This window comes from Medicago sativa, chromosome 2 (assembly GCF_051527215.1).
Source record: "Medicago sativa cultivar Bolivia chromosome 2, Bolivia_mono, whole genome shotgun sequence".
In the NCBI taxonomy this organism is placed as follows: Eukaryota; Viridiplantae; Streptophyta; class Magnoliopsida; order Fabales; family Fabaceae; genus Medicago; species Medicago sativa.
Window position 1 is genome coordinate 26810883 of NC_140750.1, and position 72089 is coordinate 26882971.

At 35.5% G+C, this 72089-nt stretch overlaps 3 protein-coding genes and 2 pseudogenes across 6 annotated transcripts; all 5 read right to left on the reverse strand.

The window, feature by feature from the left end:
• Positions 1–2172: 2172 nt before the first annotated feature.
• LOC146945884 (uncharacterized) lies at positions 2173–2779 on the reverse strand. The gene has a single exon (XM_085748861.1). It carries the CDS (start codon positions 2777–2779, stop codon positions 2228–2230), a length of 552 nt encoding a protein of 183 aa, XP_085604987.1. The 3' UTR covers positions 2173–2227.
• Positions 2780–4666: 1887 nt separating this feature from the next.
• LOC146945885 (nucleosome assembly protein 1;2-like) lies at positions 4667–8817 on the reverse strand. The gene is made up of 11 exons (XM_085744170.1): positions 8727–8817; positions 8567–8598; positions 7276–7377; positions 6724–6816; positions 6527–6599; positions 6383–6444; positions 6086–6270; positions 5678–5855; positions 5550–5593; positions 5336–5471; positions 4667–4973 (listed from the first exon to the last, which is right to left on the reverse strand). Exons 1-11 carry the CDS (start codon positions 8773–8775, stop codon positions 4881–4883), a joined length of 1047 nt encoding a protein of 348 aa, XP_085600296.1. The 5' UTR covers positions 8776–8817; the 3' UTR covers positions 4667–4880.
• A 16815-nt stretch (positions 8818–25632) lies between these two features.
• On the reverse strand, positions 25633–29033 carry LOC146945886 (1,4-dihydroxy-2-naphthoyl-CoA synthase, peroxisomal-like; annotated as a pseudogene). Its single transcript, XR_015028050.1, has 5 exons — positions 28980–29033; positions 28595–28873; positions 27942–28063; positions 26688–27349; positions 25633–26604 (listed from the first exon to the last, which is right to left on the reverse strand). The product of XR_015028050.1 is annotated as a 1,4-dihydroxy-2-naphthoyl-CoA synthase, peroxisomal-like (transcript).
• A 24699-nt stretch (positions 29034–53732) lies between these two features.
• On the reverse strand, positions 53733–56883 carry LOC146945887 (uncharacterized). 3 transcript variants are annotated; one of them, XM_085744171.1, is made up of 8 exons: positions 55779–56883; positions 55574–55652; positions 55212–55498; positions 54959–55115; positions 54830–54873; positions 54490–54721; positions 54336–54363; positions 53733–54049 (listed from the first exon to the last, which is right to left on the reverse strand). In XM_085744171.1, exons 4-7 carry the CDS (start codon positions 54977–54979, stop codon positions 54337–54339), a joined length of 324 nt encoding a protein of 107 aa, XP_085600297.1. In that variant the 5' UTR covers positions 54980–55115; positions 55212–55498; positions 55574–55652; positions 55779–56883; the 3' UTR covers positions 53733–54049; position 54336. The 3 variants fall into 3 exon arrangements, with proteins under 3 accessions (XP_085600297.1, XP_085600298.1, XP_085600299.1); XM_085744172.1 differs by having other exon boundaries at positions 54959–55498; XM_085744173.1 differs by lacking the exons at positions 55574–55652; positions 55779–56883 and having other exon boundaries at positions 55212–55540.
• Positions 56884–64137: 7254 nt separating this feature from the next.
• LOC146945888 (uncharacterized) lies at positions 64138–69092 on the reverse strand (annotated as a pseudogene).
• Positions 69093–72089: the final 2997 nt, after the last annotated feature.

The window sequence follows — 72089 nt, forward strand, 5'->3', positions numbered from 1 at the left end:
ATACAAATCTGCAAAAGTCAATTTCGCCTGGCAGAATATTGCTCGCCATGGCGAGCTCAGTTTTCTTCACCAATGGGATTCTGCCACGTCACCAAAAATCAGATCAAACCGCCTTTCTTCGCCTTTGCCTCGCCAGAACTTCGCCTGGCGAAATTTCTCGCCATGGCCATCTCAGTGGCGAAGTTGCCTGGTGCTCTCTGGAAGTCCTCGCCATTTAGCTCGCCTTTGGCTCGCCATGGCGAGCTGGCCTTTGCCCAAATTTGTTGTTTTTGCACTTGCTTGATGTTTGGACACTCAATTCCTGCACAAATGGGTAGAGTAAGATGACTAAAGCGTAAAAGGTCAAAATTTCACTTTTCTCTCGGCTTTTCCCTGGATAACTTGTGAAACAAGTAACAAACGTGCCATAAATAAACATTAAAAGTACTACTTCCTGGCACTTATCAAACTCTCCCCAACTTAACTCTTTGTTTGTCCTCAAACAAAATAACAAAAACATAACAAGCTACGCCAAGACACAAGTAAGAAAGACTTTGAAAGCTTTTACAGATGAATGATTTGACAAAAATGCGCGGGCAAGTCTGAAGCTTCCGACTTATCTGGCAATCCACTGCAAATGTGAAATGAGTTCTAAACACAAAGTACATGTCAAATAGTTCAAAACAATAATATATTTATTTACGAACCACACCTAACACACTTCTATGAAAGTAGATAAACAATTGAAATCAAATGAATGAGGATTATGAACACACATCCGGCAATCAAGTTAACATTCCAATCAAGTTATGTGTCCATCCAAAAATCGTTTCAAAAGGCATAAAAACATGGATCAAAAGGGTCTTTGAGGGTTATAACTTGGCTTGGCTACAAAAGAAATGTCATATGTGGGGCAATTGAAATCAAAAAGCCTATCAAAGAGGAACATTCCTTGTATCAACCATAAAAATTCACAATCTTTCCTACCAATCATTACAACCCTTGGTGCTTAAACATGAAGCACTTTGATCTTGACAACTTATTTTCTTTTTGGATTTTTCTTTCTTTTTTTTTTTCATGTACACATTGTTTTTCTTTTCTTTTGTATTTACAACAACATGTTGTCTTGATCAAAGATAAATTTACACCAAAGTACTTGACATAAGATTTACATCTACCTTCTCTCCCCAACTTGAATCAACAAATACCCTATTTGAATGTTCCTCTACTCTAAGGCAAAAGGGAAAAATAACATTGAGATTTTAGGGTTCAACAATTAAAAACATATCAGAGTCCTAAAGTGCGTCAAGAATGAACTGGATATTGAAAAATTTAAAGGCAACTTCATCAAGCATTGTGCTTATGAATTGACAGTTCATAATTGATGACTCCGATTCATTTGGCTCAAGTGGGTTAGCAAATACTCGCTCTTCTCACAAGGTAGGCTATTTGTGGTCAAGTAAGTTTCACTCAATAACAAAAAATGTGCCTTGATCACTTCCATGCCTTCACACAATTCAAAACAATTATTGGATTTAACATAAAACAACCGAGTTAATCAATGAAAGCCGGTCTCCTTGCATATGTACAAATATTTGAGGTTTCCTCACTTTAGGCTAGTACTACGTGGTTCACAAACAAATAAATTATTGTAAAGAACTAAATGAAATGAAATTTACGCAAAGTACTCGTTCCATATTCGAGTAAAAACCTAGAAAAACTGGAAACTTGTACCTTGGCTTTGCGCTTTAATCACAACTATGAATTGTTATCAATCATCTGAGATTTGAAAATGAAGCAAGAGTGATACAAATGAAACTTCCATGATTTTCAAAACAAAATGAAATACTTAATCAACAAAAAGCGCTAACACATTATTCAACATAAAACAAAGTACTAATAAAACAAAATTTAAGTCAATGTGCTAAAATGAGCAAACAGCAGAAGCAAACAGTCAGAACTGCACTAACTCGCAGTTGCGAGCAGATTTACTCGCAGTTGCGAGTGAATTGGTAGTCAACATGGTCAATGACCAGTTTACTCGCAGTTGCGAGCTGTTTTACTCGCAGTTGCGAGTTAGGACAGTTCAGAATTCTGCTCTCTGTTAAACTTCTGTTTTTGAATGTTTTGGCTTATGCACATGACTCCTAAACTATATTATGCATTTAAAACAGTAAAATAAACTTAAAAAGTTGGGTTGCCTCCCAACAAGCGCTTGTTTAACGTCGTTAGCTCGACGCCTTTTTCGTTAGGGTGGCCAAAATGAGACGGACAACACATCATCCTTTGTGTTCCTTTGCTTTGGGAGGAATTCCATGAACTTTAAGTACAGATGATGTGGAGTCCATAACCTCCCTATCTTGGTTTTGAACAAGGCACAAATTTTATCAATGACCCGGTCAATTTCAGCCTTGCTCACTTTCTTCCCCTTTTGTTCACATGTTTCTTCCTTGCTAAGTAACCGTTCCTGTTTCTCTGCCATCTTCACTTCTTCTCCATTATCAACAGCTTTGGCCTCTACAACATATGACTTTTCTTGAGGAAGTTTTGGTTCATGTGGTGGCTCTATTTCTATTGCATTCTCTAGTACACCACATTCTTCTAATGTTGTGTCTTCCTCAGTTTGAACAACACCTTCTTCAACAATCTCTCCGACTCTCTCTAACATGTTTGGATTATTTTCTTGTTCTCTAAGAGTGGATTGATTGTTGGCTTGATTATCCATGATTTGTGCTTGAATCAACCCAATTTGAAGTGATAAAGTCTTCAATCTTTGGTTGGTATCTTGCATGTTTATCATGGATTGTTGCATGAAGACATTCAAAGTATTTTCAATCACCTTGTATCTCTCATCTTCATAAGAATAGTTTAGAATTGATTGTGGAGTATAGAAGTTGAAGTAACCATGATCAGCCATGATTTTGGCTAGGTGGTGATCCTAAAACGGAAACAACTACAAGAACTTTTCTTTGTTTATCAACAAGGGGTTAGTACAAAAAACTATCAAATAAAGAAAAAATATTTACGGATTATATACAAATGCTTAAAACGATAAATCAATCGTTCTATCTATGATAACTAAACACCATTCCCCGGCAACGGCGCCATTTTGATGAAAGTATTTTTCGCATCAAACGAGGTAAGTATTTGTGTATCGTCTCCACAGGGAATAGTGCGTTATCAATGACAGTTTAACATCGATTATCATTCAAAGTATTAAGAGTACTTGTTTGTTTGAATTGAAATGTATCTAGCTAAACTAATTGCAAAAAGTAAAAGTTGAGATAAATAAGGATTGAAACTTGTTAGGAGTAGCGTTCCTTAACCAAGCGTCACACGTAACCTAATTGATCCATATGAATTCTAGCTTCATAAGCAACATTATCACAATCAATTCTAAACTATCCTTCGTGTCCAAAGTGATATAATTATTTCTAAGTTATCGTTTAAACATTCGTGTCCAAATTCCTTAAACGATAACAAAGTCGATCGGATAACCTAATCGACCGTGTCCAGCCTGGTTAAGTTATACGAAAGCATTTAGCTCTTGAGTATGGTGATTATCACAAGATTAACAAAAATGTCAAGTAAGTTAACCTAAGATATATTGCTACTCTAGCTCAAGATTCAAGAGTTTGTGTCCAAATCATCTTGAATCTTATTGAAAGCATTAACACAAGAATAACAACAATATTGAATATAAATTGCTAAAATCATATATTGCAAGATCAAAAGAGTTACATGTTTGCAAGATCAAGTACCTCACATCCCAACAAAGGGTATTTAGCTACACATCATCATGGAAGCCTTGCAAGGATGGATTGAAAAGGAAGGATTCATTACACTTGTGATGTCTCAACAAAGAAATAAAGATCCAACTTCCAAAATCACTCTCACTCTATATGATCTACCTTATTTCTCCCTAAGAAATATCTACCTATGTGAAAACTATGAGAAAAGCTAAGATAAGAACAAACTTAATATCTAGAAAAGAGAGAAAATGAGCTTTTATACAAATCTGCAAAAGTCAATTTCGCCTGGCAGAATATTGCTCGCCATGGCGAGCTCAGTTTTCTTCACCAATGGGATTCTGCCACGTCACCAAAAATCAGATCAAACCGCCTTTCTTCGCCTTTGCCTCGCCAGAACTTCGCCTGGCGAAATTTCTCGCCATGGCCATCTCAGTGGCGAAGTTGCCTGGTGCTCTCTGGAAGTCCTCGCCATTTAGCTCGCCTTTGGCTCGCCATGGCGAGCTGGCCTTTGCCCAAATTTGTTGTTTTTGCACTTGCTTGATGTTTGGACACTCAATTCCTGCACAAATGGGTAGAGTAAGATGACTAAAGCGTAAAAGGTCAAAATTTCACTTTTCTCTCGGCTTTTCCCTGGATAACTTGTGAAACAAGTAACAAACGTGCCATAAATAAACATTAAAAGTACTACTTCCTGGCACTTATCAAGGATTATCACATTGGACTTTGAACATCCACACAAGTGAAATTGGACACCACTTTTAACTCAAAACCTTAAACCAGTAGGTATATGAGTTCCAATACTTATATGTTTCTCAACGCCTACTTTTCATTCCAAAACCCACAATTGATATACCGACCATTTTTGCAAAGAAAATTGAATCCAAAAAATTAAAACGCACAATCAAAACATGTATCAGTAACTAAAAAGAAAAAACTTGTTGAAACGAATACCACAAAATTGATAACAACAGGGATGAAATATTGTCAAGAAACTATAGTATCAAGGACAAAGCTATGAATTAAAGTAGCAATAAATCAATACAACCCCAATTATAAAAACCATGTTCCTCCAAAATACTGATCAAAATAGGAGAACGGGCTCTAAATATAATTCAAACTATAAGATATATAGGAGAAAATTAAATCCAACTATTCTTCATCACGGGACTTATGTTCCCAAAGCTTCCATCTTTTACTGTTGCTTGCATCTGTTGGTCTTTCACCCTGTGGACCATCTTCAAGCTAAAAACATATAAGCATGAAATTAAAATCAGAAATGTAATGCCGAGTGACATGAACAATAATTTAAGACAGGAACTATGTGACTAATAAGTTGCTTCTAACACAAACTCTTCTATCGTTGAAATTCATAGAGATCTTGCAAAATTTATGTGGAAATGGAACCCATGTGATTTTGTGGGTGCAATAATTTCAACCAACAAAAGAGTTTGTGAGAAAGTGTTGCTATTACTCTTTGTAAAGACAAAGTTGACTAATGAGCGCCAAGCAAACAAATACGTAAAAGTTCGAGTTCAAACTTCAAATTTAAAACAAGCAAAAAAATTAAAAATATATTTAAGCAATTCAAATCGCCAATATTATACCTTGCCATAATCCAAGCCTTCGCACATATCATCATCATCCTCATCTCCATCAACAGCCTCATCGCCCTCTCCATCAACAGCCTCCCCAGTAAACCATGAAACAGCATGGGGGATGATCTTGTCCCTTATGGTTGACCTAATCAAAATTACAAATAGCAAAAGAGCATCATGAGTCAACAATTATTATGTTAAAACAACGTATTATTTAGCTTACCCAATGTCATAGTCCCGTTCCATAACATCTTGAAGTTCATAACACTGTATAAAAAATAAAAATAAAAATTGTATAAAAATAAACATGATTTCATATCTATATTTAAAAATGAGTTTTTATTATCATACATCATCTTCGCCAATATCCACGTCATTTTCCGGTATCTCTGGTGGATCGAAAAAGTTAAAGAAACTATCACACGAATGAGTTTCGATAACTGGTTTCACATTCTTCAAATCCTTGTTTTGGTTTTCATTTGCAATCTTCTCGGTCAAAGACTTTTCAGGCAGCCAATTAATTACCGTCCTGGTAAAAAATACAGCAAGCAAACCTTATTCGCAATCATTAACTATTGAAAATGGATTGCATAATAGTATAGTGAATAAACCATAGTTAGTTGATATGTAAACTATGATTAGTGAAAAAACCATAGTTAATAAACCATAGTTAGTTGATATGTAAACTATGGTTAGTGAATCAACTAACTATATGGTTTATTCACTATACTAAGTATCAGATTAAAAAGACCGACTTACCCAAAAGCCCTCTTCAATAAAGGCTCGTCCTCATCAAGCATGTGATAAGTTTTGGTCAGTACCGTGTTTGAAAAATACGGATTGGGATCAAAAAAGAACTCAAGTTTGAACCCTAGCGGTTCTGCCATCTTGGTATATTTGATATCTTTGAGGAACTTCAGAGCGTCCTCATCGCGGTAAGTAATCTGATTCATCAGGTAGTGAAAAGATCATTACAAAAAAGTTGTTTCATGGCTATAAAAACTCAAGCATTTAAGAGTAAAAAAAGTTAACATTTGAACACTTTTTTCAATTTACCTCATCAGCTACCACTTCATTGTTTTTCAGTGCAACTAGCCAGAAACAAGGAATTCCCTTCTCTACATAATTCACAAGAAAAAACTATTAAAGTGGAGAATCAAAGCAATAAAAGTACAAAATGTCGATTTTTAGTTATTATACCTTGAGCTGTATCAGCTGCAGTTTCCATTGCTGCCCCTTCCACTTCAGCAAGGCCATTCACAATTTCATAACGCTGCATTCATTTATAAATAGGTTTAGTGATAAATATATTACATTTGAATGTTCCCATACGAATCAGATTCGATAATTTTAAACGTGAATAATTGCGCAATCATTGAAAAGAATCCTCAGGATACCTTAGCGTACAATGGTTGATACAATAATTGGTATTTGGCTTCAAGAGCTGCTCTCTCCTCCAAAAACTTTTCCTTCAATTCATCATGTTCTCTCTGTACAGTCATAGAACAATTTACAGATTCATTATTTAACACAAAAGTAGCTAATTATAAAGGCATAAATAAATAAATTAATAACCGGAGATTAGGTAAAAATGTTAAGAGCAATTGACAAATCCATTATTACAAGTGTTAAAAAATATTTTACGTTAGGTTAAAATAAATGTATTAATAAAATGAAATAATGGAATATCTTTCCTCAGGCCAGCATAGATTTTCAAATGCATATATTAAAGTTCATATCTACATAGTCATAATTAAGGTGATATAATTATATTCAGATAATGATTTTTACCTAGGGAATAATTCTTAATTAAAATAAATCATATGATAAATGGTACACATCAAGCATAACCCTAGTAATCTACCCAGTTGGTAAGGACAATGCATAATATATGCAAGATTTGGGGTTTGAACACCAGACACCACAAAAAAAAAACTTAGGGAATGTACCTGAATCACTTTGAGAACATCAACACGCTTCTTGGCATTGGGGGACAGAGATAGATACCCCATAACCCTAGTGAGCTGTCCCGCCAAGTCGCGAATCCTGTTCTGCACTCAAATTCAACCAGGAAAAAATTTAACTGATACTGATAAATAATATCTCAAACCAACCTTTAAGACGAAAACCCTAAAATAAAAGTTGACAATCAATATCAAGGATCATTTAAAATATATAAGATAACAATTAAGCATGAAATTAACAAAAAATAATGGTAAAAACGTAAGGATCTACTACAATTGAAGCAAAAAGAGAAAATTAAATTGAGTAATTGAGCAACTAATTAATTGAACTAGAAAATAAAAACACTTGATAAATGATAAATCAAACCAATCTCAAAGTAAAAACCCTAAATATACATATTGACATTCAAAATCAAGGTTCATTGAAACTATAAATTAAAAGATAACAAACAAACAAACAAAAAGGGCAAAAGCGCAAGGATCTATAATTGAAGCAAAAAGAGAAAATCAAGTTGAGTAATAGAGCAACTAATTTCAACTAGGAAAAAAGATATAATAATAAATCAAACCAATCATCAAAACAAAAGGGTTTATAGTTGAATCAAAAAGCGCAAATCTAATTGAGTAAAATCATCAACAAAGAAAAAAATCGAGGATTTGGATCTCATGTGTAAAAAATAACATGAGTGAGTTATGTTAATGATCTCATTATTCAAAATATATCGGATCTCACTTATAATTTTATAAGTTTATTGATCATTAACATAACTCTGTCATCCCTTGAAAAAAAATAAAAAATAACTCTCATGTTTTTTCACTCATGAGAGGATCCAAATCGGAAAAAATGAGGCAACCAATATTCAACTGTAGAAAAAAAAAACTACTTAATAAATAATAACTCAAATCAGTCATAAAAAAATAAAAAATGATAATCAAATTAAGGGTTTGAACTTTAAATAAAACGAATAAGATTAAAACAAAGCATGAAATTTTACAAGATATTGAGAGAAAAAAAACAAATTGAGTAATTGAGCAACTAAAACCAATCAGCAAAATAAAAAACTCAATAAATAAAAATCGATAATCAAATAAAGGGTTTGCTCAAAACATTATAGATAACAATAAATCATAACGTTACAAAAAAAATTGAAAGAGAAAAAAAAGGTCTATAAATGAAGCAAAAATGAAAGAAAAAATAAACAAACTATGGCACTAAATATAAAGAAGAGACATTATTATTCAAAAAAAAAAAACAGAAGAGACATTATATTCAAACCTTGATAAATTCACGAGCACCAGCATCTTGAACTGGTAAGAAAAACAAAAAAAAATCAAAATTCAATCAAGAAAAACATTGTATAATAAAAAAAACATGAAAAATAAGAGGTTAGGGAAACATAGAGAAATTGTTTAAAGAGAGGGAAGAACATTCGAACCTGAGAGATTTTGCAATGAGGGCATTTGGTTATTGTTGTTGTTGGCCATTGTTGTGGGAAAGGGAACAAGAGAACAAAGGAACACAAGAATTAAACACATAAAAGGGTGGTTTTCTCCCACCTTTTCCTTTTAATTTAATTTAATTTAATGAATTAGTATATTATATTAGTTTAGTTTGACTCAGTTAATATTATATTATTATTGTAACAAAAAGTATAAAAAATTATTTTATACTTTCAGTCAAAATATATTTTTTAATAAAGTCAGTAAACGCTAATAATAATAATAATAATAATAATAATAATAATAATAATAATAAAATACTTTTAAATTGTTTAATAAAAATCAGTAAACGCTAATAATGATAATAAAATACTTTTTATATTTTTTAATAAAAAATTAGTAACTTTATTAAAAAATATATTTCAGTCAAAAAAGATATAATGTTTCCTATGGAGTTAGTTTTTTTTTTTTTGACAGAATTTTTTGTTTACTGATTAATTTTTTATTAGCAAAAATATATTTCAGACAAAAATATCTTTTTTTACTTCCCATATTCAATATTTTTTTTTTAAGAAGTGTAACTAGAAGAGAATCGAATTGAGATCTTAAAATGAGCACACTTCAAATCTCAAGGCAACACCATTGGACAAACCCAAGTGTGTTCATATTAAAATTTTACTTATATTTTGACATATTGTTTCTTGGAATGTCTTTCTTTCAATGTCTCATATTCCATTATTCCCAAAATTGATTTCGGTGGATTAGTTTAACTTTTTTCAAAAATTTTTATTTTTTTTAAATAAAATTCAAGTTTTAGTTTGTAAGTACAAATGTCGCTATTTCTAAATTGAACATCTTGAATCTTGATACAACTCTGTTAAACGTTAGAATAATCATTGACTTCCCTTTCGGTACACGCAACGGATTTCTAACACTAATATGTGAATGCTAATTACCTAGCTAATTACATTCTTATCCTTCATTCAAAAGAGTCAAATCAATTTTCTAGGATAAATTAGTCATTTTAATATTTTACCTTGTCTCAATAAAAAAACAAATTTACCTTGTCATTGTTTATTATTTTACTCTTTGCATTTCTTACTTTTACTTTTTCAATTTCTTTATTATTTTTCATTAAGTGGGTACATTGATCAAATTACACCATAATGTTTTATCCAAAACCATATTTGGCTTCAAATCATTCATTTTAAATCTTTCATAATAGTTTCTCTTATAGTTTTCTAGGTCTTCTTCTACCTCTTCTAGATCCGGCTCTCCCCCATTTTAACTACTCTTCGTACTACAACATCTATCGGTCTTCTCTCTACATTCTCAAACCACCTAAGCCTATTTTCTACCATCTTTTCTACTATAGGTGTTACCCCAACTCGCTTTAATGGTGTCATTCAAAATTCTATCTTGTGTTCTCTAACCACTCATCCAACTCAACATTCTCATCTCCGCTACATTTACTTGATTTTCGTGTTGGTTCTTAACCGTCCAACACTTCATACCATAAAACATTGTTGGTCTGATTGTTGTCTGATAGAAGTTTCTTTTCAATTTAGCGGTACTTTCTTATCGAATAAAACACATGATGTACCACCCTTGAACCCCACATACAATATTAAATCATAAATGCAACAATTAATCATAATTTCATAAAACATCAAAGTGTTACTTCTTCATTAATCCAAAACATGCATAATCCATCATGTACATAAACAGTCGTAGCGGAAATAAAGATCTCAACGACATAAATATATCAGATCTCAGATACATCATCAATGTGAACTTAATGGTTTCTCAAACATAAGTCCGAAACATAAATAAAATCCCCAACATCCACATCATAGCACCATTAGACACGACTCTGAAAATCAAAAACATAAAAAGGCGAGTATGCGCTAAGCCGTCCTCGGGAACTCGTGTCAACAAAGTGTCTTCAACCTGCACATCTACACCACAAGGATGTAGGCGACCAAACAACCACTAGTGGGTAAGATATATGTTCAACATAACGAAGATACAAACACATGCATACTATTAGGATCACAACATCATATAAGCACATATTCATCTTAAGTAATATCATATTCACACGTATTATCATTTAATTAATTGAATAGATAAAACAAGCACTCAAATCATCATCACTAGGATATGACAAGTATTCACATCATCAATCTATCGCCAAGTCGAATACATAGCATTAAAATTCCATCACCATCGTCAAATCACACATTTTCCACATAGGTACACATAGTTGTTATACCCTAATTTTGGACCTAAAAATACTTGCTCAAAAATGTTTTTCCTCTGATATGTGTCAATTATTATTGAGAGATTGTCAATTTGCTAATGTTTTACACTGATATTTCACTCTACTTTATCTGCATATTTCTACTGTCTATGTTCAAAACATTTTCAATTGTAGCTTTGTCTATGATTTCTTGCATTTAGAGCCATCCAAAATGGTTTTCTTGCATATCAAGTCATTTGAATTTGTCTCTGATCAATTGCACGTTTCTCTGCATTTTATGTCAAGGTTATTTGCAAAAATTCATGAAAAAGGGTATTTTAGTCATTTCCCCCATTCAAACTCATTTTAGTCCTTGAGAATGGTCTCAGAGTCTTTTCAATTTGCTTGTATAAACTCTTGTTTTAATCCATGTCAAAATCCATTCCAAAAATTGCATTTGAGTCATTTTGAGTCAGTTTAGCCCCTAGGGGCATTTTAGTCATTTCTTGTATTAAATTCATTTTTAGTCTCTGAAAATTGTCTCTGAGTCTTTTCAATTTGTTGTAAGGGTTCTTGTCTCAATTTCATGTCAAAATCCATTTCAAAAATTGCATCTGAGACATTTTGAGTCAGTTTAGTCCCTAGGGGCATTTTGGTCATTTCACCTGAAATTTTGACGGAGAGAGGTTACTTTGAAGTACCTCATTTATGTAGTTGGTTCATTTTAGTCCATTTTGTGTTTTTTTATTGGTTTCACTTTACGTTGTTTCCAATTTACATTTTTTACCCAATTTTATTTTTAATTGCATCTTAGCCCTTAAAGTCTTTAAAATTTGCATTCTAGTCCCTTTTTCATTTCAATCCTCTGAGCCTTTAAAATTTGCATTTCAGTCCTTTAACAGTTTTACATTTTAGCCCTCAAATAATGTTTGTAATTTCGTTTTTAAGTCCTTTTTTATTATTATTGCATTTTGGTCCTTGTTTTTAATTAATTACAGAACAGTCCCTCAATTTCCAGAAATTGCAAAAAAGTCCTCAAGTCTAAGAACTCAGCAAGGCCGAATTCCTCAAAGTCCAAGTCCACATTGTTGAAGCAAAAATCTTTTTGATGAATGTTTTAATGATAACAAACCTCGTGGAATAAATAATAAGTTTTATGAATGGTGATCTACTGATGGTTGCACTTGAGTTTTTGTTAAAAGAACAGGAATCACATAAGTGGATAAGCTAGAAGCCACCCACATTGATAAGTGCATCATATCTACTCAACAATGAAAGAATGAGTATACCATCAGTTGAAACAACACGATCATATCTCCATGAAGATTCATAACTCAAGAATCATGATGGAAGAACTTGAATCATGCTGGAAGAACTTACATCACAAGCTGCACAAGAATGTGCTTGAAGTTATGTGACAAAACTCACATTGAGTTTTATCTTATATGATTTGAAGATCCACCATGGGTAAAGAAGATAAAAGGAAATATGCATACAAGTTAGGAAGATTCTCAGAACCTCCTCAAAGTATCACACTTCCAAAGCTTCTGAAGATATGAAGTTCAGAGTTCAGAATGTTCATATGAACAGAGATCAGAATGTTCATGTGAATGGAGTTCATAACAATCATGAACATTAACCCTGAATATATCCAGAAATAATAAAGGATTATTTCATGGATAAACAAGAATATTTAAAGTCATCAGTTACATGCAATAATGAACTAGATGCAAAGAAATATTCTTTTGGACTTCAAAGAAAGAATCATCTTGTTTGTCAAAACAAATGATCACCCATTTATATGATTAAAGTAGTTTTTGAAGGAAATAAATAAACAACCTTCATAAGGTTCAAAGTGTTGAAGGACATCAGAATGTTCAACACAAAGTACAACAGCCAAAAAGGAAGGAACCCAGAAGAAACATTCTGAAGTTCATATGTTTGAACCCAGAAGGAGTTCAGAAGGTTGCTCAGAAGGTTCATTAGAGAAAAACCATAAATCAATGTCCACACCAAAAACATGCAAGAACAGATGTGACATTAACATATCTTATGCATACAATGATTTTGACTTTGGATCAAGAAATCATTAAAGGCATCTATGATGATTAAAGGATTAATGGACTTTGATAGTTCTTGGTATTTGTGTGTTCTTGAGTGATTAACCAAGACACAAACAAAGTTAAAACATACCAAGATACAAGAAATCAAAGAACATTTGCATTCATGAACTAACTCTGAGTTCAGAAAGTTAGTTCAGAATGTTGTTCAGAATGTTGATCAGTGAGTTGATCAGAACGTTTTGATGATAGTTCAGAAGGTTGTTCATAAGAAAACCCAGAATCATCAAGAACATGAAGAACATGCAAACTACAACGTGACATAAATATATGTCCAGGAAAGTACAATTGCATGGATGCTTCAGAAATAAAAGCTTGAGCAAGCAAAAGTGTCAAAAAGGTCTTCAAGGTTCATTCAAGACTATGAACACTTAAAGTACTAGGATTATTCCAATGAGAATATTATCCTAGATGTTGCATTCACTGCACTTCAGTCGTGTCTCTACTATTAGGATTGATTACATCAAAAGTAGTCTTACAAATCATCCTAAAGTAAGCACAAATGAAACATTCTGATGATCAGAATGTTCACTTCTGCACATGCTTCCAGCTATGAACAGTGTAGTTGGTAGAAAGAAGAAAAAGGTAGCAAAAGGAGATCTTGCATCAGAGATAACTTGTACTCTGAACAAAATCAAGCAAATCTCCTAGAAGCATGGGCCTGAAGCTGCAGACCACTATCCTCTCTTTCCTGCACAAAGTCCAAGACAGATTTGGTTCACTTTATCCTACTTTTCCAGCAACTTTTGAAGCATATGGAGAAGCTACTTTTTGGAGGATAAAACTCAAACAAATCTCACATCACGTGCTGGGCAAGCCCAGAAATTCATCCAACATTCATCCATGATGAACCCAGATGAAGAACATCATGAATTTCCAACATTCTGATGAAGAACACAGCAACATTCTGATGTTCATCCTGGGAACGCAACAACATTCTGATGGTCAGAATGTTCACCCAGATTTTCAAGTAAAAGCTTGTGGGGCCCAGGACACGTGGCATAACACCATTGGACACCCTACAACGGCTATTTGAGCCCAAAGACTCTATAAATACAGATCTAAGGCTCAGCAAAACTTGCACCATTGCAAAGCATACAAGAAAACAACTTGATTTTGTTTGAAGCTCTTGCAATCTGAAATTGATCAATCTCTAAGGCTTTTGCTTCCTTAGTGCACATCAATACTCTCTGTTATCTCGTGCAAAGATAACTTTCTCTTCCCCCTCCTCTGTTTGATTCTCAAACATTCAAACTCCACACAAATTGCAAAGCATACAAGAAAACAACAAAGTTTGTTTGAAGTTTTTGCAAACTGAAATTGATCAATCTCTAAGGCTTTCATTACTTAGTGCACATCAATACTCTTTGTTATCTCTAAGATAACTTCTCTTTCTTTCTTCTTGTCTGTTTGATTCACAAACATTTAAACCTTCATACAAATTGTAACAAAGTCTCATCTAGCTTTAGGGGTACTAAAGTGTTAGTTTGAGCAAAGGTTGTAAAAGTCTAAGTGGTTAACTTAGCAACAAGGTGCAAGCCTGCTGAGGCTTAGAGAATACAGGATTGTAAGTGTTCAGGTGAACACAGATTGTAAGGTGCAGGATTTGAGAGGTTATCTCAAGCATCATAGTGGAAACTCTCACAAGATTGTGAGGAGTGGACTAACCCACATTGGGGGAACCACTATAAACTTCTGTGTGTTCTTTCTCTTCCCTTTAATCTTTTAATTTCAGTATACACTAAACACACACAACACAGTTACTTGATTAAATCAGTTTCTGCATAATCTGCACAAGAACGTCAGAACGTTCTGAAGTCAGAAAGTTAACTTAACTATTCCAAGTTTACACTTGAGAATCATTTTAAAAGTTGCAGGATAATTTTTAAAGGGTCACAATTCAAACCCCCCCTTTCTTGTGACTATTTTATCCACTTCACACATGTCACAAGCTCATTGGTCCAGTGGTACACATGTCAGCTATATAAAGGATCCAATCATCACAGTGCCACAGAGAATTGAACAACTCAGCAAAAATCACAGAAACAGAATCACACATTCTCTCTCCTAACAGTTACGATCAAAAATACAACAATTTTCCAGAAAGTTCATCCCCAATCTCAAACCCTAAAATTCCAGAACCAAAATTCAACACAATTGCTACGAGTTTGTGAGAGTTCTCAGAGATTCACCACTGAATCATCATCATCGAACCTTAGCAACTGCAATTCAAGCACAAGTTCAATGAATTTGTACGATCACAGTCAGAGAGAGTGAGAAGAAGAAGAATCAAAGCCAGTTTCGAACCAGTGAAGAAAAAGAAGAGAAGAACACCGATTTATTTTCGGTTCCAACTTATCAGAAGGCTTTCTTGAGGATCTTTGTTCGAATCTCCATTTCAATTTAGGTAACCACAAGAAACTCTTTCGTTTTTAATCGCAAAAGCTCAACGAAAGTTCGTAAGCACAAATAAACGGTGGATTGAAGTAGGTTAACAAGTTTTTGGACTTGTTCTCTCATAAAACTTCATAAAGATTGAAAAAACGTTGAAACCGAAACTTCAAAAATGTAGATCTACAACATTTCACCGTTATTTTGCAAATCAGAGTCCATATTCGTAATCAGTGTAGAAAATAAGTTAGATTAGGGTTTCGTTCCAAGAAACTTTGAAAAGATTTGAAAAAAGTTGAACTCGTAACTTCAAGTGTAGATCTGCACTAATCTAGTAAGGTTTAGGAAAAACGAGTTAGGTTTTCAAACTCAGGAAGAAAAGACGAACACACCAGTACAAAAAGCTTTCAAAAACAGTTAAGATTGGGATTCCGACGCGGTGGTTCCGTCACCGGAAGCCTAACCGTCACCGGAATCTTCATCAGTGTTCTTCGTTTTTTCCAGAAAACACAAGGAGGAAGATGAAGTTCTAAGAGAGAAGTGAGAGCTTCTCTCACTAGAGCGAGAGAAGAGAGAGAAGTGAAAGTATGAAATGGTTTGAACCAGTCCCCTTAAGCTTTTATAGACCACTAAACCGGACCGGTCTAACACCGGTCCATTCCTGAGCATTCCCCATCGTTGGATCTAGGTTTGATCCATTTGAATCAATCCAACGGTCCCTGAAGCTTCCTGGTTGGATCCTGGATCTCCTGGTTTGGGCTTGGGCCTGTGTTTGCTTTGGATCTCGTTTTTGCCTATATTCTTGCTATTTCAACACTGCTTCTTAATGTTTGAACCTCTGTTTTACCAAAAACCTTTTTAAAAATTCCTAAAAAAATTTGTTCAATATTTCCTTATTATTTTCAATGAATTTTGATGTGTTTTACATAATAATCTTGAGGGAAATATATGAGGGAATGATTTGTTCTTTTTAGTTCATTCTTTTTTTATTTCTTGTTAAAATCTTGTTAAACATCTCTAAGAATCTTGTGAACTTCCTTGCCATTATGTTTGATGTTCAATACTTGTCTTTTATGATATTTTGACATGTGATAAAATGGATAAAAACATAGGTGAATTTGTTTGTGACTTTTGGTGCCTTTTGTCAATATTTGTGAAGTTTTTTTTTGTATAATTTGATTCCAATATTTGATCTCATGATGATTGATACTTGATGAATCAATTTTGTGATGTGTTTGTCTTTAGTTTAGTGTGCTTGGTACTGTTTATGATGTATGGTGTTAGTCTCTTGTTCTATAAGTCCTATAAATAATTGTTTGTGAAAGAAAAGTGCCAAATATGTCTAAAAATATATCATAATTCTTGGCTTGAATGTGTTCTTATAATTCTCATATTATTGGTGGTAATGAGACCTTTGGAAAATTGTCATGATATGAGAGTTATAGGTTATATACTTGTCTAAAAGTTATGATAAATTTTAGGTCTATTTTGCCACTTTTATGTTAAGAATTTTGGTACTTTTTGTCAAGTTTTTTTAGTATTTCTTTTGGTTACAATTTCCACTTTATTATACCTTATGATACTAACCCTCTATTTCATATTCCATACATCTCATAAGCATCCCATCTCCATTTCACTTCTTGCCATTTAAATTCATGCAAAATTTAGAATGTAAAACCTAGGGTGGTGTATTTTACTTCATGCAATTTTAATTTCTTACAAGACCATAGAATGTAAACTAGGGCATATGTAAAGGACAATGGACTCTACTGATGTACACCGACACAAGCACCGACACATGCACACACATCACATGGATACTTTGGATGTATGCTTAGGGAATGTATGCTTTAGATGTATGCTTAGGAATCACGATACTTAGAAAAATTCTCTTTTCCAAAAAATATGAACGACTTCACTCAAATAATTTTCCAAAGAAACCTTGGGATCAAAATCCCATTGAATTTTCCCTTTATTTTCTTAAATAAAAACCTTAATGAACTTTAATCATACTTAGACTTTTTTGCAAAATAACTAATTCCACTTCACATTTTCCAAATCTTATGCTCTTGAGGCCTCTCTCTCTTGTTCTTCAAAATTCCATTTTTCAAAATTAAAATCAACCAACAAAAACAAAAAAACATCTTTTGGAAGAGAACTACATGGAGTTTGATCCCTTAAAAGGGTATGTAGGCAAGAAGTCAAAACTTCTCCAAGTCCAATAAAACAAAAATTCAAACACATTCTTCTCCCTCCAATTCTTCACTTAGTAAACCCTTAGGTGTAAATAACACTTTCAAATAGCATTTAAAAATAAAGCGCGCACGTAGAAAGTAAAGACGGTTCCTATAGGATACTATAGTCGTTATGGGTGCCTAACACCTTCCCGTAGCGAAAACAACTCCCGGACCTCGATTCTCAAGGGTTTTTCTTATTTTTCCCTTCCCAAGAAAAAATGAGATATCAAAGGTTAAAAAGGTTCAAACTTAATCAATGTTTGACACCCGAAAAACCAAGATAAAACAATAGTCATATACACATCTTTCACATAGATTCACATAGTCAAGTTCACATCTTCCACATAGACTCATATGCATGCAGTGCTCTACTTGACTATATATGCATGTGGTACTATTTTGGATATCGGAGTTATGTTACCGAATGATCCCACCGTCACTCATCATCGTCACTTGGACTAACCATGCATGCATGAACATCTCATATGATTCGACTATGCATAAATTCACATGACTTGACAACTAACTTCAACATCGTCGTCATTTATTCACCTTCACTATTTCACCGTCATCATTTTCAACGTCATTCAACGTCATTACATCATCATCATCATTTTCATCATCATTACATCATCATCGTCATTTTTATCATCATTCACATCACATGAACATCGTCATATATTCATCAAATCATCATTTATTCACATCAATAAGTCAACATCATCACTATATTATTATCATCATTCAATTCACAATTTACAACTAGTTAGACAATGTTTCAATCACATATCATTATTCATCACATTCTCATCATTAATTACTCATGGATACTCATTATTCATAACTCACATTCACTTCATTAAACAACCTCATTTTACTTCTCATAAAGCATTTCATCCTCTCAATCATCATCCAACACATATTACCATTAAACATGTCACACTACTTTGTTTTTATCATGAAAAACCTCTTTTGATTGATAGAAACAAGTCCATAATCATCCTATCAAGGGTGTAATCGATTACGCCAGAGGCATAATCAATTACGCTGTTCAAAAATTAGTTTCTAAAAATCAGGGGCAATGTGTAATCGATTACATTCTTGGTGTAATAGATTACATCATAACATATTTTCAAAAAATCAGTTTTTCAGCTTATTCAAACGCGGTTTTCACCAAATAATCACTTTTAAATCCCTTAAATCAACCCCAACACATTCCAATCTTTCAAAAACTTTACCATAGGTTACCCACTACATTATAAACACTCAACACACACTAAAACATCATTTACACATCCAAATTCATGACTTTCCACACACTTTTCCAAAAACTCAAGAACACCACATAATTATTTAAAATTCATGGGAACAGAAAATTCACATACCCAATGTCATAACAAGAAGATAGACTTCGAATTTAACATCATTCATCATCAACTTCATGAATTTCATTCAATTAAACTTAAAACTCAAAAACACTAACTTATCATAATCAAACATAGATTCTCATACAACAATAACATGGTTTCACAACTTTCACATACTCAAAATGACCACAATAATTAGAGCACGAAATTGACATTTATTCATCACAATAATTCATAAAGATGGAAGAAAACACACAACCCCAACTACTCAATTGCTCATAAATCCTAAATGGTGAAAATAATATTCCCTCTTAACTCTTAATCCAATAAGGTAGCCTCCTACAAACTTTAATCTCCCTCTTTCCTTTGGTTCTTCAAGCTTTTTTCCTCTTTCTCCCTTTAGATCCCCTTTTGCTTCTCTATTGCCTCTATTATCTCTTTTGAAGACTACCACTCTTTTATATTCTCATGGATTAGGTTTGGTTTACATAACTCTTACTGGGCTTAGTCACTATTCTTCCTCGTAAAAATAACACTACGCATTTACTTCACTTATTACTTGTTAGCCAAAAAAAGAGTTGTATAAAACTTTGAAAAAAATAAGTTTTTATATTGGTTCATAATATGATCAGTAATATCTTGAGGTTCAATGAGCATATTGTCTCCATTTTTAATGAAGTTAATCGTTTTGTTTGTATTTCTTATCTTGGCCACTCTATGACAATGTCTTATGTTTCTATCACCTTTCAAATGCCAATTGAATTTCGATTTTTCCAGCCAAAAAATCTCTTTCGTATTAAGAGTAGTGTCAAAATCAATCCAAGCTTGCTTTTCAAGGTTCATCAAGATGTCTATGTGACAAGAACTGTCAATACGGTTTTGGATGACTTGCAACTTAACTTCAGTTTGTCTAACTTTAATATAGACATTGTCTAAGATGTTTATGTTCCAAAACTCGAGGTTATTCTTCAAAATCTTTAGATTTTTTTTACCTAAAATGTACACATGACACCAATAACCTCAATATTACAACAATTAATGATAACCTCTTTACAATATTATGAACTTAAATTGTGATGCCAAAGCCAAACTTGCATCATTATGAACAAAATCTAAAAGCAGTGGAAAATGATTCGAACTATTCTTGATGAGATAACTACAAGAGATAAAATTAAACATATCTAACCATAGGTGGTTGGTAATATCTCTATCAATATTGTCTTGAGTGTTGTATAATAATGACATAGAATCATCTCAAGTAATAATAACAAACAATTACAACTAAAATTAAATTAGAGAACAAGAGAAACTTATCTGTCTTGAAATTGTTGTAGAATTGACCACCGACATGGCTCAATCAACCCACCGACATGGCTCAATCAACATCTCTAAACATCAAATCAATAAGAGAACTACTAAATGAACAAACGGTGAAAATAGTATGAAACGTGTTGATCGCACTGCCCTTAAGAATTTTCTGCGTAATTATACGCTAATCCCAGGATTTAACAGACCCTTCCCGATGAGAACCGAGGATACAGAACTGACAAGAAGAATATTTGTTCAGGAAGATGAAACTCCAGAGTTGTATTTAGACTCATTGAAAAATCAATTAATATGTAACTTGAAGCATAGAAGAGGGGATTTCGTTTTTTATGTGCTACTGCTCACTAACAAAAATAAGGAGAGTTTTCTATATTAGGTTTGTAAAACTTCTACTATACTTATGTCCAGTAAAAAACGTGTATTAATAGACACACATATGTTATAGGTTGAGAGAATTAAGGTTTGACTAAACATTGTTATTTCCACGTTCATGAGATATCAAAGCAAAAACGGTTACAAAACTTTGGAATTAAAAACATGTCTTAAAACCAAGTCAAACCTTATAATTAATTATAATATGATAATAGTTTTCTATTAAAATATTTTTCTATATTTCTCAATTAAAAATATGGGACACAAAATATTTGAAACTTTTGAAATATACTCAAAATTAACAACATTGAGTGTGCAAATCCCTTTCTTCAATCATACCAAGTAAAGCATGCTCCCCTTGTTGGAAAGACGACAAGGTTATTTGCATATGAGCATATGTGAAAATCCTCCATAGAAAACCTAACAGGAACATGTGTTATTCTTTACTCATGAGCCTCAATGATAATGTCAAAGACACCAAAAATGAACCAAGGCACTTGATGTTGAATTCAAAGATCCTGTACATCCACATATTTCTTTTTCTAAGGTCGAAAATGAAAGCATAGATAGCAATATTACCATAATAAAAGGAATTTTCCATTATTTTTGAAGAAACACATTGATCATCAAAATATAAAATTGTAGAGTTCAAATGCATTGAATAGTAACATAAAATGTTATGTATCAAACTATCTTTATTGTTCACATCTAAAAGTTTTACGCCTAACCCATTAAGCCATCTTGTAGGAAATGAATTGAAATTCACCCATGGTTCATTAATTAGAATTAAATAGGACTTGTTTTGTATTTGTATTAAAAGCCTCTTAAGTGCCAATCTAGAAATGGGGTGGTTAAACCTTGTTAACCCTCTTGATTCAACAATTGATTACATTTATTCGTTTACTTTGAATTGGATTCCTCAAGCTCTCCACCATTTGTAACTTTCTCTTTATCTTTCCTTTAATCATTGTTCTGTAGAAATACTCATTGGTCCACACAATGTCCTATGGATCTAAGACTTCTAACATCCTCAAAGTGCCTTTAACTTGTCACGCAAGGCAACCATAGTTAGAGGGGTTGCACCTTTGGGATTGGGACAGATGATCCCCCATGGAGGTTGTGCTTGCATGTCTCTACACCAGTCAATTACTCATCCTCATGGATGTGTATGTCGCAATTTCTTTTTGTAAAATTAAACTCTTTTGAGGATTTAATCACAGTTTGAATCTTTATTCTAAACCACTTATAATCCAAAATTTATTCTAAACCACCTATAATCCAAAATTAAGATGACATAAAATGGGATCCATGTAGAGGCTATCGTAATGCAACCCACCCATTCCAAAGCTTGTTGTGATTTGTATAAAATTGTTAGAAAAGAGAACCACCGCCACTCAAAAATCACACCGATCGCTGACAAAATTTAACATGGTCACAACACAAATAACAACATACTTATCTTCCCATACTACTTTGGTCTCATGCTCTATATATGTAATGTTACTATTTTAGATTTCCCAGAATCCTTTATTAACTTAAAATACAACTTGTTGGTATTTTTTGTATTTTTCCTCTTGATTTCGAGACTGAAGTGCGGGCGACGTCACCAGATTTGATGGCAACATTGTACTCAAACACCAAACTCGATTTCGTCCTTAACAAAATTAAAATCTAACCAACTAACTAACTCTAAAATAAATAACTGTTAGTGATTAATTGACATGTGGTGAAATTGGAAACATTATTTGCAGTAGTTCAGTTCTTGGTTACCCTAAATTGAAGTAGTCAAAATTATTTTTTGTTAAAATCTGAAATTGATTGATTGATATAGTTTTCTGTTTTAATGACCCAAATTGATATATCCAGTGAAATGGTTAGACTCACACATCTTAGTGAGTAATTGGTTTCATTTATGGATGCTTTAGAAGTGTTTTTAAAGTGTCAAAAGCAATTCTAAATTATAAGAAATCAATTTTGGGGACTATATAGCATCTTCAGAATCATAGTAGCGAGGTGAGACAAGATCATGTCTTACAGGTTGAACGGTGCTGTTCTCCGAAGTAAGGCTCTTTCTAGCAGCAACAAAACTCATCTGCATTGACAAATTCAAAGTTAAGCCCATTTGAATATCAAACTAGCCTGTGATAACAATTCTAACTTATTTAAGAAAATTGCACGCTGTCAAAGTTAAATTTGGTTGTCGTAGGTTTTAAATTGAGACTAACTCATCCTTACAAAACCGACTTGCAAGGTTGGGATGTCTTTAAACTATTTTCAAACCTTATGTTTTTTCAATGGTTGATTGGAGCCAAGATAGCAGGATTTGGTCTTGTTGCTCACAACCAAGACAGGCACTGCTGACTACAAGTGCTGCAATCTTGCATTGTAAGAAACCGCAGTGGAACGCTAGGGCACACAAATGGTTCAGTGGTTCAGTGGTTCTACTTGCTACTGCTAGCACTAGAGCAAGAAATTCTCTCATCAAGGTTGTCTGAAATCAAATGCAAGAACGGATTCTAAGTAAGAAAGGCAGTCCTAGGCCGAATCAGATACACAAGTCGCCAAAGTAAATGAGTTTCACAGCGTAATATGTAGAGACGGAGCTTGTGTCTCCGTGGGTGATGACGGTGGACGAGGAAGAGATGCTTGATATGCGGAAGCCATGTGTAAGGACTAGAGGGCTCTTGATTCAATTCTAGAGTTGTAAGGAACCAATAGAAAGAGAAAATTGAGAAATGCGATTTCTGTATTTTGATTTTTGAGCATTACAATATAAAGCTTAAGCTTATATAGAGATTGTAACCATCTCTATGTCTGTCCTAGCTGACTAACATTACTTAAGGACAAGACTGAAGTACAGTGCATTAGGCCCTGTTATTACTGTTCGTCAATCAACTAATGACACGCGTAATGTGATTTCTCTCTCTCTCTCTCTCAAAGAAAACAGTCTCCTGCCAGAATCGAAAAACCGAGCGATTCTATTTTTTAATGAGCCCTAAATTACCACCACCCCCTTTATTTTCCCAGACTTCCACCAAGGTCGAAGTCTTCACTTCTGCAAATCATCTTCAACCGTACGCTTGGTGGTTTAATAGTTTCATTCACTTCCTGGTTCTGCTTCATCATGTTCACTTCTTTTTTTTTTCCTATCAAGGGCTGGTGTTCGTAGCAAGTTAGCCATCTAAATTAATGTTTCATTCGATGTTGGAAGGAAACGTAACAATGATGATTCTGAAAACATAATTCTTGGCTTTTTTCCTTTCAAAGAAAACAAAATTGCTGTTTTTTCTTTTCTTCAAAAACACTAGTTTTTTTTAAGGAAAAATACGTGGCACATGTCATTAGTTTATTGGAACTGTACTTGTTTTGTCGATTACTTAATGTAGACTAAAGGTAAATAAACTAATTAAAAGTTTGGTTTGATTTCAACTCCATCCATTTCAGTAACATTCATGAGTAAGCCAAAAAATGAAATTACAAATGAAACCGTATTCTAGGACTTCTGTACGTCGGTTTACAACTTAAGTGTTTCATTCTTATCCTTAATTTCTTACTACTCTCTTACTGTAAACAATTCAACCACTCATTATTCTAAATAGTATACGATATTTATTCGCTTGTTACTTGCTAATTAATCTTTGTGGATGCGATTATTTTTTATATTACTTATGCGATAAAGGGAACTTGATCTAAGTGAGTATTTAGCACAACAATAGACATTTGTCTGATAAATAGTAATGAATGGTTTTTATTTGGAACTGTAATTAGTCACAAGTTTTAGTCAGAAAAACGAATAGGAAAACTGAATTTTAGTGTATTTACAACTAAAAAATAACCAAGTAGATGGAAATAACTTTGAGTTATCTAAAATAAATGACAGATATAAAAAGACTAGATTCAAATGTAGAGTAAAATACCTTAACTTCTGGCATCTTAACACAAGATATTCCCTCAATTCTTTGATGTAACTAGAATCTCTGAACTATCCACACACGGATCACTGCATAAAAAGGAAACACACAATGACCAAATCAGATTCAATACATATTTGGAAGGTAAGCATGGCAGAAAACAGAATCATGCTAACCAGATTGAAGTAATATGATTGCATGAATCTCCTCAATTTTTTAGAATAAATTGTTATGGAAAATTTCATCAAAACACCACGTTTCCTTCGTGTAATTTCTTCACAAATAACTGCAATGTGACAAACAATAGCAATTAGAAATCTAGAAATAAACTAGAACCAAGGTTATGAACAACCAACTGTGACAAGAATTTAATGATTTTAGCCTACAACTTAGGTATATAATTTTCGTAATGAATGAGTGCCAATAAGATCCTAAAAGTAAGAAACCATTTAGATTTGTTACATCAGTATTTTTTTTTATATGTAATGTTTCGGATAGAGTTCATTGTCCATCATCATGTCCTAATCTTCTGTGAAAAGCAAAAACAATAATTTCTTTCCAAATTCAAATTAAGCTAAAGCAGCGTACGAAATGCTAAAAGATTACCTGAACTTTGTCCCAACGCCTCTCTTCTGTGAGTATAGTGCACCAATGGAAAGTGGAATTTCCATGTTCCTCAGATTTGTTAAACACTTTGGAGAACAACTTCAGCAATAGTATGTGCCAGGCAATAAGCTGCTACTCATTACCCCCATGATAATCTATATATGAATGTCGGCAAAATGATGGGCACTACTACAAGTATATCATTGCAGGGCTGATCTTTAAATATTTCTCATAACTCTAACCAAATTCCAACATACGTTTTCCCTCGGTCTCACTACCTTATGCTTATATTCTGCATGCATGATTTCATCCCATACAGCCGACAAGGTTACAGAATTGGTTGTAAATTAAATTAATATACCGAATGAACATCTTTTGTTACAGTACAAGGAAATCAGTTACAACAAAACACTTTAACACATTGAGTTTAGGAATTACAGAGAACGATGAAGAGAATAAGAGTGCACTCGGAATTCGAGAGTCTAGTCTCACCTAATCTACCAATTCCCCGGCTAACTGAATGCACCCCTTTTCCCTCCCAACTGTATTATCAATTACTAATTCGAAGCTGTAATACTTCCAGGACAATCTGCTCTCCATCCAGAAAGGGAGCGATACAGAAGAAATTGTGCAGCATGATCAACAGGAATAAGCCGACCTTGTTGATTATGACCAACTGTGATGAAAGAAGGAATCAGCTCGACATTCCGTCGGTCTTCAGGCGGCATTGCCAAAAGATGTCTCCCAGATGACGATTCTCCGTAATTTTGCACCCAAAGATCCTAACCTAGTTACGGCATCAGCTAGTGCATGCTCACTTAATTCACACTCTATGATTTCAAGTTTCTGAAGCATTGGACAACCATTGGAGAATTCCAAGAGCCCTTCATCGGTTACACTGACATTTTCAAGAAGTATCCATCTCACATTTGGACTGTGTTGTCCAATGTAAAGAAGGCCTGCATCGGTTAATCCTCCTGGTATCTGGTATAGTGCAAATTGTTCTTGGCATAGCATGGTGAGGCGAAAGTCGCACAGGTTTTTCAAGTGAGCACCGATATTTCGTAGCGCTTCATTTGTGATGTCGTATACATGAACGTACATGTATTCGAGCTTTGGACAACCCTGTGATATGTCAATAAGTCCTGTTTGGGTAACAATGCCTCCTCCATCTTCCCTTTCAACATAATCAGCAGCCACTTTGATTCTTAGCCTTCTCATCTGCTTACAGCAGCAAGCAAGTACTGCTATTGTAACATGTTTCCGTGTTTGCGAATCGATATTCTTCCAATCCATAGATGTCTGTTAATTAGATGCCATTGTCAGTTAGTTATTTACAACAATGAGTTAGTTACAATTACAAATTATGATAATCAAATAGTTACCTGAGAAATTAGGTCTCTGAGTTCAAAGTCGTCAATGTTCTCCAACAAGATTTTGTCACAATGACCCTGCCACCAGCTCCAAGGAAATCATGCCCTACTCCAATCAAATTTTCTAGCAGTTCTGAAGTATGAACGTCATCTAGTACAATGAAAGCTTTCATGCGTTTGAGTCTTTTCATAACCATAGATGATATTACTTTGGGAGTGTCAATACCAAGATCTTCCCCTAGTAACTTAGAAAGAAGTCTGTTGTATGTGTAACTTAGCCCATGTCTCTTTTATTCTTCTGTGACATTTTCTAGGAAGCAACTACCTTCATATATGGAAGATACCTTCTGAAATACGGCAGCAGCAAGGGTTGTCTTTCCTATGCCTCCCATGCCCCAAATTCCAATAGTTCTAACTTCTCTTGAATCAACTTTTGATAATGATTCAATGCTTGAATAGTTTTCATCCGGTATGAACAAACATCTACGAAACACCAGATGAAAACTATTCGTAGATGTTTCGTTCACTTTTATTCACACAAATAGAAAAATCTGGAATAAATTGATATATATCTGCAAGTCTAACACATTAAGGCGACCAACATTTTCATAATCAGAATAACCATCTGCAGTCCTCAAGGTTTGGTCAGCACCACTACAAAATGCATCTGTTCCCTACATCATCAATATGTCATTAAAATCATTCAGTTCTGCATTAAGGATCAGTTGTGTCTATAGCGACAAACTACATGGTCAAATCATAAATATATGTTAACTGCAGTGTATAAAAATTAAAACGAATTCTGAAATGACGAGACCTGTGAGTCAAGTCAACCGATTTGAATTGCTTGAACTTGGACAAAACTGAGATCAAACCGTAGTATAGTCCGATTCAAGGTTCAACCGGTTGAACCGTATGATTTGGTTTTGAAATCACTCGTTTATAACCATACTGAAAGCTTCATATGATTATTTAATAAACAATAATTGTTTCCATCAAGTTGATCATTTCATGACAAGTGACAACATGGTAAGCTTATATCTGAAGCAATTGGTGATAAAATAAAACCAATGGAAAATCCAAAATCACTTGAACAAGACAATGTAATAATCATTTAAAGGAATGCTCAAGTCACATAACAAGTGACTGGTGAACAAGCTGTATGATAATGATTTGATTAACAAGGTGCAATTAATCCATTTCTTGCTTCAACATGCCCAAGTTTACAAAACAGTAAAACAAATGGCAGTAGCAAAAAAGGTACACCTTTCCGGTGAGAATGATGACACCAATAGAGGGATCATCTCTAGCATCATTGAAGCACGAATAAGCTCCTTAACCGTGTGAGGTCGAAAAGCATTTCTTCTCTCTGGCCTATTAATACTAATCTGCAAAATTCCCAACATTTAAACAATTGAACAAAACTAGAAAAGAAAGAAGGGAAAACCATATACTACATCAATATTTCTTAAACTTAGTCCCTAATTTATATGAATATTTATCCCACAAATCTCAGCAGTTAAGTTTCTAAGGACTAACGGGGTGAATATATTCCATAGTTTATCTACATTTCAACTTAATTATTTTTTGGCTCTAAATATTTCTTCCATTAGCACCTAAATTATACAAAAAAATATGTCATATCAAAATCCTAGTAGTTAAAATACTAAGGACTAGAGGGACTAAATGTTTGAATAATAACAACTGTATTAAGCGCTTATAGCATAAACGCATATCATAAAAGGGCTTATAGCATCAATAATTTTCATATAAGGGCTTATGTATAAACTATTTCTATAACAAAAGATAAAATTAGTCAAACAGTTTCTATAATAATCAAGAGTAACAAAAATATTTACTATAACGTAAGGAACAAAAAGGGTGAAGCAAAAAGAAAATGAGAAAGGTGGAAGGACAACCTTGGCAATTCCTTCACCAGCTGCTTTCTCGTAGACAATGTCAGTGAAAATCTTTCTGTCATCATCATTATCAGAAGCAAAAACCTTCCGAACAACGTTATGAGAAGGAACATCACCATGAACACATTGGTAACTGCCATTAGTATTTCTGGAACTTGAAGTGTGACACAAGGAAATAAGTTGAGGTGGTGGTGATGTTGGAGAGGAAACAAGGTGGTTGGTTACAGAGGTTACTCTTCTGATCACGGTTCTTCTGAATGAAAGTGATTCCAGATTTTTCTACGAATAGTTTTCATCTGGTGTTTCGTAGATGTTTGTTCATACCAGATGAAAACTATTCAAGCATTGAATCAGTATCAAAAGTTGATTCAAGAGAAGTTAGAACTATTGGAATTTGGGGCATGGGAGGCATAGGAAAGACAACTCTTGTTGCTGCCATATTTCAGAAGGTATCTTCCATATATGAAGGTCGTTGCTTCCTAGAAAATGTCACAGAAGAATAAAAGACATGGGCTAAGTTACACATACGACAGACTTCTTTCTAAGTTATTAGGGGAAGATCTTGGTATTGACACTCCCAAAGTAATATCATCTATGGTTATGAAAAGACTCGAACGCATGGAAGCTTTCATTGTACTAGATGACGTTCATACTTTAGAACTTCTAGAAAATTTGATTGGAGTAGGGCATGATTTCCTTGGAGCTGGTGGCAGAGTCATTGTGACAAAATCTTGTTGGAGAACATTGACGACTTCGAACTCAGAGACCTAATTTCTTAGGTAACTATTTGATTATCATAATTTGTAATTGTAACTAACTCATTGTTGTAAATAACTAACTGACAATGGCATCTAATTAACAGACATCTATGGATTGGAAGAATATCGATTCACAAACACGGAAACACGTTACAATAGCACTACTTGCTCGCTGCTGTAAGCAGATGAGAAGGCTAAGAATCGAAGTGGCTGCTGATTATATATGTTGAAAGGGAAGATGGAGAAGGCATTGTTACCCAAACAGGACTAATTGCCATATCACAGGGTTGTCCAAAGCTCGAATATGCATACGACATCACAAACACAGCGCTACGAAAGATCGGTGCTCACTTGAAAAACTTGTGCGACTTTCGCCTCACCTTTGCTATGCCAAGAACGATTTGCACTATACCAAATACCAGGAGGATTAACCGATACAGGCCTTCGTTACATTGGACAACACCGTCCAAATGTGAGATGGATACTTCTTGGAAATGTCGGTGTAACCGATGAAGGGCTCTTGGAATTCTCCAATGGTTGTCCAATACTTCAGAAACTTGAAATCAGAGAGTGTGAACTAAGTGAGCGTGCACTAGCTGATTCTGTAACTAGATTAGGATCTTTGGATGCAAAATTACGGAGAATCGTCATCTGGGAGACATCTTTTGGCAATGCCGCCCAAAGACCGTTGGAATGTCGAGCTGATTCCTTCTTTCATCACAGTTGGTCATAAATAATCAACAAGGTCAGCTTATTCCTGTTGATCATGCATCACAATTTCTTCTGCATCGCTCCCTTGCTGGAAGTATTACACACTGAAATGAAAGCTTTGTTTGTGTGATGTGAAGGTGATGATGGAAGAAGGGGTCTTTATAACAACTGAAAGTATGGAATCAAAGGTAACTTGATTATTATTGCTTTGCTTTGCTTTGCTTCTATGGTAGGTTTGGTATTGTTCTTGGAATAAGAGAAAGAAAGAAATAAAGAAGAGAAATTATGTCTCTCACTGTGAGTGTGACATGAAGAAGAGAAAGGAATAAAGTATCATATGTAGCACGATCGCCTTTTAGATTTTTCTCAACTTTAAAAGTTCGGTTCCTAACAAAATAACTTAATTTTTTTTTGAATAAAAAAAATCGTTTAACTTTATTTAACCCTTCAATAAAAAAACAGCACTGCTATACAGCCCGACAAAATTTTTCTTGAGCACTGCTATACAGCCCGACAAAATTTTTCTTGAAATTTCAAGAATGCATATGTGTTTAATTTGTATTGGTGTACAGTCCTTAATTGGTAGAATACAGGAGGTAGTGGTGATATTTTATTTTTTTGTTACAACAGCAATTCCATCGTGAAGTTGTCGGTGCATTTTTTCGGGAACTTTAGCATTATTCATAAAAAAAATCTGTTGATATTTTTTTCAGTATGATTAAAATCGTTTTAAGTTCTTTTTTAAGTTGTTTACATTTTATTTGACAAAATTACACTCGTCGTTCTTTAATATAATTTTAAGTGATGATTTTGTTACTTTTTTTTCACATCAATTTTTTATACAAGTTCTTAGTATCACTTATATGGTCTTTCACTTATATTTTCATATAAATTTGATGCTTTAAATTCATATTTAAATAGATCAAAAGGACAAAAATGACTTGAAAATAAAATAAAAGAAAAAATTGTTATTTAAAATTAAGTAAAAGAACGACAAGTGTAATTTTATCTTTTATTTTTGTTTCTTAAATAATAAACATTATACACTTTTATTCATTAAAATTATTTTTGTTCATTTAGATCCTATAAACAACAAATTCTTGTAACCTAAGAGATCAAAATTGGACAAATTTTTTTTACGAGGCTAAAATATCTAATGTTTATATAAATTAAGAACTCAAATGGACGAAAAATAACTCAAGGTACTAAAATAAAATCTAAAAAATAATGTAAATAATCACAAGAGTACGAAATATAAAAGAAAAAAATAACAATATTGAGTTTAGCACAATGAAATAGACTTCTACAACAAAGAAACCATATTCCTTTAAAAAAAAAAAACAAAGAAACCATATTAAAATTTGAATTCCTGCGATTAGTCATATTTAATACCTAACACATTTTTAAAATAAAAATTCTCAACTAAAAGAACCTATAAAAAACAGAGAGAAAACTTCTGACAATTGCAGGTTGGCAAATGGCAGTGCATCAGTTCGTGCGGGTATGACGAAAACAAGTGTTGTGCATTTTAGCATTTTTCGAGTTTTATGTCAATGTCATTTAAATGATTAACGCATCATCAAAAATTAAGGCTTTGTTTGGAAGAGAAGAGAAAGTTTAAGGAAAGAAAGTAAGAGGAAAGAATGTTGAATGAATGAAAGTGAATAGAAAGTGAGTGGAAAGTGAGATGATTGTTTAGTTGTTTGATAGGAGTGAAAGTGAAGAGGAAAGAAAGAGATATAAATTGTAAATGACAAAAATACCCTAATATAAAAGTGATTTATATGTGTGTGTCCTAAATGTTATATTTATCGAGGGACCAAATGTTTGAAATTTTAAAAATAGAGGACACGGTTGTTGTATTTAAATATTTATTTTCTAACAACATAATGTGACATATTTAAGTCATTTAATCATTTTAGTTGCTGGTTCGATCATTAGCTAATGTGTTTTAAAAAAAGCATATGTCGCAAGAAGACAACCTCTTAAATAAATCGAGGTAAGTCATGTGTATTCTTATTTAATTAATCAACTATTTAAGTCATGTGTATTTTGATACAAAAAGTTGTTGAACAAGACTCTTATACCATTCCTAAGTATTGAGAGGGTCACTGATAAATGCTCAAAAGTAATATATTTCATGTGTTAATTTAGGCATTTTAGTGATTTGTTCTACAAGTTGTTTTATCTTGGTTTTCGGGTGTCAAACATTGATTACGTTTGAACCTTTTTAACCGGTGATATCTTATTTTTTCTTGGGAAGGGAAAAAGTAAGCAAAACCCTTGAGAATCGAGGTCCGGGAGTTGTTTTCGCTACGGGAAGGTGTTAGGCACCCATAACGACTATAGTATCCTATAGGAACCGTCTTTAATTTCTACGCGCGCGCTTTATTTTTAAATGCTATTTTGAAAATGATATTTACACCTAAGGTTTACTAAATGAAGAATTGGAGGGAGAAGAATGTGTTTGAATTTTTATTTTAGTTGAATTGAAGGAATTTTGTTCCTTGCCTACGTACCCGTTTAAGGGATCAAATCCACCGTAGTTCTCTTCCAAAAATGTTTTTGTTTTTGTTGGTTGATTTTAAGTTTGAAAATTGGGATTTGAAGAATAGAAAGAGGCCTCGAGGGCATGAGATTGGGAAATTGTGAGGTTGAATTAGTCATTTGCAAAATGTGGTCCAAGTTTGATTATTTTCATTGAAATTTGATTAAGAAAATGAAAAAGAAAATACAATGGGATTTTGGATCCCAAAGTTTATTTGGAAAATGGTTTGAGTGAAGTTTGTTCATATTTTTTTGGAAAATTTATTTTTTTCTAAGTATAAAGCCTAAACATTCATCTAAACATACAATCCTAAACATACATCTAAACATGCATATTCTAGCTATATCTAAAGTGATGTGTGTGCATGTGTCGGTGCTTGTGTCGGTGTACATCATTAGAGTCCATTGTCCTTTACATCATGCCCTAGATACATTCTATGGCCTCTTTGCCAAGAAATTAAAATGACATGAAAGTAAAATATTACAAGAACTCCTAATTATTACATTCTAATTTTGCATGAAATTGAAACTTAAAGTGCAAGAAATTAAAGTGAAGAAAGGGATGAGATATGGAATGCAATGGGAATGCTTATGGAGAATATGAGACATGAAAGGAAATGGTTAGTAACACATGACAATATCAAAGGAAATGAAGCAAGAGAAATATTAGAATATAAAGGATAGAAAATAAACCAAAATAAAGGCAAAAAGAGTGCAAACATGACTAAAATTTGTTCATAGAATGCAAGAACCACATGACCTATAATTCTCATATTTCAAAGTGATGTTTTAAGATTTAGAATGCAATTTTAATACAAGAATTAAGGCAACATGATGATCTAAACATTTATGGAGCAAACCTAGACATTTTTTGCATTTATTCATTCATAAAGGCAACTTGTGAAACAAGTAATCAATTAAAAAATCACACACATGCAGCAAAACAGTAGCAAAGTATCCACACAATCAATTGACACACACCATCAACATATCAAGAATTTGGAATAGAATTTAAACCATTTTCCATGAGAATTTTCACATAAAAACAAGAATTAAAGCAAGAAAGTACAATAATATTTTTTATCAACATTTTCAGTAAACAAAATGCTCACAAACATCACAAGAATTATCAAGAATATACACAAAAAATTGTAAAAAGTTTCAAGTGATTTTGAGCATATACAGAGGTGTAGAAAGTAAAAAAAATGTAGGAAATAGCAAAGAGGAAAGAAAAATGAAGCCTGCAAGGATGCCAAGCCCAATCCCAAACCCATGGATGTATCTGGATCATCCAAGAGCCTTAGAGGCGTTGGATTGATCCAGGTTTTCCAAGACCTAGATCTAACGGCTGGAACGAAAGGGAACCGAACCAGAAACAAATCGGACCGGTTCAACACCTTTATATAAGGTATGAGACCGGTCCAGTCTCATTTTCAACACACCTTTCTCTCTCTTCTATCGTTCTCTCCTCTCTCTAGTCTCACCGGTTGTCTTCTCCGGCGGACTTGACCACCGCCGGCGAGGGAAACCTAATCTCTTCAGACCTACATGAATCTAAACCCTAAACTATACTATCTCTTGCGCTGGTTATGGATTTGAACTCAGTTTTGCAAAATGAACGGTGAAACCTTGTAGATCTAGGTTTAAAACTACGGTATCAACATTTTTGGAACATCTGGAAACGAAACCCTAATTTACACTTATTTTTTCATGCTGATTTCGAATTTATGCTTGGATTTGCAAAATAAACGGTGGATCTTTGTGGATTCATGCTTTAGGGTTTCGGTTTCAGTTTCTTTTTGAATCTTTTCCAATCTTTTCGAACGAACAAGTCTCAGGACTTGTTGATCTACTTGATTCACCGTTTATTTTGTTCGTAAGCCTTCGATGAAGAAAAGAAAGAAGAAACGAGGAGGTTTACGAGTTTACCTGTTTGAAATTGGAGATTCGAACCGAAGAAAAAGATGTGAGAAAGATGTTTTAGCTTCTTCTTTGTCTCTGATGCGTTCTTGAATCAACTTCGAAAATAAATCGAAGTTTTGCGTCTTCTCACCCTTCGTCTTTTTGAATTTTTCTGGTATTTGATTCTCTCGTTTCTGCTTTGATCCTCTTCTTCTTCTCCTCCACGAAACCCTTCGTGATCGCAAAGAATTCGTCTCCGATGAGTTCTTGCTTGAATTGCGAAGGTGTGAATTCAGTGATGAAGATTCTTGATGAATCTCTGAGAATTCATGTTAATTCGAATTGTCACTGATGAGTTTTGCTGTGTAATTGTTGAATTTGAGCTTCGTGTGGTGAAATTGATAGGAATTGGTGATGAATCAGTGTGAATTTGTGTTTGTTACGGTGGTTTCAATGACGGAAAAAGTTTGTTAGGGTTTTGGTATGGTGGCGCGTGGGCGCGTGGAAAGGGAGGATTGGGACTGTGTTTGTTGATGAGTTGGCCGAAAGTGAATGGTTTCTCTCTGTAATTGTGTTGCTGACGCAGCCTTATATAGGCTGACATGTGTAATGACTGGACCAATGCAAAAACACCACCTGGACTTGGACCATTGGGAACTCGACACCTGTGCTTGGACTTAAAGCTTCGGCTTTGCTGGATTTGAGACTTAAGGCCCTTTTTGCAATTTTGGAAAACCTGAAGGACTATTCTGCAAACTAAGAAAACTAAAGGGACAAAACTGAGAAAGTGGAAAAGAGGACTTAATTGCAAATAAAAAAGACTTAAAAAGAAAATTGAAATAAGAAGGACTATTATGCAAAAAATGCGAAATTAAAGGCCTAAAAAGAAAATTAAAAGGGACTTGAATGAAATTTTGGACACTTGGGACTAAAAATAAAATTGGAATAAAAAATGGTAACTTGACTAAACGTAAAGTGAAACGAATAAAATTGACAAAACGGACTAAAACGAACCAATGGCCTAAATGAGGTACTTTAAAGTAACCTCTCTCTGCCGAAATTTCGTGTGAAATGACCAAAATGCCCCTGGGGCTAAAACGACCGATAATGACTCAGATGCAAACTTTAAAATGGATTTTTTTTACAAGAAATTGAAGCAAAGACTCATACAAGCAAAATTAAAAGACTCAGAGACAATTTTTTTAAGATTTGAACAGAGCTTTGACACTTGAAATGACTAAAATGCCCCTAGGGGCAAAACTGACTCAAAATGACTTCAAAGGCAATTTTTAAAATGGGTTTTGACATAGAATGAAATGGAGACTTATTCAAACTACTTGACAGGACTCAAACAACACTTTAAAAGACTGGAAGAAATTTTGACATGGGAAATGACTAAAATACCCTTGCATGTAAATTTTGCAAATAACTTTGAAATAGAATGCAGAGGAAGATGCAATTGATCAGAGACAGTTCAAATGGCTTAAAATGCAAGAAAGGAAAGATTGATTAGTATTTTTAGGTCCAAAATTAGGGTATAACAGCTGCCCCTATTTAAGTTTCTTTGTCCGGAGAGTCAAGAGACGAAGTCTTAGAGTTGACGGTACGAAGATACTTAAATATTAACATTTGCCCTGTTTTTGGACGTAAAAATACGCTTTCAGATTTTCAAAGTTATGAATGCCATGCAATATTTGATTATGAATGCAAGACAAACAAACTGGAGTCTATGGAGCCTGTCATGTCACTGGGGATTTAGGTGGACATTAACAGGGTAGACGAACCAGGGAGTAGAAAATAAGGTACAAGCTGTTCTTTGGGTCGAACTAGCCACTTGACCAAGGAATACAAAACAAAAGATAGGTGCAAGCTGTTCTTGGGATTGAACTTGGCACTTGACCGGAAACATAGACACATAGGCAGATATGAGCTGTTCTTTGGATCGAACTTGACACTTAGCTGATGATACAAACAGATAGGCAGACACAAACTGTTCTTTGGATTGAACTGGCCGTTTGGCTGGAGACATAGACAAAAGGGTTGATACAAGCTGTTTCTTTGGATCGAACTTGCTTGTTAGATTATCACCACGTCATGTGGGAAGGTGCAGACTGTTCTCTTAGATCGAACTTGTCGTTTGACCGATAACAAAACATAAACTGGGTACAAACCGTTCTTCAGATTGAACTTGCCGTCTGACTGATAACAAAGCATGAGCTGGGTACAAACTGTTCTTTTTAGATCGAACTTGTCGTTTGTCCGGAAGCATAGGTATATAAGCAGGTACAAGTGGTTCTTTTTGGATCGAACCTGGCACTTGACCAGTAACGGAATACAAATTGAAAGTCTGGTTTAGCAAGATACCAATTGAGGGTAAATTGTCATTGACTTGATTTGAAAATAGACATGACCATTTTTGTTGGCCCAAAAGCAGATTGAGATAGAATTGACATTGATTTGAATTGAAAGTTGACATTGAAAGAGAGATTGAAAATTGAGATTGAGCAGAGACATAGACATAGACATTGGATTGGAGAGTTGCAATTGACATTGAGATTGGAGAGTTGTAATTGACATTTGAAATTGGATTGAAATTGGATTGAAAATTGACATTGACATTGATATTGACATTGGACATTGACATTGACATTGACATTGGTATTGACATTGGATATTGACATTGGTATTGACATTGGATATTGACATTGGATATTGACATTGACATTGGCATTGACATTGGATATTGACATTGGATATTGACATTGAAATTGGAATTGAAATTGGAGATTGGAAATTGCTTCGAATTTGACAGTTGACATGATTGGAAATTGAAAGTTGGGATTGCATCGAATTTGACAGTTGGAATTGAAATTGAAAATTGGAATTGAAATTGAGTTTGACAGTTACAAATTGGATTGGATTTGACAGTTGAGGGTTGGATATGCAACATGTATGTATGATATAGCAAGATCATTGGATGTATGAGCACAGAAGATGCATGATTATGCATGTATGAATGCTTGAAATGCATGATTGATTGGCAGTTTGACAAGGAAGTTTCACAGAGATAGACAAAACATTGGAAGATTGGGCACGTAGTGGCTCGTGCTGAAACATATTCATAGGGGGAAAACCTCTTTGGAGAGACCGTCGTTGAGAGACGTATCGAATCCATGGCTGAGGGCAATAAAACTTGTAAAGGAGGACCCTTGGAAGGTTCTTGGATACAGGTCGCCGTTGCTAGGCGTGTCAGTGCTGGGTAAACATTGGATGTTCGCATCTGTGGTCAATGCTTTTATATTCTTTCCATTTTTCATTTTCAAACCCCACTTTTGCCTGAATCGCCCTTTCGGGTTTTCGATTCACCGGGGAATAAGATTCTTTTCATTGCCCCATTTTTGCCTGAATTGCCTTCATAGGTTGTCAATCAGCGGGGTGCTCATTTTTGCCTAAGCCGCCCTTTCGGGTTTTCAACTTAGCGAGCTTTTCATTTTCATTTTTTTCAATTTTTCATTTTCATTCTGTTTTTTCATTCTTGCCATTGACCACAGATCATCCCGGGGAGTAACCTGCTTGTAACATGTATTGAAAAAGACATTGACATTCATTCATTCATGCATGTTTCATTGGAATGTACCTTGTTGCTCAGGTTTGCTTTTCAAAATAGACAGAAAAAGATTTTCCAATTTCAAAAATGTTTGTTTCGGACAGTGTCATTATCAAATGGAAAGAAAATGTTTTGTATATAGCATTGAAAGTAGAAAGAAAAATAGAGTTTCAAACAAAAACACAGGCTCAAATTGATGTAGAAGAGTGAAAATTAGCCAAAGGCATAACTCCACGGATTTACAAAGCTTGGAAAATGGTAATTTTATTGGTTGGTGATACATTGAACACGATGACCGCTACATTTCATAGAAATTTTGAATTCACAAGTACAGAAGCCTCTGATGAAGACGATCATTGACAGTTGCAGATGCCCCAAGGGGTGATGGTGATTTGCCAGATATAGTTACTTGTCTTTTATTGTCAACCTCATTTTTGCATGAACCGCCCTTTCGGGTTTTCGGCTCATCGAGGCGCTCATTCTTGCCTGAGTTGCGTACAATCTCAGCGAGCTCTTTCATATTCATTTTTTTTTGTCCCTAACTTTTGCCTGGATCGCCCTTTCGGGTTTTCGATCCACCGGGAAGCGCATTTTTGCCTAGGCCGCCCTTTCGGGTTTTCGACCTACCACGCTGTTCTTTTCTTTTTAGACAAAGTATTTCTTGACTATATCGGCATTGACAGGATTTGGGAGTTCAACACCATCCATGTGTGTAAGAATCAAGGCACCGCCAGAGAAAGCCTTCTTGACAACATAAGGACCTTCATAGTTAGGTGTCCACTTGCCCCTTGGGTCGGGTTGCTGGCTTATCCTTCTTTTCAATACAAGTTCGCCTTCCTTGAATTCTCGAGGTCGGACTTTCTTGTCAAAAGCATTCTTCATTCGCACTTGATACAACTGTCCATGAGCCATGGCATCCATACGTTTCTCTTCAATTAGATTCAATTGATCATACCGACTTTGACACCATTCAGCCTCAGTTAACTTTGCTTCCATGATCACTCGGAGAGATGGAATCTCCACTTCCAGAGGGAGAACTGCTTCCATACCATACACAAGAGAGAAAGGAGTTGCCCCGGTTGAACTGCGCACTGTAGTACGGTAACCATGCAAGGCAAACGGTAGCATTTCATGCCAGTCTTTGTAAGTAGTGACCATCTTCTGATCAATCTTCTTGATGTTCTTGTTAGCGGCCTCAACTGCACCATTCATCTGAGGTCTATAGGGAGAAGAGTTGTGATGTTCAATTTTGAATTCTTCACATAAAGCTTGCATCATGCTATTGTTCAGATTGGAACCGTTGTCAGGGATGATCTTGTTGGGAACACTATATCGACAGATGATGTTATTCTTGATAAACTTGACAACCATTTGCTTGGTCACGTTTGCATAGGAAGCAGCTTCAACCCACTTGGTGAAATAGTCAATGGCCACTAAAATGAAACGATGTCCATTGGAAGCTTTTGGTTCAATTCTTCCGATCATGTCAATGCCCCACATAGAGAAAGGCCACGGGGAAGATATAACATTGAGGGCATGTGGAGGCACATGAATCTTGTCAGCATAAAATTGACACTTGTGGCATCTCTTAGCATGTCTGTGGCAGTCACGCTCCATAGTTATCCAGTAATAGCCGGCTCTTAACAGTTTTCTTGACATGGTGTGGCCCGAAGCATGGGTCCCAAAAGTACCATCATGTACATCATGCATCAATTTCTCAGCTTCTTGTTTATCAACACATCCAAACAAGACCATGTCATAGTTCCTATTGTATAGGATTTCTCCGTTCAGAAGGAATTTGCTAGCCCATCTTCTCAATGTTTTTTTATCCCTGTTGGAAGCACCAGGTGGATATTCATGATTCTTCAAGAACTGTTTGATATTATAATACCAAGGTTTTCTATCATTCACACTTTCATCAGCTTGATCTGGCATATTTTCAATAGTAAACACATGAGCGGGTCTATCAAGACGCTGCACTTTGATCACGGGCACGTCATTCCAATGGTTCACACGAAACATGGAAGACAAAGTAGCAAGAGCATCAGCCATCTGATTTTCATCCCGAGGGATATGGTGCAACTCAACCTTGGTAAAGTATGTCAACAGACATCTGGCATAGTCACGGTAAGGGATCAGCTTCTCATGATGAGTCTCCCATTCACCCTTTATCTGGTTAATAACAAGTGCAGAATCTCCATAGATGTCCAGGTGTTTGATTCTCAGGTCAAGAGCCTCTTCAATGCCCAAGATGCATGCTTCATATTCAGCTATATTGTTCGTGCATTCGAAAGTTATTCGAGCGGTGAAAGGAATGTGGTGCCCCTGCGGAGTTACAATGATGGCCCCAATTCCTTTACCATAAGCATTAACAGCACCATCAAACACCAATCCCCACTTGCTATTGGGATCCGGTCCTTCATTGATCAGTGGTTCTTCACAGTCTTTTGCTTTCAGATACATAATCTCTTCATCAGGGAAATCAAATTTAATCGGCTGGTAATCATCAAGAGGCTGACAAGCAAGATGCTCAGCAAGGACACTTCCTTTGATTGCTTTCTGAGCTTTGTACACAATATCATATTCAGACAACAACATTTGCCAACGTGCGATCTTTCCAGTAACAGCAGGCTTTTCAAAGATGTACTTGATTGGATCCATTCGGGATATCAACCAAGTTGTATGATTCACCATATAATGACGCAGGCGTTTGGCAGCCCAAGCTAAAGCACAACAAGTCTTTTCAAGCATCGTATACCGAGTCTCACAGTCGGTGAATTTCTTGCTCAGATAGTAAATAGCGTGCTCTTTCTTACCAGTCTCATCTTGTTGACCGAGAACACAACCCACTGAATCATCTAACACTGACAAATACATAATCAAAGGCCTTCCTTCCACTGGTGGGACAAGGATAGGTGGCTCTAACAGGTATTCTTTAATGCTATCAAAAGCTTTCTGGCATTCGTCATTCCATACAACAGGCTGATTCTTTCTGAGCAATTTGAAAATTGGACCACAAGTAGTAGTCATGTGAGATATGAATCTTGAAATATAATTCAGACGTCCGAGGAAACCTCTGACTTGCTTTTCAGTTTGAGGGGCCGGCATCTCTCTGATGGCTCGGACTTTGTCAGGATCAACTTCAATGCCTCTCTGGCTGACAATGAAGCCTAGCAACTTTCCGGATCTTACACCAAATGTGCACTTGTTAGGATTCAGCCGCAGCTTGTACTTTCTCAATCTTTCAAACATCTTTTTCAAATACACAACATGCTGTTCTTCATCACTTGACTTCACAATCATATCATCGACATATACCTCAATCTCTTTGTGAATCATATCGTGAAACAGAGTGGTCATACCCCTTTGATAGGTAGCACCCGCATTTATCAAGCCAAACGGCATCACTTTATAACAGAACGTTCCCCATGGAGTGATGAAGGACGTCTTTTCTCTGTCTTCAGGAGACATTCGTATCTGATTATAACCAGAGAAGCCATCCATGAAAGAGAACACTTTGGATTGAGCAGTACTATCAACGAGCACATCGATATGAGGCAATGGGAAGTTGTCTTTTGGACTGGCTTTATTCAAATCTCTGTAATCAACGCACATTCGAACTTTCCCATCTTTCTTTGGTACTGGCACGATGTTGGCAATCCACTCAGGATATTCAGCTGTCATGAGGAAACCCGCATCAATTTGCTTTTCTACCTCAGCCTTGATCTTAAGAGCCATGTCTCGGCGAGACCTTCTCAATTTCTGCTTGACAGGAGGACATTCAGGTCTTGTCGGTATCCGATGTTCCACAATCTTGGGATCTAGACCCGGCATATCTTCATAGGACCATGCAAAGACATCTGGATAATCATGGAGGAGCTGAATAACCTTCCTTTTCACTTCTGGCTCTAGTGCAGCACCGATCTTAATCTCTCGCTTGTTCTCTTCAGTACCCAGGTTGATAAACTCAATTTCTTCCTGGTGAGGCTGAATGGCTCTTCTTTCTTGCTCAAGCAGTCGAGTGATCTCATACGGTATCTCTTCATCATCATCCTCATCTTCAGCTTCATATACAGGGAATTCAAAATTTGGAGGAACCATAGGGTCACTGTGTTCAACGGGTTTATTATGGTTCAATCTGCATAATATGATTGGGATGATTTTAGAAAAAGTTTTCCATGCGGATTTTTGAAATTAATAAGAAAAATACAGATGTTTTGGTTTTTTCTGGCATTACCATTATTTCCAAGAAAAAGGCACTAAAAAGTAAAAAACAAAGAGTCGTGAGAAAGACGACAATTTTTATTGATAACGGCAATGCCGAAACAAACAGCCCTTACAATGATATCACTTTCGCCTTGGGCAGAGCGAAAGGATTGTTATTTTGAAAACAAGAAAACATGAGCAACAAGACACATTACATGGAAGCATGCATGACTAAGGGAACATCAATGGCCTCCCAATTTCTCACAGTGCCTCCTGGTACAACAAATGTAGGCACATGACCTCTTTCAGCAGCATCTTCAGCAATAGCATTGATGAACCCAGCACTGTAGAAGGTTCCCTTTGAAACACCAGAAGTTGGAGAGAATCCAAGGCCCTCTTTACGCTTGTTTTCCAAGATCTGAATCACTTTGCCCCAGCCAGCAGCTTGCCCTGCTTGAACAGCCTTCTGGGCGTCTTTCAGCGAAGCCATACTAGTACTAGCCCTTCGGGGTTCTGCATCCTCAACGGTCAAACCTTGAAACGACGTCCCTTCAGCGGACCCTGCTTCAACACAAGAGAAAGATGATACTTGGCTAACCAGAAATGCTTCTTCACCATGTACGGTGACGATCTTACCGTTCCTCATGAACTTGAGCTTCTGATGCAAAGTAGAAGTGACTGCTCCAGCGTCATGAATCCACGGTCTTTCGAGGAGACAGCTGTAAGAAGCGTTGATGTCCATGACTTGGAATGTGATTTGAAATGTCTCAGGACCAATGGTGATTGGCAAGTCTACCTCCCCGAGAACATCCTTGCGGGACCCGTCAAAAGCTTTAACCAGGTAGCTGCTACCCCTCAGAGAAATTCCATGATGGCTCAATTGCCTCAGTGTGGATTCAGGCATTACGTTCAGAGACGATCCAGTGTCCACCAACACATTGGATATCATATCAGACTTGCAGTGCACCGAAATATGCAGAGCCAAGTTGTGGTGTTTCCCTGCTTCGGGGAGTTCGTCGTCACCAAACCCCAAGTTGTTGCAGGCAGTAATATTACTCACTATCCCATCAAACTGATCCACAGAGACTTCGTGATCAACGTAAGCTTGCTCAAGTATCTTCATCAACACCTTCCTGTGAGCTTCTGAGCTCATGAGCAGAGACAAGATGGATATCTTTGATGGGGTTTGTAGCAGCTGGTCAACAATCTTATAGTCACTTTTCTTGATAAGCCTCAGGATTTCGTCCAGGTTGGACTCTTCAATAGATTGGCCTGCTGGGCCGGTGTTCTTGTCAACCGGAGGAGCAACCGGTGGAGTTATTGTGGCAATAGGTGTGACCACCTTCTTTTGAAACAAGGGTGGACGGACCTTCCCGCTTCGCAGAGTTGTGACTTCACCGGCAACATTGTCAACTGTAGCTGGGGATATCAGAGGTACCTCCACTCCATTCTCAATCATGGTTGCATTGTACTTGTAAGGAATTGCTTTTGTAGAAGTATATGATACCGGACCAGGTAACCTGATCACCAAAGGCTCAACATTTCTAGTCTGAGATGCAGTTTCAACGGGGGAATCATGGAACACTGGCACAATCACACATACATCACTGACGATCAAGTATTTGTCATCCATCAGACCCTGGATATCATCTTGCACAACACAACAGCCCATAGGATTCCGAAGACATTCTGAACAAGAAGTATGATCATGTTTGAACAGAGAAGCCTGGCAAAGCTTGACATGTAATGGTACCAGAGGGGTGACAACACTGCGGACATCCAACAGGGGATCCTTTTGAGGAACGGGAACCCTTTCAAAGGCCTCAACCATGTTAACAGCAGCATGGTTTGGAAGCGGGTTGTCAAGAACATGAGGAACACTGTTCTCAAAAGTCAACCGTCCCTTTTCTATCAGGTCTTTCACAATATATTTCAGAGCAAAGCAACCTTCAACATCGTGGCCTTGAGCACCCTGATGGAATTCACATGTTAGGTCCTGACGGAACCTGGGAGGCAATGGATTAGGCGGAGGCTTGCCTGGTCTGGTGACGCAGTGTCCCTTAGCAAGTAGGGTTGGGAGCAGCTCACCATACCGCATTGGTATTGGTGGAAAAGAAGGTTTGGGTCGGGGACCCTGTTGTTGCTGCCGTTGCTGCTGAGCAGGAGGCTGTTGTTGTACTTGCTGAGGGATGGCATTGACGGGCATTGGTGGTTGACCCGGTGGCAGAGGATATTGCTGGTAGAATGGTGGGAAGAAGGGATGTTGAGAGTACTGCATGTAGTGATAGGGCAAGGGTAATTGTGTAGCAGCTGCGGATGGGTTACCAGATACCATCCCTACGTCAGATTCTTTCCTCTTATGGTGACCATTACCATACTTCTTTGGCGCATTGGTTGAGGTTTCACCTTTCTCAAGGACAATAATACCATCTCGGACAGCCTCCTCCAGACGAGTTCCCATTGTAACCATATCAGAGAAGTTGTTTGGAGCAGAGACTATCATTCTCTCCTTATATTCCTTCTTCAGAGTCTTCAGGAATGTCTGTGTTAATTCTTCCTCATCGAGTCGGGGAGAGACACGGGCAGCTGCCCCTCTCCACCTCTGAGCATATTCACGGAAGGTTTCATCTGATTTCTGAGATAGGGCTTTAAGAGAGTCCCTGTTTGGCCTCAGACGGGTGTTGAACTCATATTGACCTTCAAAAGCAGCAGCGAGTTCCTCAAAGGTATGGATGTTGTCTTTGCTCAAACTAGTGTACCAATCTGCTGCATCATCTGTCAAGCTACTCTGGAAGCAATGGATCATCAGTGCATCATTATCTGCGTAATTAGCCATCTTTCGGACATACCGGATGACATGGTTGTGTGGGCAAGAAGTCCCATTGTATTTGTCAAATTCTGGCTCTTTGAATTTCTTAGGAACCTCAAATCGGGATACCAGGCATAGATCACGAGCTTTAGCAGGAGCACCATTGTTTCCTCGGCTAGCCTTGACCTCACGGAGTTCTCCAGCCAACTCCCTCAACTGTCTCTTCATAGTTTCCATTGCGGGATTTTGTCCGCGCGGAGTGTCAACATCAATCACCTGTTGCACAGTGTGTACAATAGGGTCGGTAACAACAGTAGTTACTTGAGGCATAGCAGTGGTTACAGGAATCTGTCCTTGACCAGCAAAACCAGAGACACCAGCAGCAGTATTAGGAGAGTAGTAAGCTGAGAGTCCATAAGGACGGCCGTTGGGCATAACAAAACGAGCATCAGTAGCCACAGTAGACAGTGGGATAGAGGGAATCACCTCAGCAGTAACTGGAACAGAAGTGGCTGGTTGTTCCTGTGCAGCCATCATAGCGGACATAGCGTCATGAGCCTTAGCCAAGTCTTCTTTCATAGCAGCCAATTCGGCACGGAGCTGAGCATTTTCTTCTTCAAAATTAGCCATCATCCTTCTCTTGTGAAATCTTGTCTGATGAATTCTATCTGGTTGGTAGACTTTGCGAACACGAGCCACTTTTTAGACTGCGGCGGACAAAACCAGGAGGCAATGAGCACGAGAGAAGTTTTTTGTGACCAATGAATGCATATGATGCATGAAATGTGTTAATGCGTATGCAAAAAGACTCTTTTTTGTGTTATCGAAGGGTTTTAGACAAATTAGAAACTTGTAAACATTACTAAACATAAACGAGAAACAAACAACCAACATGTAATTCTACCAGATGAAACAAATGGAAATAACAACAGGAAAAAGAAACTCTCAAGCATAGGAAGTGGAAGCGTCATCCTCAGACTCAGACTCATAGCTGCAGTATCGTGCATAGAAGTCACGGGCACCCCTAGCCCTCTTAGAGTCTCTCATAAGCAACATATCCTTCTCTTCAATCTCTCTCCTAGCCTTAGCTAACTCTTTCTTCAGTGTCAAGACCTCATGAGTCTGCTGCTCATCCTTTCCATCCAAAGTCATGATCAAATTCTCAGCCGCATAGTATCTAGCCCTCCACTGATGCTTCTCCCGACTCTCCATAGCTAGATGCTCCTGATACATCTCCTGGGTAGGTGGGAGTAGAGGCAAAGGCATGGTGGGAACAGATGCGGACACATATCTCATAGAGGGGTAAGGCATACCAATCTCCTCAGCTTGGTTTATCACCCACTGCGTATAGGCCTCGTGAGCAATACCGGACCTTACACCCATATGCTTCACCTCTTTCTTCCGAAGCTTGGACCAAGCTTCCATGAAATCCTCTCTTATGCCGGTGGGAGCATTGGAGTAGTGAAAGAAGTAAGGAGCTGTAGCAAGATTGATAGGCTTATCTTTCATCGGGAAACCAAATTGTCGCAAAGCGAGCTCCGGGTTATAGTTGATTCCACCCCGGGTACCAAGAAGAGGTACATTAAGAAACTTTCCGCCGCCAAAGATAATTTCCTTAACCCTAGAAGCGGGAGTGAGCCAAACCACTTCATTAGGAGTGAGAGCCATAATCCTCTGTGAAATAGACCAATTCCTCGGATTGTCGTGGAAAGACTGCGGAAGGTGCGAAATAAACCACCTATAGAGGAGAGGCACACAACAAAGAATGTATCCACGACCTTTGTCGGAACGATCGTGAATAGCATGGTATGTGTCAGCTAGCAAAGTAGGAACCGGATTCTTGGAGTGGAAGATCATAATAGCATTCATGTCCACGAAGCCATCAAGATTCGGAAAGAGAATAAGCCCATAGATGAGAAGTGCCAGAATAGCCTCAAGAGTGTCCTGACAAGTGGTATTGAGGTTGGCTTTCCCAAGAAGATACTCTGAAGTGAACCCTCGGATGCGTGCCTTAGTGATAAGATTCTTGGAGACATCGGTGGTCTTGAGATAGAGATCCTTAGCAATAACCAATGGAGTAGGAGGATTTTCAGGTCCTGAGAAAGGTACCCCCTTAGCAATAGACAGATCCATCAAGGAAGAATAAGCCTCTAGAGTAGGCACCAACTGAAAGTCTGGGAAAGTAAAGCACCGATACTTCGGATCATAGAATTGCACTAGAGTGTGCACAAGCTTCTCATCCACATTAGTATGAAGAATAGGAAGTAAAGCCCCGTAACGACGTCGGAAACCAGTCGGATCCTCAACCTTGAGTGCCAAATCTCTCAAACTAGCCAAATCCACTTCCTTGAACTTGTAGGACTTAGTCATCTTCATCCCTACAATGTTTACAAATTCAACTTGTCTAAGCCCTTCGATAACAATGCATGGAAAAAAGGTTTATGCATGTATGCATGTATGCATGAATGCATGATTATGTTCAAGTTCGGAGAAAACATGGTGGGTTGAAGTTCAAAGTCGAGGAGTCATGGGTGGACACGGTGTCCGGTGAATCTAGGGCTTTAGGATAATAGTAACCGGGTTCTAGAAAAGGTTCCCAAGTTGCAACCTCTTCGACGTATCTCATGGTGTCACGAGACCACACTCGCTCCATGATTATACGTGGAAGGTCTAACTTGAGTGTAGTATCGCGTGACGACTAAAACTCGAGACAACACTCGGTTTAGCCTCCGCACTACATCCTAGAAAAATGGCCATGGATGGGTTTGGTTATCTACGATCCATAGCGTCATAGAACAATTAGAAGTAAAGTGCCTAAACGCGACAACACGCGCCGACAACATTACCCCCAAAATGCCTCAGCTATGTGGGATTGATCGCATAATCCAAAACACGAGGCAACCCCCGGAATGAATTGTCGATTATATCCCTCCTAAATCCTAAGTTCACTCAGCCCGGGTGCAGGACTTTTGATATTCTCACCCCACACGTTTGCAAGAAATTAAACATTTATTCACATAGGAAAGCATGTAAAAGAAGCAAGTAAAAATACAAGCGCAAGCGTGGAAATAAAGACTAGGCGTAACTCTCGAATCTCCCCAGTGAAGTCGCCAGCTGTTTTATCTTGGTTTTCGGGTGTCAAACATTGATTACGTTTGAACCTTTTTAACCGGTGATATCTTATTTTTTCTTGGGAAGGGAAAAAGTAAGCAAAACCCTTGAGAATCGAGGTCCGGGAGTTGTTTTCGCTACGGGAAGGTGTTAGGCACCCATAACGACTATAGTATCCTATAGGAACCGTCTTTAATTTCTACGCGCGCGCTTTATTTTTAAATGCTATTTTGAAAATGATATTTACACCTAAGGTTTACTAAATGAAGAATTGGAGGGAGAAGAATGTGTTTGAATTTTTATTTTAGTTGAATTGAAGGAATTTTGTTCCTTGCCTACGTACCCGTTTAAGGGATCAAATCCACCGTAGTTCTCTTCCAAAAATGTTTTTGTTTTTGTTGGTTGATTTTAAGTTTGAAAATTGGGATTTGAAGAATAGAAAGAGGCCTCGAGGGCATGAGATTGGGAAACTGTGAGGTTGAATTAGTCATTTGCAAAATGTGGTCCAAGTTTGATTATTTTCATTGAAATTTGATTAAGAAAATGAAAAAGAAAATACAATGGGATTTTGGATCCCAAGGTTTATTTGGAAAATGGTTTGAGTGAAGTTTGTTCATATTTTTTTGGAAAATTGATTTTTTTCTAAGTATAAAGCCTAAACATTCATCTAAACATACAATCCTAAACATACATCTAAACATGCATATTCTAGCTATATCTAAAGTGATGTGTGTGCATGTGTCGGTGCTTGTGTCGGTGTACATCATTAGAGTCCATTGTCCTTTACATCATGCCCTAGATACATTCTATGGCCTCTTTGCCAAGAAATTAAAATGACATGAAAGTAAAATATTACAAGAACTCCTAATTATTACATTCTAATTTTGCATGAAATTGAAACTTAAAGTGCAAGAAATTAAAGTGAAGAAAGGGATGAGATATGGAATGCAATGGGAATGCTTATGGAGAATATGAGACATGAAAGGAAATGGTTAGTAACACATGACAATATCAAAGGAAATGAAGCAAGAGAAATATTAGAATATAAAGGATAGAAAATAAACCAAAATAAAGGCAAAAAGAGTGCAAACATGACTAAAATTTGTTCATAGAATGCAAGAACCACATGACCTATAATTCTCATATTTCAAAGTGATGTTTTAAGATTTAGAATGCAATTTTAATACAAGAATTAAGGCAACATGATGATCTAAACATTTATGGAGCAAACCTAGACATTTTTTGCATTTATTCATTCATAAAGGCAACTTGTGAAACAAGTAATCAATTAAAAAATCACACACATGCAGCAAAACAGTAGCAAAGTATCCACACAATCAATTGACACACACCATCAACATATCAAGAATTTGGAATAGAATTTAAACCATTTTCCATGAGAATTTTCACATAAAAACAAGAATTAAAGCAAGAAAGTACAATAATATTTTTTATCAACATTTTCAGTAAACAAAATGCTCACAAACATCACAAGAATTATCAAGAATATACACAAAAAATTGTAAAAAGTTTCAAGTGATTTTGAGCATATACAGAGGTGTAGAAAGTAAAAAAAATGTAGGAAATAGCAAAGAGGAAAGAAAAACGAAGCCTGCAAGGATGCCAAGCCCAATCCCAAACCCATGGATGTATCTGGATCATCCAAGAGCCTTAGAGGCGTTGGATTGATCCAGGTTTTCCAAGACCTAGATCTAACGGCTGGAACGAAAGGGAACCGAACCAGAAACAAACCGGACCGGTTCAACACCTTTATATAAGGTATGAGACCGGTCCAGTCTCATTTTCAACACACCTCTCTCTCTCTTCTATCGTTCTCTCCTCTCTCTAGTCTCACCGGTTGTCTTCTCCGGCGGACTTGACCACCGCCGGCGAGGGAAACCTAATCTCTTCAGACCTACATGAATCTAAACCCTAAACTATACTATCTCTTGCGCTGGTTATGGATTTGAACTCAGTTTTGCAAAACGAACGGTGAAACCTTGTAGATCTAGGTTTAAAACTACGGTATCAACATTTTTGGAACATCTGGAAACGAAACCCTAATTTACACTTATTTTTTCATGCTGATTTCGAATTTATGCTTGGATTTGCAAAATAAACGGTGGATCTTTGTGGATTCATGCTTTAGGGTTTCGGTTTCAGTTTCTTTTTGAATCTTTTCCAATCTTTTCGAACGAACAAGTCTCAGGACTTGTTGATCTACTTGATTCACCGTTTATTTTGTTCGTAAGCCTTCGATGAAGAAAAGAAAGAAGAAACGAGGAGGTTTACGAGTTTACCTGTTTGAAATTGGAGATTCGAACCGAAGAAAAAGATGTGAGAAAGATGTTTTAGCTTCTTCTTTGTCTCTGATGCGTTCTTGAATCAACTTCGAAAATAAATCGAAGTTTTGCGTCTTCTCACCCTTCGTCTTTTCGAATTTTTCTGGTATTTGATTCTCTCGTTTCTGCTTTGATCCTCTTCTTCTTCTCCTCCACGAAACCCTTCGTGATCGCAAAGAATTCGTCTCCGATGAGTTCTTGCTTGAATTGCGAAGGTGTGAATTCAGTGATGAAGATTCTTGATGAATCTCTGAGAATTCATGTTAATTCGAATTGTCACTGATGAGTTTTGCTGTGTAATTGTTGAATTTGAGCTTCGTGTGGTGAAATTGATAGGAATTGGTGATGAATCAGTGTGAATTTGTGTTTGTTACGGTGGTTTCAATGACGGAAAAAGTTTGTTAGGGTTTTGGTATGGTGGCGCGTGGGCGCGTGGAAAGGGAGGATTGGGACTGTGTTTGTTGATGAGTTGGCCGAAAGTGAATGGTTTCTCTCTGTAATTGTGTTGCTGACGCAGCCTTATATAGGCTGACATGTGTAATGACTGGACCAATGCAAAAACGCCACCTGGACTTGGACCATTGGGAACTCGACACCTGTGCTTGGACTTAAAGCTTCGGCTTTGCTGGATTTGAGACTTAAGGCCCTTTTTGCAATTTTGGAAAACCTGAAGGACTATTCTGCAAACTAAGAAAACTAAAGGGACAAAACTGAGAAAGTGGAAAAGAGGACTTAATTGCAAATAAAAAAGACTTAAAAAGAAAATTGAAATAAGAAGGACTATTATGCAAAAAAATGCGAAATTAAAGGCCTAAAAAGAAAATTAAAAGGGACTTGAATGAAATTTTGGACACTTGGGACTAAAAATAAAATTGGAATAAAAAATGGTAACTTGACTAAACGTAAAGTGAAACGAATAAAATTGACAAAACGGACTAAAACGAACCAATGGCCTAAATGAGGTACTTTAAAGTAACCTCTCTCTGCCGAAATTTCGTGTGAAATGACCAAAATGCCCCTGGGGCTAAAACGACCGATAATGACTCAGATGCAAACTTTAAAATGGATTTTTTTTACAAGAAATTGAAGCAAAGACTCATACAAGCAAAATTAAAAGACTCAGAGACAATTTTTTTAAGATTTGAACAGAGCTTTTACACTTGAAATGACTAAAATGCCCCTAGGGGCAAAACTGACTCAAAATGACTTCAAAGGCAATTTTTAAAATGGGTTTTGACATAGAATGAAATGGAGACTTATTCAAACTACTTGACAGGACTCAAACAACACTTTAAAAGACTGGAAGAAATTTTGACATGGGAAATGACTAAAATACCCTTGCATGTAAATTTTGCAAATAACTTTGAAATAGAATGCAGAGGAAGATGCAATTGATCAGAGACAGTTCAAATGGCTTAAAATGCAAGAAAGGAAAGATTGATTAGTATTTTTAGGTCCAAAATTAGGGTATAACACAAGTTATCTAAGGAAAAGCTATCAATTGTTGTACTTTTACCATTTATGATTTACATGCCTGATTCTACCCAATTTGTGCAGGAAATGACAAGCAAGGACCAAGAAAGAAGCTTATGAGCCAAAGCCAAATCGCTTGAAGCGACCGCAGCTCGCTTAAGCGAGCAAGTTCCAGAGAGCAGCTCTTTAGTACGTGTATGCCACGCTTCCTGCTCGCTTCCTGAATATCAGCCATTCGCTTAAAGCGACTACAGCTCGCTTAAGCTAATACAACGTCGAGAGCAAAAGAAAATTCGCTCCTTGTACGCTTCTGGCTCGCTTATGAAGAAATGCCAATTCGCTTAAAGCAAATTCAGCTCTCTTTAAGCGACCAAGTTTCAGAGAGCACAAGAATGGCTCGCTTCTGACACGCTTTAAGCGAGGTTCATCAATCTCAGTGGATAAGGTCCACATGACAGGCTTCTAATGGCCAACAGATGATTTCTTGGCCATTCGCTTAAAGCGACTTCAACTCGCTTAAGCGAATGTGCTCGAATTTTGCCCATATAAATAGTTTTCTCTTCTCTTTCCTGAGGATCTTTGTACTGTTTTATTCATATTTTCTGGTTTTTAGAGAGAGAGAGAGTAGGGCATTTCTAGAGAGAGAAACACAAAGCAAGGGTGTTAGGAGTAGATTCTTCCCAAGATTTGTTGAGACATCATGAATCTTAGCATGAAATCTTCATCTTTCTTCCATCTTTTGCAAAGCTTTCATAGACATATGTAGTTACATCTACCCTTGTGGGTTTTGAGATATTCAAACAAGCTATTTTGTAATCTTTGATAATTTAATATAAGGTTCTAGCTTATTTATTCAATATTGTTATTATTCTTGTTTTTAATGCTTTATTTAAGATTTGAAATGTTATTGAAAAATACTTTTGAATCTAGGGTTAGAATAATAATCTATCAAAGTTTTTATTCTAAACATAGAGTTTAAGTTTTGATAATCACTTTGTAATCAAGAACTTAATGCTATTGGATCGTTTAATAGATTGGGAAATCGTCAATTAAATGTTACAATTGAACTCATGAAGTTATTTAGACATAAATAACGATTGAAATCATGACATTATTTAGACATGAATAATATTGTTGAGTAATTGTGATAATATCGTTTAAAGAGATAGAATCCGTTATTTGATTGTTAGATTGCAGTTGTTACGCTTGGTTGATTAACTCTAACCCCAAGCGAAATGGCCTTCTCTCGTCTCTATTTATTTGTATGTCAAATAGTTAAAATAGTTTTAAACAAACAAACTTTTATACCCAAACACTTAAGATGATAATTGTCGTTGAAAAGCATATGATATACGCTAGTCCCTGTGGAAACGATCCTAATATACTCACGTGTAAATTTGTAAAAATCTTACATCAGTCACAGAAATCATCAAATTGGGCTTTGAATAATCACGCAAATGCAATTGGAGTCGCACAGACATTTATATGAGTCTCTTCATTTATATGTTGTTCAACATCTAACTTTCCTTTCCATATCATATTTTGACTCACACTTCAAATACCATAAATCTGCAATTAAAACGGATTACAAAATACTAAATACACAATCCAAACACGTACTGATTATAAAAGAAAACTTGTTGAAATGAATTGGTAATCATATTTTATCACAAACATCGATCGATATTATTGGGGACATAATATTGTCAAAACAACAAGTATCCATAACGAACCTATAAATGATAGCAATAAATCAATACATCCCCATCTATAACAATGTTTCTCCAAAATACTAACCAAAATAGGAGAATGGGCAGGGCACTAAATAAAATTCAAACATATAAGATATAAAAAATAAAAATAAATCCAACATCCATGAAAACAACATCACATTGAATGAAATCTAATTCTTCATCACGCAAATTGGTACCCAAAAACAACAATTTCTTACTGCAGCATGCACTCTGCTAGTCTTTGACCCTTTCCAAGCTGAAAAAAAAATATATAAATACTGAATTAAAATAAAAAATGTAATGTCGAGCGACATACAAAATAAATAAAGATAAGAACTATGCGATTAGTGTACAGTTTCTAACACACTTCTATTTTTTGAAATTCATACATATCTCACCAAATTTGATGGAAGTAGAATCCACATAATTTGGTGGGACCTGTGATTTCAACCGATAGAAGAATATTGTCATCGCTCTTTGGAAAGACAACCTTAACTAATGGAGTCAATCAAACAACTTTGGTGAAAGTTAAAATATCTTACCTTAATTGTTGAGGACTGGAAAGACATTCTGAAGGACATTAACACAAAAGGACATGCAAAAAACAAATGTGTTAATTCTAGTTCAAAATTCAAGTTTAAGACAAACAAAAAATTTGAACAAATATTTCAGCAATTTAAATCATCAAGATTATACCTTCTTTTTTGGATTGTCGACAACTTCATTGTCATCGTCATCATCATCCAAGTCGTTGTTGTCATCTTCCTCCTCCTTTTCCACCTCCACCTCTTCCTCCTCCTCTTCCTCATCATCATCATCTTCCTCTTCCTCCTCCTCATCGTCATCTAGATCTCCAAACTCTCCATCAGAAGCCTCCCCAGTATACCATGATATAGCATTGGGAATGATTTTGTCTCTTATGGTGGACCTAAACAAGCATCAAAATTCATTCAAGTAGAGAATCAAAGTTGCAAAAAGTAAAAGGGTGTCATGAGTCAAGTACAGTTATGTTAAAAAATCATAGTATTTAGCTTACCCAATGTCATAGTCCTGCTCCATCTCATTCTGAAGTTCTTCAGCCTGTTTAAAAAATAATATAAAATTGTTCAAGAAAAATAGTATTTCATATTTGTATTTATCAACTAGTTTTTATAGTCTTTCATACCACTTCTTCGTCAACATCCATGTCATCTTTGGGAATCTCTGGCAGGTTGAAAAAATTGAAGAAACTATCACATTTTTCAATTTCGATCGCTGGTTTTGCAGTGTTTGAATCCTTCTTCTGGGTCAAAGATTTGCACGGAAGCCATTCAATTTTGGTCCTGTTAAAAAATGCAGCAAGCAAACCATACTCGTGATCCTAAACAATGCAAAATAGATCGTTGATCGCACAATAGCATCAGGTTAAAATAACCAACTTATCCAATAGCCTTCTCCAATATAGGCTCGTCTTCGTCAACCATATGATAGGTTTTGGTCAGGACCGTGTTTGAAAGATACAGATTTGAATCGAAAAAGAACTCAAGTTTGAATCCTTGCGGTTCTGTGATCCTAGCATACTTGATGTCTTTGAGATACTTTAGAGCATCTTCATCACGCTCCCTTCACTACATAATTAACGATTGAACACTTTATTCAATTACCTCATCAGCTATCTCGTCATTATTTTGCAAAGCAATGAGCCAAAAATAAGGCACTCCCTTCACTACATAATTCACAAGAAAATTGTTAAGGTGGAGAATCAAAATATAAAAGTGAGGTCAATTTCTAGTTAATATACCTTCAGGCTCATCTATATCAGCTGGAGTTTCAATTGCTGCACCTTGCACTTCAGCAAGACCATTCACAATTTCATAGCGCTGCATATTCGTTTATAAATAGGTTTAGTGATCAATATACTACATTTGAGTGCTCCCATACAAATCAGATTCAATAATTTTAAACGTGAATAATTGAACAATTAAGGACAAGAATCCTCAAGATACCTTAGTGTACAATATGCTTGATACAATAATTGGTATTTGGCTTCAAGAGCAAAAATAGGTTAATACAAGTTCTCTTTGCCTTCAATTTATCATGTTCTCTTTGTAAGGTCAAAATACAAGTTGAGAAGCTGCTAGGAAACTCAAATCATAAGAAAAATTTACAGATTCATTTTTTTAAAAGCAAAAATAAATTAATAATGGACGGTTAGGTTCAAACTATGAAAGAAGAAAAAAAGAAAATAACCCTAAAATGGTCTCAATAGTTCCAAATAATAAAAATACATCGTGTGAATATGATAAATGGTACACATCTAGCGATAAACTATTCAATAAAGCATAACACAACACAGAAAAAAGTCTTAGCAAAATAAAGAGAAGCTTTAAAAAAACTATTTAGGATATCTTTTAGAACCTCAAGACGCTTCTCGACAACTAGAGACACAAATAGATACCGAACAACATTACAGCGTTGTTGAGTTAAGGCCTGAATCAATTTCAATTCCTAAAAAAAATTGACATTCAAAATCAAGAATCAATTAAAATATAAAAGAAAACAATAAAGCATGAAACTAACAAAAAATATGGGTAAAAATGTAAGGATCTATAATTGAAGCAACAAGAGAAACTCAAATTGAGCAACTAAATTCAACTACAAAATCCAAAATAATAAATCAAACTAGTCATCAAAACAAAATTGTTTATGATCTGTCCGGTGATGATGGATGAGAGGCAACAGTGGCGGAAAGTGCACCGGTACGGTGGCGACGAGTCTTCGCGGTGGGACGAAAGGTGTCTGCAAGCACGTTAGCACTGCAACGCTCAAGTCAGTAATGGAACTGAGAAAGAGAGTGTAGAAAGTGTTGTAAACATACCTTGAGGGTGAAGCAATATCACCCTTATATAGGCGCATGTTGCGAATAACCGTCTTCGGGTTTTGCGGTGTGTGATTAGGCACGGTTAGCGGACACATGTAGGGTGATCCTCGCGCGGAGGAGTGTTTGTATGTGAAGCGGTGTATTAAATTTGGTGTGTTCCTTCAGGCGCGGAGCCTTAAGGTGGTGTATGTTAGGCCACGTGTCGGCGTGGGATTGATCTTCTGACCAGTCCAAAACAGTTTATAATTGAAAGAAAAAGAGAAAATTAAATTGAATAATTGAGCAACTAAAACTATTCATCAACCAAAAACACGAGGTAACAAAAACCCAAAATGTAGAAATTGATAATCAAATTAAGGTTTCGATTAAAACAAAACAGTTAAATATAAAACATGAAACTTTTCAAAAATATTTAAGAGAACTAAAACAAAATGGCTTATAATGAAGCACTAAGAGAAAATCAAGTTGAGTAATCGAGCAACTAATTAAGACCAATGATCAAAACAAAAACCTAGAGAAAAATTATAAACAAGTTGGCTTATAATTGAAGATGTCGTTTTTAGTAGATACTCAGAAGAAAAACGTTTGAACTTTCGTGGTTTCTATACTGTGATTTTAGAGAAAATGGAAAAAGTTATTTCTGTGGCAATTGTAAGGATTTATGGTCAAGAGGTTGCTAAGATAGTTTTCACAGCCACCAAGATAGAACATCGAAGACAAGGAATGTGTCGTTTGTTGATGGGTGTGTTTGAGAATCGGTTGACTGGCTTAAGAGTTGGGAGCTTCGTTTTGCTTTCCTTTAGAGATATTATAGACACAAGGACAAATACTATTCATTTTGCGATGATGACGGATGAAGACAAGCGTAAATTTATTGATTATACTTTCATTGAATTTCAGGACATTATCATGTGCCTTAAGCCACTTAAGGCACTTTTTTGTTAAATGGCTTAAGGCACATGATAGTGTCCTGAAATTCAATGAAAGTATAATCAATAAATTTACGCTTGCCTTCATTCGTCATCATAGCAAAATGAAATGCATTTGTCCATGTGTCTATAGCATCTTTAGAGGAATGCAAAACCAAGCTCCCAACTCCTAAGCCAGTCAACCGATTCTCAAGCACACCCATCAACAAACGACACATTTCTTGTCTTCAATGTTCTTTCTTGGTGGCCGTGAAAACTATCTCAGCAACCTCTTGACCATAAATCCTTACGGTTGCCACCGAAATCACTTTATCCATTTTCTCTAAAATTAAAGTATAGAAACCACTAAAGTTTAAACTTTTTTTTTCTGAGTATCAACAATAAAGCATTATCGATAGCAATAAAGCATGAAACTTTACATAAAAAATTGAAAACAAAACAAAAGACAAAACGGTCTTTAATTGAAGCAAAATGTAAAGAACAAATTGAGTACTTAAAGAAGAGACATTCAAACCTTGAGAATATCAACATGGTCAGTACTACTCCCTTTATTGAGAAATTCATTGAGAATGAGAAACAAAAAACAAAAATTTAGTTGGGAAAACATTGCATAATAAAAAATATAAAAACATGAGACATAGAGATTGTTGAAATAGAGAGAGAAACATTCTTACAAAATTTGAAACCTCCCATAGAGAAAACACTATTGTTGGCCATTGTTCAGAAATGAAGAAAGGAACAAGGAAACAAGAAGCAATGAACAAGAGAATGTGGGGAGAGAGGGTTTTGAAGTAAACGGCTGTGTCTCTAATCCTCTTTGTGTCACCGTCCTTTTAAACACAAAAAAAAGCTTGTTTTCTCCCTCCTTTTTCCATTTTTAATTTATTAATTTAAAATTATTATTTTTCTATAATATTATTTTCTTTTTGAGGAATTTCTTTCAATATTAATATTATTTTCTTTTTGAGGATTTTCTGTCAACATTAATATTATTATTAGGACCACTTCCTTTTTTTAAAAAAAAATATCTTCCAGTAAAAAAAACATTTATTTTTTACTTTCTCATATTAAAGTTGTACTTATTTATAAAGCAATAATACAAAAACATCGAGCAAAAGTTATGACATCCTAAATAAGTTGATCCCCATAACCAACTTTCTCATTTGACTCTAAAAAAAATATTAATAAAGAAAATAAAAAAAATACAAACTTGGGGGACTAGGCCATGACAACACATAAGGTGATCAAAACACTCTTAATCACTGAAAATCTTACCAAGGATGTTGGAGATATAGATTACAAGTTATTTATACAACTATCTACTAGGACTAATAAGAAATTCCAAAAGATAAAACCTCAATGAAGGGAAAAAGAGTGCAGAGTTTAAAATAGTAGAAACCAACGTCAAAATATATACAAAGATAAACTTAAGGTATTACGATGAAATCATCCTTAACATAATCTAACATGATCAATTTGGCATAAACTTGTCTCGATGCATATGCTACTGATTGTGCCTTCACAATTTTCATCTAAAGTACATTTGGAGACGCGAGAAATTGCCCCAAAACATTGTTTCAAACGCACTATACATTAAATTTAAAGAGTGCATGTCGTTTGATTATGAAAAATGAGTTTTTACCTTCTTATAAAGTAAAAATTTAGTTTTACCTTTGTATAGACAAATATTTCTATATCCAATTTATAGTAATGTTTTAAAAATTTTATACAACTCTATTAATATCAGTATCATCATTGACCCGTTACTTAGTACACACATCCGGTTTGGTAGATAAAAATTAAATTTACTGTAAAGGCTAATAGATGATAAATGCTATATCTAGTGTATGATAAATTTTAGGATCATGATAAAACTAGATGTATTATATATGTAAGTATAAAAATAGGTGTAATTGTCGACCTGATATATTTTACATGCAAATGAATGTTATAAATGGAAATGCAAATTATTGTGATAGTTATACGACGATAATTTTCATGTCTTCGTTTAGAACTTCAACTAGATTTGGCTTGAACTCGCGTGCACACAAAAGCTATTATTTGTGGCTTTTCAACTTTCCCATTCAAAGTGCATTTAAACGTTGTTTCGCGATAAAGTGCATTTAAACGTCGATTCGTAGATGGAAGCTAATTATTGTGATTTGTGACAGTTAAACGATGTTGACTAGTAGGTGCGTATTACACAAACAAAAAAAAAAAAATACTAGGCTTTATTTTATTTATTTAGTTTTTTAAATTCTATTATTTGTAATCAATATGTGTGTATATAGATATTCTATAAAAATATATCGATTCGGGATTCATTGAAATTATGTGTCAAACTTAGAATAGACACCTCTACCTCTAATGATCTTGTATAGAATATGGATCTTACAAATCGGAACATTGAATCAAGTTGTATTATCTTGATATACCTATACTTTTTTTGTTTTTTAATAATCTTGATAATTTTTTTTGACAAATATAATCTTGATAACTATACATATAAACTTTTAAAAGGGTTCAATTCGAATAATGACAAACAAAAATGATATCAAATACAAATTTTTTCCCCAATTTTAATAATAACATGTCCCCTAAATCTATGGATGTTGTTTTAAGAGGATTGATTTTGTCATTTAAGAATAAATTAACGGTACATTTTGTTGTTCATTTGTTTTCTATTCCTCAATAATTTATTAGAAATATTTTTTCATCTACTGATAATATTGTGGAGCTCTTGACCAAAAAAAATATTGAGGAGCTTAATCTCCTAACTCGGAATAAATAATAATATATTGTTTAATGAATTAACTTTATAGTTTCTAGAAATCAATAAAACTTATGTCATTTTATCCACATTGTGTTTATGGTAGATTCTTTATCTTCTTAATCTTTTTTTATTTCTTTTTAAAATCATACAATATCACCTTTAATTTATTAAAATTATTACTATATTTACAAATTAATATCAGACAATTTGGTGAATAAGGTAAAATATTGAAATCACGTGCCTTTTTTTAGTATAATATTTTTTATTTTTTATAGTATAATTAATGGCATACAGAATAAAATCAGATACTGAATTTAAAGAATTTCCAATTTTTACATTTTTCTTTGGATACACGTTGCAGTTTTATATTTAAATTTAAATGATATAATAGTTTAACAATTAACACTATTACTTTTTAATTCCTTTTATTCATATTTTGTTAGGTGGTAGCTGGCCTTTTCATCTTCTTTATGAAATATGCTGATTAAAAATTAAAAAATAATACCTCAAAAGAATTTTTTTATCGATTCTTAGAAGAATTATTCATGAAAGAACAAATTAACTTTCTAATTTCATGAAAACAAAAGATATCCTAAAAATAAAAATAAAAATCATTTAAAAAAATAATATTAAACAGAATAAAAATACATGGATTGTCCCCGTATATAGGGGCTGAAGTTCGAACTTCTGATTTCTAACTTATTCATTTGCGAATTTCTAACTATTAGACTACTTGATAAAAAAGAATACAAAACATGGACCTACTTGACGAAAGAATTTAATTTAGAAACTAAGAAATTTACTATTGTCTTGTTCAGATGGAATTCAGGTCGTCAAACCTACTAATCCCAATCTAAAGATACGATATAGAATCAGGCATATACAAATTAAATCGGACTTTATGTCATAAACCGAATAAAAAACTTTATTAATGGAAACCAAAAAAATAAGAAGGCCGGGGTTCATCGTTGAACCTTGATCAAAGAGGTTTGGTTGCACATGGCAACATACATCATTACAAAATAATATAAAAACATACCCTTGAGAGAACAAGAGGAGGATGAAGATCCTCTACTTTGAACCTTGCCTTGTATCTCTAGATTTCTCAATGAATAAAAGAGTGTGCAAGAATCTCTATTTATAGTACATCATTACTTAGGGGTTAAGAGAGTAAAACTAGAGGTTTTCCATTAAAAATTAGCTTAAAAACCAAGAAATCAGCACTCCCTGGCTGTGCTCATGCGCAGGGCACATGGAGTGAGGTGCATGAGGCATAATAAATGTTGCCTTATGCGCATGGGCACATGGGTAGCCCATCCTGTGTGAATTCTGTAGTTTTTGTCCCTTTTAGAGCGCTCTTCCGTCTTGCAAAGCCTTGGAGCTTGAAATAAATTTTCTTCACTTTGTATTGTCTTCAAATAACTTCTCAGAACCATTGATCTTCAATCTTCATATCCTCGATCCTTCATGTGATGTCATGTTTTTCCAATTTATATTATTTCTAACTAAGAGGACTCAAAACACCTATGGATTTGCATGATTTAGGATAAATCTGAATTACAATGACTCAAATGAAAACAATACAAAAATTTCCTCAAACCATTAACAAATCCTCTATATGACTTCTAATTTGTCTTTAAATGCACAGAAAAAAACTAAAAACATTGACTAAAATATCATATGATGTTCCATCATCACAACTCCAAACTTAAATCGTTGTTTGTCCTCAATCAACAAAATATTAAGAAGTTAGATGTTACATGAATTTAAAAATTGGAACATACCCTATCGGAGATGGTGCTCAGATTTTTACTCTTCTCACTCCCATACTTAACTAGCTTACCACTTCCACGCAAGCGGGACAGACTAAGAGAAGATACTCTTACTTTCAACCACTTACGATTCCAAGATACACATATGTACCTCCTAAATCCAGTTGGGCTGGTCAAGGCGTTTGCCACACTCCAGTCGTCATGTGATTGTACCTTGTTATGAGATTGAAGAAGTTCTAAGCAAACATTCAAGATACATATTACCACACACACATATAGAGGTCTTTTCAAGACTATGACTCGGCTTAGGTTAAGGTGGGATATATTTGGGAAAGTAGGCAAACACAATTTTTGGAGGTAGTTTCCTAAGGTTTCCCTATTTTAAATACTTCCTTCCAACTTGTAGCTTTGATTCACAATGTCATAGCCAATGTTTATGAGGTATTGACTTTTATACCAAACAATAAAAATGGGTATTAGTAGAACTACTTATTCTCATTTTATTTTGGAAGAGACCAACTTTTGTTGGCTCTTGTGTTTTCTATATTTTTTGTGTGTAGACCATCATTTTGACGTTTCATCTACATTTTTCTTTTTCTCTTTTTTTTCTTATCAAAACCAAGTTCTACTGGTATCCCACCCCAAGCTTAAGATATTGCTAATTCCAAAGAGAAACCCTAAACTTGATTTAAAATCGTGACAAGTATTTCACTGATTTATCAAACTCCAAAAGAAATCAAACAAATGTATCATTAGGGTTCAAAATTTGTGACATGATTCAAGTCAAAAAAGTAACAAAGAAAGAATTAATGTATGGAAGCTCAAAATGGTTTCACAAAGGATATAACAATAATAATTCAGGGTGGCCTAAAAAAGGCTCAAGGTACCAAAACAAGTGCCTCGTGTGTATGATATTAAATGATAATTTGTAGAGAACGATCAAAATTTCGACCAAAAATAACAATGCACATGGAACACACATATGGAAAGAATTATAGCAGAAAGTGGAATATATATTTGGCTCAAAATCTCACCGATTGTGCTATACAAAAATGTAATGGTGAATATTTATAAGTATCTTCTGCAACAAGCCCCAATAGTTATCGAGCACTTGAACTTCAGAAGTAAACTAGCCTTCTGTTGTTAATGGTTGGAATAATTCTCCAAGACTAAAACAATTTTTTTTTTAAATTCATGTAAAAACAATGTGCCTAGTCGTGAGTTAGTAAACAATAAAAGTAAAAAAATTGTTAAATGGAATGACTATGGAAAATAAATTATTGAAATTTAAATGACTGAAGAGATAAATTTATGGGTTGCCTCCCATTCAGTGTGTGTTTAGCATCGTGAGCGTGACTGATTTGTCTAAGGTGAGCTTGGGAGCATCGAACCTTTAGGCTCCATGTCTTCTTCTTTCCTCATCTTCCTCATCTTTTTCATTTGTCCACTCTTCTTCATATGAGTGTTCCACTTCAGGTTTTGACCAATCAGATGGGCTATCTATAATTGCCTTGAATGTTTCCTAGTTATCATCAAATTCCATAGCCAAGTTGTATGCATTAAATGGTGCAGTTATCTTGTAGCATTGATAATAACCATTGGACTTTATGAACACTTCCTTTTGCTCCAAGTTTACCATAGTTTAAGTAGACGCCATTGATGATCTTCTTATAATCAGCAGGTATTCTTGATCATAGTTGTCCTTTACGACAATAATATCGATCTCAAACTCAAATAATTCAATGTTCATCATCATGTCTGAAATTCTAGCGCACTTGTTTTAATATGTTCTGTAAGATGTTTTAACGTTTGCAATGTTCCGTTCAATGTTCCAACATCAAGAAATAAGCAGAAATAAAAACAATAAAAATAAATGACAGGAAAGTAAAGAACACAATGGGTTTGTTGACCCAGTTCGGTGACAAACACACCTACATCTGGGGGCTACCAAGCCAGGACGGAAATCCACTAGTGTAGTCCTTATTCAATAGTTCTCAGCAAACTTCTCGTTTACACTAAATACCTCCCATTCAGTGTGTGTTTCCTAGGTAATGAAGGTAAAACAGATGGTGCAGGAATATCAACAAAAGGAGTTGGAGTATGGGAAGGTGTAAAATACTGCCAATTGGAGGGAAAATGAGTATTGGTTGATGTATAAGGTAGAATAGACTCATGAAAAGTTACATTTCTAGAAATGAAGATTTCTTTGGTGTTTAAATCATAAAGAACAGACCCATTGTAACCTGACTTGTACCCTAAGAAAACTGATTTTCTTGCTCTTGACTGTAATTTTGTTCTGTGAGATTGAAGGGTAGAAGCATAACAAAGACAACCAAATAATTTGAATGAGTTAATATCAGGTAAAGTGTTATAAAGAACTTGATAACTTGACTTGTTTTTGAGGACAAGAGTAGGAACTCTATTGATGAGAAAGACAACATGTAAAACAGAATAAGACCAAAAGAAATTGGGAAGTTTAGACTGGAAAAGAAGAGCTCTAGCAACATTTAAAATGTGTTGATGCTTTCTCTCAACTCTACCATTTTGTTGAGGAGTCTCAACACAAGACCTTTGATGAATGATACCATGAGAAGCATAAAAAGCAGATAAAAGGAATTCAGGGCCATTGTCAGATCTAATGATTTTGGGTGTAACTTTATGTTGATTTTGAATGAGGAAAATAAAATGTTGAATGTGAGAAGGAACTTCAGATTTGTTTTTGAGTAAAATAATCCATAAAAATCTACTATGATCCTCAACAATGGTGAGAAAATACCTATGACCATGTATAGAAACATTAGCAATAGGTCCCCAAATGTCAAAGTGGAGAAACTCAAAATTAGAGGAAGCAAGAGAGGTACTTGAATTATAAGGCAATTTTCTTTGTTTGGCAAAATGACATATATCACATATGGATTTATTATCAACATGAATATCAAGATACAAAAAATGCATTTGTGACAGTCTTTGATTGGACAAATGCCCTAACCTAAAGTGCCACAATGCAGTAGAAGGTATATGAACATTATTATTACAAGAAACTGGATTACAAGACTGAGATGAAACTTTATTACAATGGAAATTATTAACAGAACAATGACTAGAATTTGAAGGAGCAGGAATTCTCAATCTATAGAGTCCATCACAGAGATCACCCAAACCAATCATCTTCTGTGATTTCACATCTTGTATGGTGCATATATCATTCACAAAATGTAAATGGTAAGTCATGAGTTTGCATAATTTGGAAACATAAATAAGATTGACATGGAAATGTGGTGAATATAATATATTAGTGATATGAAAGTGAGGTGAAAATGAGACAGTACCAGCATAATGCACTAAAACAGATGTACCATTAGGTAAAGTAACATGAAGAGGTTTGATTCTATAGAATGAATGAAGTAGAGACAAAGAAGAACAAATGTGCTCATTTGCACCTGAATCTATAAGCCAATAATTTGACTTGACATGCAAGCAATAAGGGAAAATAGTGTTGATACCTGCATAAGCTTGAAATGATGAGGAAACTGGTTTAGAGATGATATGATTAGTGTTGGCTAAGGTGGTTGGAGGTGTAGGTGGAATCAAAGATGATTGTTGGAGCAAGGAGACAAGATGAACATACTGCTCTTGAGTCAAACTAGTTTGAGAAACAACTGAAGAACCTGCATCAACACCTTGAGATTCAGGAATTCCCTCTGAATTCATAGCATTAGTGGAAGTAGATCCCTTATTAGCATTAGGGAAACCATGTTTTTGATAGAAGAACTCAAGAGTGTGATTAGTCTTGTGGCAAAAAGTGCAGTATTTGGAATTGTTCTTAGGTGGATGTGAACCAGAATTAGGTTTACCACACCCAAATGGTTTTCTTGCATCAGATGCATTCACCGGAATGTTGGAATCTTCAATGGAAGAAGAAGCAGTAACAGTAGAATTGTTATTTTCCTCTTGAATGACAAGCGACTAGATTTTGTTGATAGAAGAAAGAGGTTCCATAAGCAGAACCTGTGTTTTCACAACTGCAAAATTATCATTCAAACCAGTGAGGAATTGAATGATTTGATTCTCCAAACGAAAATTGCTAGCAGATAGATTCATAACGACATGGATGAGGACAAGTGAACATAGGCATTGGACGATGAGAATTAAGCTCTTCCCAAAGTGATTTCAAATCAGTGAAGTATTCAAGCACAGACTTGGTTCCTTGTTTCAAGTTGTTGATAGTAGTACGTAAAGAAGCAATTCTGACTCTATCAACCTTGGAGAAGCGTTCTTGAAGCTCAATCCATATGTCAATGACGTATTCATGGAATACAATTGTTTGAGCAATTTGAGGAGAAACAGAGTTCAGAATCCAAGAGTGGATCAAGCAGTTACAGCGATCCCAAGCACTACGGTTCAAGTCATCAGGAGGAGGAATGGGAATAGATCCATCAACAAAGGAAAGCTTGTTCTTGGCGCCTAAAGCACGCTTTATAGAACGATGTTATGCGAGGTAGTTTGAACCGTCAAGAAGAGGTGTAACTAACACAGATCCAGGATTTTCAATCGGATGCACGTAGTAAGGTGAATCGATGTTTGGTTGAACAACCTGAGGAGCTTGTCTTGGAGGCATGATGAAGATGAAGCAGAGAAGTAGTAGAATTGAGAAAACAGAGGATGCAGAAAAACGAAGAAGATCGAAGAAGATGATGCGTGAAACGATGAAAAGAAGAGAATCAAAGAATCTCAAAACAAAATTGAGATAGAAACGAGAAGAAAGGAGGAAGAATCAATGTGATTCTTCACGAAAACGAGCGAAATCGAGAAATGATGAAAAAGCTTGAAGCTCACGCATCAATGGCGGAAGCTAACTGAATCATAACAAACTCTTCTCAAGAAGAGAGAGAGTAAAACTGATACCATATTATCAAATGAACAAAAGGAAAAATGATTCTCATTAATGATGAATGAAGTTACAATGGTATTTATACAATTCTAGTATAAGCTGTGTAACCAACTAAACTAACTAAGAAGAAGAGTGTACAAATTCTAAATTTCCCTCTATGTAGCTTGCTTGTGTTGCAAGTTATTTCTATGGAACTTGTATTATCTGTTTTGTCTTATATGTTCAATACTAAGCACACAGTTAGCTAATCACAACTGTTGCTGACTTAGTTAATGTAGTTAGTAAATTGTTAGTTGCATATAGTTACTTTGTTACAACTGTGCTGACCCAGCACTTGCAATTAGAAAACAGTTCCACAAGTTAGTTAAGAATCAACTTGTATATAAACTTTTCCTCAGTTGAAATTTTCATTCTCTTTATGTTAACTGACCGGTTCCAAGGGGAAGGGGACCACCCAGGGGACGGACTCAGGTTCTCCTGAACAATTTGTCATTTGATGGAGCTCATTAACCACTTGATGGATACTCTATTTTACAATTCATACATGAGGGATACTGGATAGGACAATTTTATTTCATTTTCAAGTGAAAATCACATGTTGTATAGGATGCAATTTGAAATTTTATCTTAAATTGATTGATACAACGACTGCATGTAGATATTCAACCACTTGAGCCCAACCACTTGCTTAGTAAATTTCAATGTCAATTTCTCTCTCAAATTCTTTTCAATTCAATCTTCTCTCTGGTTCAATTTTATTCACTAATACGTTACTGTTTTTCATGTCATATAACCCACTAACAGAAAATAGGTGAGACTAAATGTTTTTTATATGAAATATGTGATTGAATTTTGTAAGTATGCTTTCTTCTGTCAAGAAGATAAAATTTTTAGTTCTATTCACAAGATACAATATCTACATGAAAAATGTGATTGAATTTTGTAAGTATGCTTTCTCCTGTTAAGAAGATAAAATTTGTAGTTCTATTCACAAGATACAATATCTACATGAAAAATGTGATTGAATTTTTAAGTATGCTTTCTTCTGTTAAGAAGATAAAATTTGTAGTTCTATTCACAAGATACAATATCTACACGAAAAATGTGATTGAATTTTGTAAGTATGCTTACTTCTGTCAAGAAGATAAAATAGTAATTAACTTTATACTTTCTATAAATCAATGAAACTTATGTCCTTTTATCACATTGTGTTTATGGTAGATTCTTTATCTTCTTAATCTTTATTTATTTCGTTTTAAAACCATACGATATCATCTATAATTTATTAAAGTTATTACTATATTTACAAAATAATATCTGATAATTTGGTGAATAAGGTAAAAAATTGAAATCACATACCACTTTTTAATATAATATTTTTTTTTATAGTTTACTATTCAAAGTACGAATAATTAATGGCATAAAAAATAAAATCGGATATTGAATTTAAATAATTTCCAGTTTTTATATTTTTTTTTTGACCGAAGCAAAATTAACTATTATCATTAATCAACCAATGTTCAATACAATAAGGATAAGAATCAAAAATACAGTGACTAGCCCAAGAACAGGCCGCCCTAGCTAAAGTATGAGCAACCATGTTCGCTTGTCTCCTAATAAACTTCACCTCGAAGTTGGAATGTAAAGCTAACTGATAAATAATACTAGAAACAATAGCACAAAATTCTAAATCACCATGACCCCAAGACGATAGAGCATGCACTAGAGTAGATGAGTCGGACTCGAAGACAACCCGTTCCCATCTGTTTGCATCAGCAAAGTGAAGGGCTTCGAGTAAGGCTACTGCCTCCCCCTCCAAAACTGTCATATTTGCCCGCTGCCATTTTGTTTGAGCCCGAATAAATTGCCCGCGAGAGTCTCTAACACAACACGCAAAAGTTGTAATATGGTTACGGTCATGGAACGCGGCATCCACATTGCACTTCAACCACGTCTCGCTCGGTTTCTCCCAAACTGAGTTGTTGCCTTGCACTCTATTATGCCCGTGTTGTACAACCGGTAGTGAGGGCTGTTTATGAACCTCTTGCCAATGCTGCCATGCATCTAGTGCCATCCTCCCAATGCTCGTTGATGTATGATGAGCGTCATTCCAAATGACATCATTACGTGCAGTCCAAATTTGCCAAAGAAGTAAAGCCACCCGACCAGCAATGTCTCAGCTTTCTGAGCGACATATATCAAACACAAAATCTGCCAAATTGTTCATAGTTCCAACTCGCGATTGCCGCACAGTCGAAAGTCCTGCCCAATACCAACTCTCACGTGCCACCGTACAACCCACAAAGTCATGCCAATCATCCTCAACAGCCGTATCACACCAGGGACAGATCACCTCACATTGTACATGTCGTGATTGTAATCGGAGACGCGTTGGCACACATTCCCTGCAAATCCTCCATAACAAATTACGAGCTTTATGAGGGGAATTCACCTTCCAAATTCTTTGCCACTCTCCTTCAACATGGAATCGATCAGTATGTAGCAACTCCATCATAACTAGTTTATAACCAGTCTTGACAGTATACCTCCCGTTACGCTCCATCATCCACGATATTCTATCATTCTGAACTTCCGCAAATAATGGTGTATCGAGAATAGCTTGCACCATATCATCTGGGAATAAAGATTCAATCTTACCGACATCCCAAACTCGATCCTCGTCAGCTATCAAATCAGACACACTCAAGCTATGCACACCTTGGCTTTGTGGGGATTGAATCCAGCTACCTTGAACACCTCGAATCCAAGGATCATTCATCACGCTGACCTGCTGCCCATTTCCAACTGTCCACCTACATCCATGTAAAAGTATCTGACGCGAATTCCAAATACTCTGCCAAGCAAAGCTTGGGTTATTACCGAGTTTAGCACCCAAAAATGAAGAACGGGGAAAATACCTCGATTTAAAAACTCTAGCAACCAGAGACTCAGGTTTAGAAAGAAAGCTCCATCCTTGCTTAGCTACCATAGCGATATTAAAAGCTTTGAAATTCCTAAACCCCATTCCACCAAACTCTTTGGGGCATGTCATACGTTCCCATGCCATCCATTTAATCCCTTGGTTGTTACTCCTTCCTCCCCACCAAAACGCATTGATCATCTTCTCAATATCATCTATCACTGAACTCGGCAGAAGATAAATACTCATTATGTATGAAGGAATAGATTGTAAAACAGACTTGATCATAACCTCCTTACCCACCTTTGTTAATGCTCGTCCCCTCCACGCATTTATTCGTTTCCAGATACGATCCTTGATAAAAGAAAAAACAGACCGCTTATCTCTACCAATCATCGAAGGTAGTCCCAAATACTTTCCAGTACCCATCACATGTCGGACACCAATAATGTGTGACAAATCCTCTTGTGCCGCCCCACTCATGTTGCGACTGAAGAACACCTCAGATTTTGATAAATTAATTTCTTGTCTAGATGCTGCCTCATAAGTTTTAAGAATAGTGAGTAAACGTTGTGCTTCCACCACATTGGCCCTGCAAAATAAGAAACAATCATCTGCAAACAAAAGATGGGACACCACTGGTGCGCCGCGACATACTTGTACCCCATGAATATCACCTCTATTAACTGCCTTATGTATTAGAGTTGAGAGGCCCTCAGCCACCAAGATGAATAAATATGGTGATAATGGGTCACCCTGGCGCAACCCTCGGCCGGGTACAATAGACCCCCACCCTGTCAAAGTTCATAAGCACCGAATACGTAACATAACTAACACACATCATCATCCACTGGATCCATTTCTCATCGAACCCCATTCGCATAAGCACGCCACGAAGAAACCCCCAATCCACTCTATCATAAGCCTTGCTAATATCAATCTTAAGAGCCAATTCCCCTTGCCATCCTTTCGTCTTCCTCTTCATTGAGTGGATTATCTCGGTAGCTATTAATGTGTTATCCAGTATGGAACGCCCCTCGACAAATGCTGACTGCTCCTCTGACACACATTTATCCAAGCAACGTTTCAGTCGATTAGCGACCAACTTCGACACCATCTTATACAAAACATTACAAAGAGATATAGGCCTAAGATCCTTCATGTTATCCGGGTCTTCGCACTTTGGGATCAAACAAATATTTGTTTATGTAAGGTTTGTAGGAAAGTAACCGCGATCCAACCAAGAAACTACTGCCTGAAAAATATCATCACAACACACATGCCAAAATCTCTGATAAAATGCCGGGTTAAAACCATCTGGACCTGGGGACTTGTCTGGTTGCATATGAAAAAGGGCTTGACGCAATTCTTCCTTTGTAATAGGTGCTGTAAGCATTGCATTATCATCCATCGAAACACACTGACTCATCAAATCCAGCACCGGTTCGTGGACTCCCGCATTCGCAGAAAATAATTGCTCAAAATAACTTTGTGCCACGTTACACTTATCCTCTTGCGACGTAGCCGTCCTCCCATCATCCGTGCGAAGCTTACTAACCTTCTTCACTTTGCCACGAGCTATCGCTGATGTATGAAAGAACTTAGTATTCATGTCCCCTTCCTTCAACCAGTGCATTTTCGCTCTTTGCTTCCAAAATGCCTCCTCCTGAACAAGTGGTCGAGCATGCTTCTCACGGGTTGCGACGTATTGTGTACGCATCATACCATTCGGTACATGTTGCAGTTTCCTATTTAAATAATATAATAGTTCAACGATTTAACACTATTACTTTTTAGTATTGTCCTTTTATTTATATTTTGTTTGGTGGTAGCTGGCCTTTTCATCTTCTTTATGAAATATGCTGATTAAAAATTAAATAACGATGGTCCTCAAAAGTTTTTTTTTTATTTTATCAGATTCTAGAAGAATTATTTAGGAAAGAACAAATTAACTTTCTAATTTCATAAAAACAAAAGATATCTTAAAAATAAAAAATAAAAAACATTTTAAAAAATAATATGAAAGAGAATAAAAATACATGGATTGTCCCTGTATATAGAGGCTGGGGTTCGAACTTTTGATTTCTAACATTCATTTCAAAATTTCTAACCATTAGATTATTGACAAAAAAGAATACAAAACACGTACCT

Excerpts from the sequence above, each read along its gene's own strand:
- LOC146945884 (XM_085748861.1), bottom strand. The coding sequence starts at position 2,779 with ATGATAAACATGCAAGATACCAACCAAAGATTGAAGACTTTATCACTT.
- LOC146945885 (XM_085744170.1), bottom strand. The coding sequence starts at position 8,775 with ATGGCCAACAACAACAATAACCAAATGCCCTCATTGCAAAATCTCTCA. Across the intron at positions 6,600-6,723 it reads ATCAACCATTGTACGCTAAG|CGTTATGAAATTGTGAATGG; the intron begins GTATCCTGAGGA and ends AAATGAATGCAG. Across the intron at positions 5,856-6,085 it reads TTATTGAAGAGGGCTTTTGG|GACGGTAATTAATTGGCTGC; the intron begins GTAAGTCGGTCT and ends ATTTTTTACCAG.
- LOC146945887 (XM_085744171.1), bottom strand. The coding sequence starts at position 54,979 with ATGGATGTTGACGAAGAAGTG. Across the intron at positions 54,722-54,829 it reads GAGCAGGACTATGACATTGG|GTCCACCATAAGAGACAAAA; the intron begins GTAAGCTAAATA and ends ATGCTTGTTTAG. Across the intron at positions 54,364-54,489 it reads TCGACAATCCAAAAAAGAAG|AATGTCTTTCCAGTCCTCAA; the intron begins GTATAATCTTGA and ends AATGTCCTTCAG.